The sequence below is a fragment of the Glycine max genome, chromosome 9, assembly GCF_000004515.6.
Source record: "Glycine max cultivar Williams 82 chromosome 9, Glycine_max_v4.0, whole genome shotgun sequence".
Lineage (NCBI taxonomy): Eukaryota > Viridiplantae > Streptophyta > Magnoliopsida > Fabales > Fabaceae > Glycine > Glycine max.
The window spans coordinates 34,766,604-34,837,307 of record NC_038245.2 but is presented as its reverse complement, the minus strand read 5'-3'; the positions used below and the strand labels follow the sequence as shown (position 1 = coordinate 34,837,307).

General features: G+C 36.0%; 5 protein-coding genes across 22 annotated transcripts; 4 read left to right on the top strand and 1 right to left on the bottom strand.

Moving 5' to 3' along the window:
• Nucleotides 1-19,121: 19,121 nt before the first annotated feature.
• LOC100780901 (protein NLP6) lies at nt 19,122-23,834 on the top strand. The gene is made up of 5 exons (XM_003533134.5): nt 19,122-19,622; nt 20,280-20,851; nt 21,095-21,142; nt 21,273-22,209; nt 22,489-23,834. Exons 1-5 carry the CDS (start codon nt 19,379-19,381, stop codon nt 23,658-23,660), a joined length of 2,973 nt encoding a protein of 990 aa, XP_003533182.2. The 5' UTR covers nt 19,122-19,378; the 3' UTR covers nt 23,661-23,834.
• Nucleotides 23,835-24,435: 601 nt separating this feature from the next.
• LOC100777002 (cleavage and polyadenylation specificity factor subunit 2) lies at nt 24,436-44,540 on the bottom strand. 2 transcript variants are annotated; one of them, XM_006587239.4, is made up of 18 exons: nt 44,284-44,540; nt 43,659-43,827; nt 43,369-43,465; nt 41,939-42,065; nt 41,741-41,856; nt 41,419-41,513; nt 41,180-41,331; nt 40,802-40,859; nt 40,621-40,728; nt 39,240-39,489; nt 32,246-32,430; nt 28,305-28,397; nt 27,538-27,636; nt 25,944-26,075; nt 25,815-25,859; nt 25,508-25,675; nt 25,177-25,251; nt 24,436-25,055 (listed from the first exon to the last, which is right to left on the bottom strand). In XM_006587239.4, the coding sequence occupies exons 1-18, from the start codon at nt 44,430-44,432 to the stop codon at nt 24,954-24,956; spliced, it is 2,220 nt and encodes a 739-aa protein (XP_006587302.1). In that variant the 5' UTR covers nt 44,433-44,540; the 3' UTR covers nt 24,436-24,953. The 2 variants fall into 2 exon arrangements, with proteins under 2 accessions (XP_006587302.1, XP_006587304.1); XM_006587241.4 differs by lacking the exons at nt 43,369-43,465; nt 43,659-43,827 and having other exon boundaries at nt 44,284-44,513.
• A 6,632-nt stretch (nt 44,541-51,172) lies between these two features.
• On the top strand, nt 51,173-57,837 carry LOC100780360 (uncharacterized). 14 transcript variants are annotated; one of them, XM_041005447.1, is made up of 13 exons: nt 51,174-51,557; nt 52,708-52,794; nt 52,943-53,074; nt 53,162-53,263; nt 53,429-53,511; nt 53,701-54,006; nt 54,777-54,865; nt 54,955-55,058; nt 55,147-55,246; nt 55,491-55,566; nt 55,671-55,785; nt 55,978-56,509; nt 57,022-57,837. In XM_041005447.1, exons 1-13 carry the CDS (start codon nt 51,305-51,307, stop codon nt 57,524-57,526), a joined length of 2,484 nt encoding a protein of 827 aa, XP_040861381.1. In that variant the 5' UTR covers nt 51,174-51,304; the 3' UTR covers nt 57,527-57,837. The 14 variants fall into 14 exon arrangements, with proteins under 14 accessions (XP_014617622.1, XP_014617621.1, XP_014617619.1 ...); XM_014762136.3 differs by having other exon boundaries at nt 51,173-51,557; nt 52,943-53,062; nt 53,429-54,006; XM_014762135.3 differs by having other exon boundaries at nt 51,173-51,557; nt 53,429-54,006.
• A 1,806-nt stretch (nt 57,838-59,643) lies between these two features.
• LOC100776475 (uncharacterized) lies at nt 59,644-65,137 on the top strand. 3 transcript variants are annotated; one of them, XM_003533946.5, is made up of 5 exons: nt 59,644-60,941; nt 62,967-63,025; nt 63,296-63,424; nt 63,641-63,776; nt 64,644-65,137. In XM_003533946.5, exons 1-5 carry the CDS (start codon nt 60,237-60,239, stop codon nt 64,947-64,949), a joined length of 1,335 nt encoding a protein of 444 aa, XP_003533994.1. In that variant the 5' UTR covers nt 59,644-60,236; the 3' UTR covers nt 64,950-65,137. The 3 variants fall into 3 exon arrangements, with proteins under 3 accessions (XP_003533994.1, XP_040861380.1, XP_006587296.1); XM_041005446.1 differs by having other exon boundaries at nt 62,967-63,208; XM_006587233.4 differs by having other exon boundaries at nt 59,645-60,941; nt 62,943-63,025.
• A 988-nt stretch (nt 65,138-66,125) lies between these two features.
• Nucleotides 66,126-69,999, top strand: LOC100775928 (probable prolyl 4-hydroxylase 12). Of its 2 annotated transcripts, none has more exons than XM_003533945.5 (7): nt 66,126-66,362; nt 67,342-67,458; nt 67,607-67,664; nt 67,765-67,839; nt 69,155-69,212; nt 69,308-69,483; nt 69,587-69,999. In XM_003533945.5, exons 1-7 carry the CDS (start codon nt 66,292-66,294, stop codon nt 69,938-69,940), a joined length of 909 nt encoding a protein of 302 aa, XP_003533993.1. In that variant the 5' UTR covers nt 66,126-66,291; the 3' UTR covers nt 69,941-69,999. The 2 variants fall into 2 exon arrangements, with proteins under 2 accessions (XP_003533993.1, XP_006587295.1); XM_006587232.4 differs by having other exon boundaries at nt 66,127-66,362; nt 67,345-67,458.
• Nucleotides 70,000-70,704: the final 705 nt, after the last annotated feature.

Sequence of the window (70,704 nt, the reverse complement as noted above, 5' to 3'; positions counted from 1 at the left end):
AGAGCTTGAACGTAGAAGAAGATGAATAAAGGGAGAGAAAGAGAAGAGCACGAAATTTAGTGCCTCTAAAGAAGTTTGAACTTTGAACTTTAATTCTCAAATGATCAAAGTTGAAAAAATGCACATACATGACCTCTATTTATAGCCTAAGTGTCACACAAAATTGGAGGGAAATTTGAATTTTAATTCAAATTTCACTTGAATTTGAAGTTGAATTTGTGGAGCCAAAATTTCACTAATTATGATTAGTGAATTTCAATTATGGTTCAGCCCACTAATCCAAGATCAATTACAAGATTCTCCACTAAGTGTGCTTAGGTGTCATGAGGCATGTAAAGCATGAAGGACATGCACAAAGTGTGACTACATGATGTGGTAACGGGGTATAGTAAGCCAATGTTCACCTCCCCCTCAAAAATTTAATTGGATTGGGCTTCTACCAATTAAATTAAATTTATTCCCCAACACACACATCAAATATTCACTTAGTGCATGTGAAATTACAAAACTACCCCTAATACAAAAACTAGTCTAGGTGCCATAAAATGTAAGGGCTGAAAAATCCTATATTTCTAGGGTACCCTACCTACATTATGGAGCCCTAAATACAAAGACAAAAAAATAATGAAATCCTAATCTAATATGTATAAAGATAAGTGGACCCAACCTTAGCCCATGGGCTCAAAAATCTACCCTGAGGTTCATGAGAACCCTTGGGCCTTCTTCAACAGCTCTAGCACAATCATGTTGCTCATGGCCCTGGTAAGTGGTCCCTTCCTAGGGAGGATTGCATCATCCCCTCCCCCTTGAAGAGGATTTGACCTCAAATCTGTCGGTTCCTTCTCCTCAATATCAGCTCCACCTGCAAAAGGAATTAAATCAGAAATATTAAAAGTGGTACTAACTTCATACTCTTCTCGGAGGTCCAACCTATAGGCGTTGTTATTGATCCTCTCCAAGACATCAAAAGGTCCATCCCCTAAAGGGCTAAGTTTGGATTTCCTTTTAGTAGGGAATCTATCCTTCCAAAGATGGAACCATACCCAATCCCCCTCATTAAGAACTAGCTCATTTCTTCCTCTATTTCCTTTAGTTGAATACACCTTTGTTTGGTTCTCTATTTGGTTCTTAACCCTCTCATGCAACTTCTTTACAAACTCTGACCTAGATTCCCCTTCTTTATGTATAAAAGAACTGTCAAGTGGGAGGGGAATGAGGTCTAAGGGTGTTAGGGGATTGAACCCATAGACAACCTCAAAAGGGGATTGCTTGGTGGTTTTATGAACCCCCCTATTGTAGGCAAATTCTACATAAGGAAGATACTCATCCCAAGACTTATGGTTGTCTTTCACAAGAGCCCTTAAAAGGGTGGATAGAGACCTATTCACTACCTCTGTTTGTCCATCAATTTGTGGATGACAAGTGGTAGAGAAAAGAAGTTTGGTTCCTAGCTTAGCCCATAAGGTTTTCCAGAAGTGGCTAAGGAACTTAGCATCTCTATTTGACACAATAGTCCTAGGCAAACCATGGAGTCGCACAACTTCCTTGAAAAAAAGTTTTGAGATGTGGGAAGCATCATCCACCTTGTGGCATGGTATAAAGTGTGCCATCTTGCTAAACCTATCCACCACCACAAAGATAGAGTCTACACCTCTTTGGGTTCTATGAAGCCCAAGGGCAAAGTCCATACTAATGTCTTCCCAAGGTGTAGATGGGTTGGGTAAGGGTGTGTATAGCCCATGAGGCATCACCCTAGACTTGGCTTGTAAATAAGCCACACACCTAGTGCAATGCTTATGGACATCTTTCTTCATATGGGGCCAATAAAACTTTTCTTTGAGTAAGACAAGGGTCTTGTCTATCCCAAAGTGGCCCATGAGCCCACCTTCATGGCTCTCTTTCACAAGTAATTTCCTAATGGATCCTTGGGGTATGCAAAGTTTTCCCTCTTTGAACAAATACCCCTCAGCCAAATAGAATCCATCTTGGGCCTTTTTCCCACAACTCTCGTAAATGGAAGAGAAATATTCATCTAAAGCATACAAGTCCCTAATGTTATCAAATCCTAAAATTTGAGCTCCTAGAGAGAAAAACAATGTGTGTCTCCTAGAGAGAGCATCAGCTACCACATTTGTTTTTACCTTTTTGTATTTGATAACATATGGAAATTGCTCTTGGTACTCTACCCATTTTGCATGCCTTTTGTTTAACTTGCTTTGCCCTCTAATGTACTTAAGTGATTGATGATCACTATGAATGACAAATTCCTTGGAAACTAGGTAATGTTCCCAAGTTTAGAGGGCTTTTATTAAGGTATAAAGCTCTTTATCATAGGTGGGGTAGTTGAGGGTGGCACTATGAAGTTTTTCACTAAAATAAGCAATAAGGTGCCCCCCTTGAAACAATACAGCTCCAACTCCCACTCCAGAAGCATCACATTCTAGCTCAAAAGTTTTAGAAAAGTCAGGAAGAGCTAAAGCGGGTGCCTTAGTAAGCTTTTCTTTGAGAAAAGCAAAGGCTTGCTCTTGTTTTTCACCCCAGGTAAATGCCACATTCTTCTTCACCAGCTCATTGAGAGGTGATGCAATTGTAGAGAAATTATGAACGAACCTTCTATAGAAGCCTGCTAACCCATGGAAGCTCCTAATATCTCCCACACTTTTTGGGGTGGGCCATTCTTGGATGGCCTTGATTTTCTCAGGGTCCACTTGGACATCTTTCTTCATATGGTGCCAATAAAACTTTTCTTTGAGTAAGACAAGGGTCTTGTCTATCCCAAAGTGGTCCATGAGCCCACCTTCATGGCTCTCTTTCACAAGTAATTTCAATTGGGGTAAATCTATTTGGTGTTCTATTCCCCTTAAAGGAGGTAGCTCAAGGGGTATCTCTTTGGGAAATATATCACCAAATTCATGTAAGAGTTCTTGGACCATTCAGGGTAAGGTCTCAAATGTAGGAATTATGGCAGTGCTAAGGGATGCTTCCCTTGATAGGAGAAGGTAGAAAAATTGTTTAAGAAGGAGTGCTATTTTAATATCACCTTTTGTTGCAAAATGATTTTCCTTCTTAACAATATTCTTGGAGGAATCCTTTTCCTCTTTTTCCTTCCCCTTGGCCTTTGAAGACAAGACCTTACTATCCTTCTTTTTCTTTTGTTTTTCTAGTTTTTCTTCCTCATCCCTCTTATCTTTCATAGTTAGTTGACCGTTGGCCACCTGTGAAGGTGTTTGAGGATGCAACACAAATTTAGTGCCAAGATGGGTGAGGGTAATCTCATTAGTTAGGTCATTGTAAATGATCTTCCTATCAAATTTCCACGGCCTTCCTAAAAGAATATGTCCTGCCTCCATGGGAACTATATCACAATTAACTCCATCCTTATATGTCCCAATGGAGAAAGGTACCTTCACTTGTTGGTTAACTATCATTTCCCCTTGCTTATTGAGCCATTTAAGTTTATAAGGTTTTGGGTGGGGAATGATAGTGAGGTTCAATTTGGAAACTAATCTTGTGCTACAACAATTGCAACAAGATCCACTATCCACAATGAGAGAACAAGTTTTATCTAAAATTTTGCATCTTGTATGAAAGATGTTCTCTCTTTGGGATTGAGATAGATCACAAGATTGACCTCCAAGGAGCCTTCTAACCATTAAGAGGTCACCTTCTTCATGGGGCTAGACTTCCTCACTAGACTCTTCACCCATTACTTTATCTTCACTTCCACTAGAGGAAAGGCAAGAAGTAGTCTCCTCTTGACTACTATAAATATCTTGACCCCTCATGATCATAGTTTTCTTTGTGGGGCATTAAGAGGCAATGTGACCTCTCCCAAGACATTTGAAGCATTTAATGTTGCTAGTCCTTTCTTGGGAATTAGTCTTAGGGGTGTATTTCTCTATGGTCTTAGCCTTATCTTCCTTGGGTTTTGAAGGTGCAGCCCCCAAAATTCCATGGGCTTGGTCCTTCCTTGGAAAAGAGTGAGAGCCATAAGATTTTGAAGAAGACTTTCTTTTAAGTTGTTGCTCCACTCTTATACAAAGTTGGACTAGCTCATCTAGCTCCCTATATGGAAGGAGTTCAACCTTGTCCCTCACTTCCATATTAAGCCAACTAAGGAACCTAGCTATGCTTGTTCTTTCCTCCTCCCTAAGTCCAGCTCTTAAAAAGAGTAGTTCCATTTGTTGTCTATATTCTTCAATACTCATACTCCCTTGTCTAAGCCTTTGGAGCTTGTCCATAAGCTCCCTTCCATAGTAGGAGGGAATGTGCCTCTTCCTAAGGGCACTCTTAAGATCAATCCAATACTCTACTGGAGGATTCCCAAGGGAAGTCCACCAATAGAGGGCACACCCTTGAAAGCTAAGGGTAGACAATGGAACTTTTCTCTCTTCGCTGATATGATGGCAAGCAAAGAGTTGCTCAACCTTCATTTTCCAATCTAAGTAGGCCTCAACATTATCTTTTCCATGGAAATATGGGAGGCTAATGTTAACCTTTTGGGGCCTTCTATAGTAGTATGTGAACATACTCAACATTATCATTTTCTCTTCTTTGGGAGTGATGTTTAGTATGTGAACTATGGCGCCCTCTATAATAGTCGTTAAGTTCTTCACTTAAACTCTTGCAAGAGTCATGACTACTATAGGAGGCATGTTTTTCTCTTTTCATTTCTTTCATAATTTTTCTTCTTTCTTCCTCTCTTATTTTCTCTCTTTCATCTTGACTTATTTCTTCCATTCTTTTTTTACCTTATTCTTTTCTCTCTTGTTTTTCTTTCCACAACTTAAGGGATCTCAACTCATCTTTTATCTTATACAAGGAGTCCTTAGGAGTAGAACCCTCACCATTAACACTAGATGAAGAATGAAGACTCATGTTGGTTCCTAAGTTATGGTTCTTTCTTGTTGGGGGTTTGAAAACAAAAGGTAAAAGAAACTATGGTTGAAACTAGCCAAAATAAACACTAAAAGAGGTGTGAAAGATAAGGTAAAAACTAATTGGTAAAAGGCAAACTATTTAGGTGGCTTGACAATGGACGGTAAAGGAAATAAGATATGAAAGTAAGCAAGAAATGTAAACTAGGTGAATCCTAAAAGTGTTTGGATGACCACATTTAAGGTTCCCAACAAAACACTCACAATCCTAAGGGAAAATTGCCTAAAATTATTACACACAAATGGAAGTAGGGTGACCTATTGGAGGCTCCCAACTTACTTCCAATGAAAGGCCTTTTTCTTACAAAATTTGAAAGCAATGAAAGTAAGTAAATTGTCAATTACAAAATTACAACAAGGTTCTCAATTTTGGTGGTTGTTCTCTCTTTGGTGATTCACTTAATTTGGAGTGTTTCGTAGTCAAATAGCTCTTAAGGTGGTTTTCCCCTTGCTTCTTGACTCAAATTCTTTCAAGGGATGACACCAATCCTCCTTTCTAATTCCATATATGGCAACTCACAAACAAGGAAACAAAGAGAAAAGCAATAACCAAAGACCAAAAAAATGAAATGAAAGCTAAACCAATAGAGTTTTAACAAGACAAAATTTCACGGATTATTCAACAATTAAAGCAATGAAAAGCACATAAAAGCAAACTAGGACTCAAAGAGAAACTTAGAATGGCTCTAGAGTAGAGTAAATAAACTAAAAACAAAGACTCAAGAAACCTCTAATTTTGGAACTTGTTTTCACAGTAATTTTCAATTCAAATTTCAGAACTAAGATTGGTATAAAATAGGCACCAATTATAGAACAAATTTGGAGCCAAAATAACAAGCACACTTCCCTTTCACTTTTTTTTCCTGGACACTGATTTTTCTACCACCTTGTGTGATTTTTCTTATTTTTTCCTTTTATCCAAATAGCTTGATTATTTTATTATTATTTTGGTCCAGATGTCTAGAAAATTTAGTAAACTTTCAGCTCAAAACTCGTAGTGACCAATTCCCATAAATTTATACAAGTTCGTATGTTCAAGCTGTCAGCACCAGCGATTTCAACCTAGAAATCAAGAGTAATGTTTATGTTGCTTAAGGCTTGGATAGTTACAATTTGTGTTTGCTTATGCTCAATTATCTTGAATAACACAATTAAAGAGAGCTTAAGACTTATTTTGATTCACAAATCCAGCCACAACTCAGCACCACAACTCAACTTCATCATAGGCATCATGTAGGAAACTCAAAAAATAAAAAAATAAAAAAAAAGGTTCAACAACAAGACTACTTCTAGGAATTAATTTAGAACATGTTATGAACTAAATAACATGCATGAATTAGACTCAAAATTCAAAAGATAGGCTAAGAATGATAAGAATACATGAACAAATGTATCTAGAATTCAATCAACAAAGTAAAAATTCAACACAAACTTAGAACATAATGTGACAATTATTATGACTAAACATGACTCTAAGACAATAAGGATTAAGTGATTTACACTTAGATTTTTGTGTTTTTTTTCTAATCAATATTTTGGAAGAAAATTTAGATCTAAGGGTTCATCACAAGAAGATTATGACTGAAAAATGATAGAACCAAAAATCAACACAAAAACATGATTCAAGAGTAGATCTATAAAATTTAAACCATAGAAATGCAAGAACAAGTGTAGATCTATGATTTAATCGATTTTTTTTTTGAATCTACTCTAAACAGCACCAAACCACAAGACAATGGAGGATATACATGGAGAATAAGATGAATACCAAGGAATTAAAGTGAATTGACCGAACAAAAAGGTAAAGGAAGAAAAAGAACATCACCTAGATGAAGATGCTCTGATACCACATCATGTAGCTCCATATGGAGCTTGTTGGCCTTGGATCTTCTTCATCAATGGATTCCTTTGCTTCTTGAGGTTTGATTGTAGAGGAATGGAGAAGAAGAAAGATGAATGGAGATGCCACTTCAAGTAGAAGATGAGTCTAGAAGATGCTCACCACCATAGGAAGTCATGGATAAGAGCTTGAAGATAGAAGAAGATGAATGAAGGGAGAGAAAGAGAAGAGGATGAAATTTAGTGCCTCTAAAGAAGTCTGAACTTTGAAATTTAATTTTCAAATGATCAAAGTTGAAAAAATGTACACGCATGACCTCTATTTATAGCTTAAGTGTCACGCAAAATTGGAGAGAAATTTGAATTTCAATTCAAATTTCACTTGAATTTGAAATTGAATTTGTGGGGCCAAATTTTGGAGCTAAAATTTCACTAATTATAATTAGTGAATTTCAGTTATGGTTCATCCCACTAATCCAAGATCAATTCCAAGATTCTCCACTAAGTGTGCTTAGGTGTTATGAGACATGTAAAGCATGAAGGACATGTACAAAGTGTGACTATATGATGTGGCAACAGGGTGTAGTAAGCAAATGCTCACCCCCCCCCCTCTAAAATTTAATTGGATGGGGCTTCTACCAATTCAATTAAATTTATTTCCCAACACACACATCAAATATTCACTTAGTACATGTGAAATTACAAAACTACCCCTAATACAAAAACTAGTCTAGGTGCCCTAAAATACAAGGGTTGAAAAATCCTATATTTCTAGGATACCCTACCTACATTATGAAGCCCTAAATACAAAGAAAAAAATAATGAAATCCTGATCTAATATGTACAAAGATAAGTGGACCTAACCTTAGCCCATGGGCTCAAAAATCTACCCTGAGGTTCATGAGAACTCTCGGGCCTTCTTCAACAGCTCTATTCCAATCCTCTTGGAGCCTCTTGCTCATGGCCCTGGTAAGTGGTCCCTTCCTAGGGAGGATTGCATCATCCCCTCCCCCTTGAAGAGGATTTGACCTCAAATCTGTCGGTTCCTTCTCCTCAATATCAGCTCCGCCTACAAAAGGAATTAAATCAGAAATATTAAAAGTGGTACTAACTCCATACTCTTCTGGGAGGTCCAACCTATAGGCATTATTATTGATCCTCTCTAAGACCTGAAAAGGTCCATCCCCTCTAGGGCTAAGCTTGGATTTCCTTTTAGTAGGGAATCTATCCTTCCTAAGATGGAGCCAAACTCAATCACCCTCATTAAGAACTAGCTCATTTCTTCCTCTATTTCCTTTAGTTGAATACACCTTTTTTTGGTTCTCTATTTGGTTCTTAACCCTCTCATGCAACTTCTTTACAAACTCTGACCTAGATTTCCCTTCTTTATGTATAAAAGAACTGTCAAGTGGGAGGGGAATGAGGTCTAAGGGTGTTAGGGGATTGAACCTATAAACAACCTCAAAAGGGGATTGCTTGGTGGTTTTATGAACCCCCCTATTGTAGGCAAATTCTACATGAGGAAGATACTCATCCCAAGACTTATGGTTGTCTTTCAGAAAAGCCCTTAAAAGGGTGGATAAAGACCTATTCACTACCTCTGTTTGCTCATCAGTTTATGGATGACAAGTGGTAGAGAAAAGAAGTTTGGTTCCTAGCTTAGCTCATAAGGTTTTCCATAAGTGGCTAAGGAACTTAGCATCTCTATCTGACACAATGGTCCTAGGCAAACCATGGAGTCGCACAACTTCCCTGAAAAAAAGTTTTGAGATGTGGGAAGCATCATCCACCTTGTGGCATGGTATAAAGTGTGCCCTCTTGCTAAACCTATCCACCACCACAAAGATAGAGTCTACACCTCTTTGGGTTCTAGGAAGCCCAAAGACAAAGTCCATACTAATGTCTACCCAAGGTGCAAATGGGATGGGTAAGGGTGTGTATAGCCCGTGAGGCATCACCCTAGACTTGGCTGGTAAACAAGCCACACACCTAGTGCAATGCTTATGGACATCTTTCTTCATATGGGGCCAATAAAACTTTTCTTTGAGTAAGACAAGGGTTTTGTCTATCCCAAAGTGGCCCATGAGCCCACTACTGCATTAGGAAGCATTTTATTTGCTAAACCGGCCCATGGCCCTCTAAGCCAGAGTTGTAGACCAATCAGAGCTGCAGAACTCGCTAAGCGCGATTTTTCGCGCTAAGCCCAATTTCTTCTCTGGAATGTCATATTTTTGAATTGGGTTGAGCGAGTTTGCCCGCTAAGCACGTGAGTTTGAATTCTGAAAACTCAAAAGTCATTGAGTGCTCGCTTAGCGAGTGACCTGCGCTAAGCGAGGCAGTCGAAACTGCCAAAAATAAGGCTTAACTGCCTTAGGCAGTTTTCTTTTGTACAAATTAAAACACCTCACTCTCAGCATTTTTGGCATTTTTGCATCATTTGCACTGTGCTCATCTTCTATTCTCTGCGCTTCCTCGTGCCCAATCTTCTCTGCAATCCAAGTAAGTGTTCTCAACTCTTCACTTTTATTTTTGCTTTGAACCTTAGGATAAAAGACTACTGTAGCTAGTTTAAAGCTTTGATTTTGTTCTTTGCAATCTTACTGTTAGGTTAGTCTTTAGAAGCATGATGTTAGGGGTTTTGTTTCGTGCACAATGTATGTAATTTTATTGTGTTTTGATTAGGTTCTGAGGCCTAATAGGGCCCTATGTTGAGGGGCTTTAAAGCCCCAAGTTTTTCTGGATTTTTTGATGATCTCGCTAAGCGAGTTCATCAATTTCTATTGGTTTTCTAGGTTTTTGGATGAACTCGCTAAGCCAGCCCTGTCCCATTAAGCGTGTTCATCATTTTTGTACATATATTTGAATGTTTGTATGAACTCGCTAAGCCACTGCACTTAGGCTTAGCAAGTATTTAAATTTCCAGTTTTTTATTTTCAGTTGGTATGAACTTGCTTAGCCGGCATGTCGCGCTTAGCGAGATAGTTTGTTAGGACAGACTCTTAAAGTCTTTTTGTCTTCTGTTGTTGGCTAAGCGAGTCCTCTCGCTAAGCCACTCAGCCACTATTGGCTGAATAAGCCTGGGCTAAGCGAGTCAATCTCGCTAAGCCCAAGGCATTTGTGTTTTTTGGTAATTTTGTTCATGCACTAAGCGAGCCCTGCTTGCCAAGCGTCATTTCTTCTTTGTTTTATTTTATTTTGGAATTGAGCTAATTATGTTCTAGAGGCGTGTTTGGGCTAAGCGCCTGCAAGCGCTAAGCCTGTTTAGTGCGTCGCGCTAAGCGAGCCTATCTCGCTAAGTGCAATTAGCTCTCTGTTAGAGAATAAGGCTTAACGAGCCTTGCTTGCTTAGCCACTATGTAGTTTCAGCTAAGCGAGTGTGTCTCACTTAGCTAGAGTCTTTGTTTTTGTGTTGTCACGCTCAGCGAGTCAATCTCGCTAAGTGCCTAGACTGTTTTTCAATTTTATTTTTTTGTTTTCAGTTGAAATAAAAACCTATCTAACTTGATTCTTATGCTCATTTTTTATGCAGATGGCCTCCAAGAAGAGGAAAGCCACAGCATCCCGGCCCTAGGAACCCTATGATACCACTAGATTCACTTTTGAGGGGGCCTGGGAACGTTATTCACATAATATTCACTCCCGGAACATCCTTCCGGAGAGGAATGTTAATCTCTTTGTCACTAAGTACGACGAATTCTGCCAGGAGCTGATCAGGCGGAACTGGCACAAGGCCTTGACCCAGTTCATGGACAGGCACATTGATATGGCCCTGGTCAAGGAGTTTTACTTGAACTTGTATGACCCTGAAGACAAATCACCAAAACAAGTTTGAGTCAAAGGGCAGCTGATTAAATTTAATGCGGCATCACTGAATGCCTTCCTGGAGACGCCACCAGTGATCCAGCCAGGGGAACAGTACCCCTCATACTCTATTTTTTGCAAGTCGCGCATGGATCCTCAGGAGCTTGCCTCCAAGCTTTGTATTCCAGGGCACGAATTTGTTCTTAATGCTGATGGAGCGCCCTAAAAGCTCCTAAGGAAGGATCTGACAATGCTGGCCTAGACCTGAAGCGTCCTAACCTCACCCCCACTTCTCATACCTCTGATATGAACATGGATCAGGAGAGGTTAGTTTATGGACTTGTGATGAAGATAGACATGGACGTGGGCTTCCTCATTTCACATCAGATTTCTCAAATGGCCCAGTCCAACTCCTTGAGGCTCGGCTTTCTAGCTTTCATCTCCGCACTTTGCGTGGCCCAAGGAGTAGTCTCAGATTCTCTGACCTTCAAGTCCCTCAGCCCTACCATTAATTTGGCATTCATAAAGAAGAACTACTGGAACCTGGAGGATCCCACAATCGAATTTCTAGGGACCCACAAGGCACGAGCTCGAGGATCTGAGGGTCAATCTTCAGCAGCTCCTGCTTCCTCTGCACCTACTCCTTCTCCAGCTCCATCCCCTTCTACTTCAACACCACCACTTCCTCCTGCTCATTCTCATTTACCAGCTCCCTCTACTCCATCATCATCATGCCAATGCCGATGCTCTAAGGTCACCATTCCTATATTGCAGAGCATCCACCATGGCTTATGCCTGGTGATGCAGAATATGCATGACTCAGCTCAGCATCGGCCTTTTATCAGCATGGAGGAGTTCATGGCACAGGTGGCCTGGCCAAGAGTCCAGCCTTCTCCTTTAGGGGGAGGTGAGGTTTCCGTAGCCTAGGAGCCTCAGCCAAAGCCAGAGGTTGCTCATAAGGCCACTCTAGAGGCGACTCCACAGGTTTCACATGCTATTTCAGCTGTTGTGGAGGTCTCTGAGGGTGAAGAAGGCGTCGAGGACACTGACTATGCAGCAGATCTACAGGCGGCGCAGAGTACCTGGGATCCCTGGCCTACAACAGCACAGGAGACACCTCAGCCAGCCCAGGATACTCCTTCTTCACCTCATGGCGAGCCTGCACCAGCTCAGGACAAGCCCACTGTTGTTCAAGATGATTGTTAATAGGATTTTCATTTATTTTTCTGCTTTAGATACATTTTATTTTCAGTTTATGTTTTTAGTACAGTTTTTATGTTTAGTTATTTAGTTAGAAAATTTCGAAAGCTTGTTAAACAGTTTGCATTTTGATTATTATTGCAGTGGTTTGATTTGATTTGAAAATCTTATGTTTGTTGAATGAATTGGATTGATCAATGGCATGAATTGAGTGAATTGTAATGGATAGATCATATGCTTTGAATAAGTATTCAGTAATTAGAAAAGAAAGAACATGGATTAGATACATGGTTGAAAATTTTAGTTGGTTTGACAGATTGATTGTGAAGGTAATTACTAGCCACAACCCGGTGAGTGTGTGATCTTTAAATGTGAGAGAACGACTAACATTGGGTATTGATTTTTGCATGAATCTCTGATTACTGAATGAATGCATGAGTTTCAAGATAATGAAGGCCATGATTGACTGAAACAGCTACTTGGCCAAAAAGCTTACCTTGTGCATGAATGAATAATCCCTTGCACCCATGTTGAGCTAAAAGTTTGATTGATTGACTTGAACCCTGAGCCTATAAATTGTAATCTCTATCTACCTTGTCTTAGGTTGTAGGAGAGCATCTTAGTTCAAGGAAAATTTGTCCTAAATTTGGGGGAGTTTATTGGGTGACAACAATTGTGGTAAGATGACAGCACACACAGCAAAATCAATAAGCAGCAAGTAAAAGCTGCTAAAACAAAACAAGAAAAAAAAAAAGAAGAAGAAAGAAATTCCAAAAATAAAAGCTAAGTGTGTGCTGTTATCAAAGCTAAGTGCTGTAAATATTGAAAGGAAAGTAATAGAACTGGAATAAAAGAGAAAAGGTTGATTTAAGGATGAATGCTCTCCTAGAACTTAAGATTTTTGCATCCTAGAAAAACCATATTTTGTTTATAGCCCAGCCTCATTACAAGCCAAGAAAAGTCTTTTAGATTCAATTTGTGTGTTTCTGACTGTATGGCATGAGATGAATTGCAAAGATTGAGAGTTGTGTTGGTTGTTGATTGAGAAATAGCCTTAAACACTTGTGCTTGAGAGAAACAGTGACCGTGAGGCATTGGCTTGTTGAATCTTCCTTGATATTTGTCTTGCTTGCTAGCTTATTTCAATTGTGTGCCTAATTATCATGTTCATATCTTTGAAAAGCTGCATATCTTGTGAAAAGCTGTTGATTGAAGCATTGTATGCCACTTGTGTCATGTTATTGAATGCTTGGAAACAAACACAATTTTGAATAACCACTATGATTTTGTCACTTGAGGACAAGTGAATTGTTCTTTCTTTGCTTGAGGACAAACAAAACTGTAAATTTGGGGAAGTTTGTTAGTCGTCATTTACGACTAACTTTTGTATAGAAAAGTTTTATAAAATGTTTGTCTTCTCCCCCAATTTATGGTTCTTTTTGTAGGTTTGTACATATTTTTAGGTTTAGTTTAATTTTGTTCAGTAGAAATGCCCAACATTGTGAATTTAATGTGTTTCAACTTCAATTTTAGGTAAAAAGGATGAAATTTGTGAAGGCTAGCAATTGGTGTCTCGCTAAGCGAGGCTTGTGCGCTTAGCGAGAATCATGCGCTAAGCGAGGCACTCAACCCGCTTAGCGAGTTGGGAGAATCTGGAGGAGAATCTGAGAAGCATCTGCGCGCTCAGCGCATCATCACCATCGCTCAGCGAGACATTTGTCTCTTCCTGCGCTAAGCGCGCCTAGCTCGCTCAACGAATATTCACTAACTCGCGCTAAGCACAAAAATGGCGCTAAGCAAGCCTTCGAGGACAGAAAGCCCTTTTTAAGGCTGAAGTTGGAAAAATCAAGGATTGGTTTGATAGAGCGTGGATTGGAACGTAGAGAGCATAACAGAGGCGCAAAACAGAGCAAGGAATCCAAAAACCTTAGCTTTCAAGAGGATCTTAGGTTTATGAGTAATTTCTAGGTTCCTAGAGGTGGAGGAGACATCCCCACTACTGTGTAATTTGTTATTCTCTTCTTAAACCCTCATCTTGTAACTGAAAGGTGTTGCCTTGTGATGGAAGGCTAAGTATCTTTGTTGGGAAATTCTGATGGAACTTGATGTAAATTCTTAACTATCTATTTAAAGTTGTTTTATGTGTTCATTGCTTTTATCTGCACTTAATTATTGCATGCTTTTGGTATGATCACCCATTGGTGTGTAAAGTTAGGATTTTTAGCATTGGAAAATGTATTAATCCTTAGAACTAGATAGAGCAGGGCTAGATAACTGCATTGCTAGACATAGAGTGCAGGGTTTTAGTTTTTGATATGTTGTGATTGTAATGTTGTTCGATTAGGCTAAGTTCAATGAGACATCTGCGAACGAGGTTTAATTAGAATCAATCCATTCACGCGAGGAATCGGTGCTTGGTATTTTAGTCCTCAGCATAGAACACATAAATAAGATTAAATAGAGAAAAATATTTTAATTACATCAAACATTCAGTAGAAGAACCCAACATTTTAATCATCTATTTTCTCTCCCGTTTTGACAACCGTATTTGTAGTTCTTTTAGATTTACAACACATACATCTTTGATTTAATTATGTTTACATGGCTTTATATCAATGTCTGCTCGTTGAATGAAACTTCACCAAATGAAACAAGTTCCCTGAGTTCGATACTCGGTTTCTTACCGTTTTATTATTACTTTAACGACTCAGTACACTTTCCGATAAAGTTCGGGACTGTCCTTGAGTTCGAACATATGCATACCTTGATCCATTCATTCTTCAAACCGTCACCACATCCAATGCATCACATAATATTCACACTCATAGGCTCCGGCTTGTACATGACTTTATATGCAATATGAAAATACCCAATTAAGCTTGGTCATTCTTTGTTACACATGATACTGATTTCAAATTTCCATAAATACAGGGATTACGACATACCTTTGGTTCAATCCATTGAGGTGGAGGTTCATTCTCCTTGCCTTGCAAAGTAGTGGATATTTTCTTCATTGCACTAAGTTTGAAAATAACAAAAATCCTATATAACATGTGATGTTATGACTGCTAAACTACAACTGATGACCAATGCTAAATTTTATAAGCTTGCCAACTACCTATTAACTGTAGCCTTAATGTGAACATCAGGCTTTCTCTATACAGAACAAAACCATATTACAATATTCTCTCGTGGACACAACACCAGAAGTTGCCAATGTGCCCTGAAGTCAACAAAATCAAATTGACCATCAAATAAATGCAAACACATTGATAACAGCCACATCAATTGACTTACTGACTCAAGTAAGGTCCTAAGTAGACTTCTCGATGTGATTCCTTGACCCACGTTTCTATGTACTGTTCACATTCTTGATGCGTGTCCTTTGTGCAACGTATAGACTAGGGCTCAAGGAAACCATAAACTGGAGCAAAACCTAAGCTTGTACTCCAATCATTAATAAACCTTTTTTAAAGACGGTAAACAATATTGTTAGCCAAATATAGAGTGGACAATGACAAAAATGAATTACAATAACATATATAATTTACTTACATCATCCACAGTTGTAGTATAGATATGTTTAAACATTTGTCATCTAAAATGATTTTAGTTACATCTGCATATGTGATGAAAAAACCATTTGTGGAATTAGGTATCCCAAATTTCGCCCTGTCCCATGACAACTCCATTGGCTTTTGGTAAACGACATACAACTTCCTAACCAACTCTCCGAGAGGATCAGCTATGGCCACAACATTGGCCTAGTCAAGCTGTTCAACAGAATTCGGTGGAGGCTTATTGGGTACCAACACCACCTATCATAATACCAATTAGTGTACATGTAATTATGCATGACAAAAAATACAAGGGATTCATAAGGGATAAAAACAACCTCATCAGTTACTTTTCTAACAAGATGTCTGGGCCATGCGATGAATGTGCCAACGAACTGATTGAGCTATCGAACCTCTGATGTAGGATAAGGGACCTCACGTCCGAGTGGTGATATTGGACAACCTTCACCCTAACAACGTCATCTGCATAACGAACATTGTGTATGGTGGATGAATTGTTGTACACTTTTCCCAAGGCCACTAGCAAAGTACTTTCATCTTCAACTAAGAACAACCCCATTAGATCCACATCAACATCATAAGGCTGTTTAGGAAATCCTTGTGCCTCAAGTGCAGCGCAGCTACCCTTTATGTTCACACGTGCAGCTAAAGGTTGCATTTCTGGGGCCTCAATGGGGACTGAGTGATGTGATGCAATATGAGATAACTCTATTTTTTCTTTACGTGGTGGAGGGACGTTGAAACAGGCAATGACATCAGTTTTTTTAATAAACAAATTAGTCAATTAATTAAATTATATTTTCTGACAGATTTGGTGACGAGGGTAATTGCTTATTTCAAATTAAGTAATTAAGCAACTTATTTTCGAATAAACAAATTACTAATGTCACTAATAACCCATTAAACCATAAAAAATGTATTTTGACGTTGATAATCAAACAAACATTTCCATATCTGAATCAATTTTTTTTATTCTTCTTTTCACCTTTTGAATGTGAAAACCATAAAATAATCCTTTGGTTGCATCGTAAGAAGCCATTGTCCGTCATTAAGCAAAAACTTCTGATTATTTGGATGCATTGTGTGATTCAGTATCACATGACCTTCATATATTGCATTTTATTGACTTTCTATTTCATTGAATAAACTGAATTTTTTTTATTCTTAAAAGTAAATTTTGTGATAGGTTTAATTTGCATAAAAAAACACATCTCAAAATTTCACTCACGGTTATGAGGCAAAAATATCAGACTTATATTTTACTAGTAACTATAAAAATTTTAAAATGCCAGTTAAAATATTCAAGAAAAAATATTTTGCTAATAATAAAAAAACAAATTATAATAAAAAAACATGTTTGAAATTGTTAATTTTGAATTATCGTAAAAATTATTTTAACTACTGAAATACTTTTTTGATGATGAATTATAAATATTTCATTATATTCAATATTGATAGAAAAAATGAAGGTATCGATTAAAATAGTTAAATAATTAATTTGTTTCATTGGATGTTTGATTAAAAAATATTTATTTGATTTGAGATATAAGTTCATAAAATAGTGAAAACATATGAATTAATAAAAAGGGATAAAAATTTGTCTTAGTGAATTGGTAAAGTTAACTTTGGGAGTATTTTTGTGTGTGTAGAATAATTAATAGCAATGAAATTTCAACTTAAAAGACTCATGCTAACTATTCAAACTTTGTAATGGGTTCTTTGTGTGCTGTCACCTACGACTACAAGCACCGGCGGAGTTACATGTTTAATGGGGCCATTGTTCCAAAAAATTAAATATTTTTATTTGAATATATTGAATAAATATTTTTTGTCCCAATAAAAAAATAAATCTTATTCTTACAAGATAATTTTTTAATAAAATAAATATAAATAGAGGTAAAAAAAATAAAAGAAAAAATAAATTGATATTAATTTTACTCATCTTATCTTTTTAAATTTTATTATTTTTAATTTTTTATTACCATTTTTAGTAAAACTTATATAATTTTTTGTTTGAGAAAATATTAAACTATTTTTTGTTTTGACCGAAAAAATGTCTGGATCCGCGACTTCCTGCAAGAATTGAACGGTGATATTTGATTAACACTTTTAAAGTAAACTGAAGTGGAGAATAATAAGAGAAAATAGGTTCCAACTTGTGTTTTTCCTTTTCCAAAAAAAAGAAACGCATCTTTTTATGTTTAATTTTGACACAACACAATGAGCACACATTGAGGAACAATGTCAATGAGTAAAGATGATATAACTTTTATACATTAGATGTAAATCAATAGATAATACACTGAAAAAATTTATGTTAGATTTTATAAAATACATTTTTAACGAGGTTGAGAAATTTTAAGTATAATTAAGTATTGAATCAATAATCAATTAATCTCGTGAGCTTGAAAATAATACGTAGGGATCTCACTATATAGCTAGAACCTAATTACGGCGATTAAAAAAACTATAATATAGGCCAACCAATAAATGATTGATCATGAACCAGAATCTAATCTTTGACTTGCAACAATCTTTGAATCTCATACACTCAGCTATGTCCTGTCAAATGATAGAGGAACAGTTAGTTATCCACTCCACCATACAGAAAAGCAATGGAGGATGTATCACTGTTTATATATTGTGGACCAGGATTCCTTTCTTGCTGAAGAAAGATCCCAGTCAATTTTATCTGCATAGTTACATTTGATTCATCAATCACCACCTTAATATCCATATCTTGTCGAACTATTAATTTCCATATCTTTAGTCCAACAGTTAAACAAGGTGAAGTTCACTCCTTGGAGAATGAGATTCCTAAAGAAAGTTTCTTACTCTTTATTTTATTATTTAATTTAGACTTTAATTTCTTTTTGGGTGAATAAAATTTGATTCAAGATACCCTATAGATATTACTATGTAATTTGCATTCACATAATAAATAATGCATGGTTGAAAGAAAAAAAAAGCTGAGAAACAATATAGCTGAAAAAAAAGGTGTCAATTTCGGCTTTGACAAGATCAAAGCCCTTCTTTTATTCAAATGTTTTAAATTTGATTTGATTTTGGCCTGGTAGTTCTTGAAATGTCATTTATAAATACTACAATAAGTCATTGTTAGGACTAGTAGAATTAGAATATGGTGATTTGGGATATGCATAATCTCACTTTCCTTTAATTTTTCATAAAAAAAAAATAAAAAGGGGAAGATTTTGATGGAAAGGTATTTTATTTCATCCACAATAGTACAACTACAAGACAAAAAATTACCAGTTACATACTTACTCAACACAGGATGATAAGGAAATATTAGATTGATTGATCGGTTAAGAAGAAAAAAAAAGAAAAGATCTTAAATTCAATCTCTTCTATTAACAAAAATTAATAATTAATATTTGTCGATATAAAAAGTTAACATTCAATGATTATCTTAACTTTTTTTTATGTCAGTATCTTCTTTGATAATCTTGCATAAATTTTCTTTTGTTATTTTCTCTATTACATAATTATATTGTACCATGACAAAAAATAATAATAAATTTGGCACATGTAACCTTCAACTAACCTCACATGGATAAATATCTAGCTCTGATACAATATACCATCATTTTTATTTTCTTAACCCCAACATGTTTTCCCTCATTCCGTATGCATTAGTAAAAAATGTTGAAAACAATATCAAAGAAAAAGACAAGTACCTAGTGGTCATCTTTTTTTTTTTTTTGCAACTGGCATTTGGTCCCTCCCATCAATGAAAATTTGTTGTCTTTCTTTTATAACATTATTATTATTTATCCAACCATTCAATCACCTTTTGTCTCAACAAACAAGTGGCATAATATGCATAGTAAACATTTTATTTTGTTGCATATTCTGATATTCTCCACCTTCTGCAATTTTGCTCAACCAGATTATTTTCTATTGTGTAGTTCTCATTTCTCAACTCCCATCATCATTACAAAGTTCCAAACTTAATCACTCTGTACACACCAATTTTCAAGGAAAAAGCATCATAGTGAAAAAATGTCAGAGTCCAAGGATGAAAATCCTGACCTTCCTCCCAAGTCAAAGCCACAGGAGGAACATGGTTTTGCCATGGATTTTGACATTAGCCTGGAAAGTCTATGGCCCTCGGATCATATATCTTTGGTCTCTAACCCCATGTCTCCTTTTCTCTTTTCCACTATCTCTGACCAACCTTGTTCTCCTGTCTGGGCTTTTTCTGATGCCGAAGATGAGAGGCTAATCAGGATTGCAGCTTCAGCAGGTATCTCTTTGTTAATTGCCACAGTTTTCTATTTTGTTGTATGTCTTGGTTTGTTTCAGTTTGGATGTTGAATTGGATATTGGAGTTTTCTTCAACTTTTTAGGACTTGCTTGATTTCAAGTTGACTATAACTTGAATAGTAACCACTGTTGATTGTGAAATTTAACAAGGTTTATGAAAATTGAAGGAATTTTAACCTTTTTTTATTATTATTTCCATCACTGTTCTTGAGGCTCTAATTTGTTGAGAATATTGATTATAAGGCAAATGAAAATGCATCAACTTTGCGGCATGTATCTGCCACCTTGGATTAAAGATGAATTTTCTTTTTATCTCCATCTTATAAATTAAATAGTTAAACTATAAGGCTTCATTTTTGTGTAATAATTTCTTTATACCTTTCATTTTCTTTCAAGCTATCTCATATTTAGAGGCCATAATAGCTTTGTCAATAATTCCTACTTTCTTGGGATGTTGACTATTGCCTGCATAAGATGTATTTTGGCATTTGTAGTTGTTTATAAACTTAGAAGTGTTAGATATAATATGATATTGAGCTGAAACATAACTGTACAAATAATTCATAGTTTATTCCAATGACATCTGATGCTAAACATGAGCTTTATATTTTTTGATGACTGAAGTTACTGCTTTCAGGTAATACAAATACAACAACTGAAAATCTAGTTGAAAATTATGACAACAAAAAAACTGTGCCACCCCTTGTAGCCATCCCAACTTCAGAAAATCCAGATGCTTATTGTCTAATCAAGGAAAGAATGACACAAGCGCTTCGCCACTTCAAAGAGTTGACTGAACAAAATGTTCTAGCTCAGGTTTGGGCACCTATGAGGAATGGAAATCGGTATGCACTTACAACTTCAGGCCAACCATTTGTTCTTGATCCACATAGTAATGGACTCCATCAGTATAGAACAGTTTCCCTGATGTATATGTTCTCTGTGGATGGGGAGAATGATGAGATCATGGGACTTCCCGGCCGAGTTTTTCAGCAAAAAATTCCAGAATGGACTCCCAATGTTCAGTTTTATTCTAGTAAAGAGTATCAGCGCCTAAATCACGCGCAACATTACAATGTCCGCGGAACCTTGGCCCTGCCTGTGTTTGAGCTTGCAGGACAGTCATGTGTGGCTGTAGTGGAGTTGATAATGACTTCACAGAAGATTAACTATGCTCCTGAGGTTGATAAAATCTGCAAAGCCCTTGAGGTTGGATTTCTTTTGAACTGTACTATTTAATATAAGCTGCATGCTTTGCTCATATTTGGTGAGTTCGATGTGATGGTTATATCATATGTATTATTATTAATATTAATATACCCTTAAAGATTGATCTTCACAAAGGTAACTGCCATGAGATTATTTGACTCTTGTTACTAACATGTTGGAAAATGTATCTGATTACAAACATTTTTTACATTCCTGAGTTACCTTCTGTCAGTTTCCATGCAGGCGGTTAAGTTGAGGAGTTCAGAAATTTTGGAGCATCAATACATTCAGGTCGTTTTCTACTATCATGCATCCCTATCTTGTTTATTTTCTCAAAAATATTAGATATATATGTAGTTCTGTGACTTCTATCGTACTCCTCTATTGTCACAGATATAACCTGGCAATTCTTTTAAACCAGATATGTAACGAAGACCGCCAGTATGCATTAGCCGAGATTTTGGAGATACTGACAGTTGTGTGTGAAACTCATAGTTTGCCTCTGGCACAAACATGGGTTCCATGTAAGCATCGGAGTGTCTTAGCACATGGCGGTGGTCATAAGAAAAGTTGCTCAAGTTTTGATGGATGTTGCATGGGGCAAGTTTGCATGTCTATAACTGAGGTAGCATTCTATGTAATAGATGCTCATACATGGGGTTTTCATGAGGCCTGTGTTGAGCATCACTTACAACAAGGTCAAGGAGTTGCTGGGAGGGCATTTTTGTCCCACAACATGTGCTTCTGTGGAAACATCGCCCAATTCTGCAAAACTGAATATCCCTTAGTACATTATGCACTCATGTTTGGTTTAACCAGCTGTTTTGCAGTATGCTTACAAAGCTCTCATACCGGAAATGATGATTATGTGCTAGAGTTTTTTCTGCCTCCTGGGATCACAGACTTTAATGAACAAAAAAGATTGTTGGGATCCATATTGGCAACAATGAAGCCACATTTTCAGAGTCTTAAGATTGCTTCTGGCATTGAACTTGAGGAAAATGCTTCAATTGAAATCATAGAAGCAAGAAATGAAAGAGTTAATTTGAGGTTTGAGTCCATTCCAATTACTCAATCTTCTAAGTCACCACCTAGACATGCCTCGCCAAATGTGGGGGAGGGGCTGCCACTGGAGCCATCAGAACAGAAAATAATGGCATACTTTGATGGTATAAATGATGGAGGGAGTCTTGGTGATAATGCAGGTGGACACATTGATCAGAACACTTCCTTAAAGATCAAAACCAAAAAGAAACCCTCAGAGAGAAAACGTGGAAAAGCTGAGAAATCAATTAGTCTTGATGTTTTGCAACATTACTTCACAGGAAGCCTTAAGGATGCTGCAAAGAGCCTTGGTGGTATGTTATGTTTCATTCTCTGATTTAACAGTTAAAAATAAATGTTTTTTGTTATCTCTACCAAGGTGCTAGTTTGATCTACAACAGTAAAGTGTTCATGAAATATAGTAACTACCAACAATTCTGCCATTATCATATCTAAGTTTGCTACTTCTTAGAAACTTATAGTTATCAAAGAATATATCAATCAATAAAAAAACACAAAATTGGCCATTGTCTATTACTAGTAGCTTTCATTTTTATTAGTAGCAGCTCATACATAATATTCTTGCTATACAGTTTGCCCTACTACAATGAAGCGCATCTGTAGGCAGCATGGGATATCACGCTGGCCATCTCGAAAGATAAAAAAGGTTAACCGTTCCCTGTCCAAGCTCAAGTGTGTTATTGAATCAGTCCATGGTGCTGAACGAGCATTTGGTTTGAATTCTCTAAGTACCGTTTCACTTCCCATTGCTGCCGGTTCCTTTTCTGAGCCATCCACTTCAAACAAGTTCAACCGCCAAACATCATTGACCATTAGGCCATCGGAACCTAAGATCAATGAAAAGGATTTTGATGCGTCTGGAGCATCAGAAACAAAAAGGCAGGCTGCAATGGAAGATCAATTCCTTGGACTTGAAGCAAGGGCACAAAGTCCTGAGAAAGTGATTAATGATAGAGGAGTGGCCACTCAGGAGATTGGCACTAAAGGCACAAACAAGTTTAGAACTGGAAGTGGCTCAAGTGAAAGCAGTGGAAATCCTACTCCTCATGGTTCATGCCATGGTAGTCCCCCAAATGAAATCTCACCTCCTAAAGATATATTTGTAACAGGCCACAGTGAGAAATGTCTTGTGTTAAGAGGATCACTGGGGTCAACAACACTGCACTCAACTAGTACACCGAACTGCACAACTGCATACCCTATGCCTCACATTGTAGAAACGACAGAACCTCAAGAACTATTTGGAGGACAGCTACTTGAGCGTGCTGGTAGTTCTAAAGACTTGAGAAATCTATGCCCTTCAGCAGATGCTGTTTTGGAGGATCAGGTTCCAGAAGCTTACAAGATGAATCCTCAATGTTCTGACTTGCCTCAAATGCAACACATGGATAACCTTAATAACACTCTGACACCTTTTGCAGTTAGGAAAGAGGTGAAGAGTGTGACTATTAAGGCAACATATAAAGAAGATATCATAAGGTTTAAGGTCTCTATGGACTGTGGTATTGTGGAACTGAAAGAGGAAATTGCCAAAAGATTGAAACTAGAGGCGGGAACATTTGATATCAAGTATCTGGATGATGATCATGAATGGGTTTTGATAGCCTGTGATGCAGACCTGCAGGAGTGCATGGACATCTCAAGATCATCAGGCAGCAACGTAATCAGGCTTGTGGTGCATGATATACTGCCCATTCTCGGAAGCTCTTGTGAGAGCTCAGGAGATTGGAAAGGTTGTATATAGTTTGGCTTGTATTATTCAATTATTGAGATTCTTGTAGTTATAAGTAATAGCTTTTTTTTTGTGATAAAATAATAGCTTTTTATCAAAAAAAGAGAAGAAAAAAAGTTTCTTACATGCGCAAATTGCAAGACACATATTATTGGATTTAAAGTCCAAGTTTTATAATTACTATCATCCAACATTATACTATATTGTTTATGACGTTTAAAAAAGTAGAGATGGTGTTGAAGGAATATTATTTTGCCGCCAAAATGTATAATTTAGCATCAATTTTTAACAAATTGAGAACAGAATGTTTCTAACCGTGAAATTTTTTCGACAACAATATGAGATTTGCAAGTCAACTCATTTGGACTACTTTAACATTGCGTTACCGTTCTTTTTTAAAAGAGTGTAGTTTGTATTCATGAAATTTTTTTATAGTTTGCCAATAAAAATATCATAAGTTCATAAAAAATATTCACTTTCAAGATAAATATTATAAAATTTAACAAAATTATCATACATAATTCCAGATTCGATAACAAAATTCCAATTAGATAAAATTATCATACATAACAAATTTGCAGTTAGCTGAATGCCATCATGATTGTTATTTAAATTTAGAGTAAGTAAATCATTTCTACAAACTAATTCAAAGGAGCAAAAATGTTTTCAGATAGTGCTACTAGACATTGTACAAGTATATTTTTCTTGTCACACAGCATGGCGTTGAACAAATAAACCAAAGTTCAGGAGAAAAGTAGAGGCATTAAAAATAATAGAACAGTTTTGATTAAACTAGATTGTTCTGTTCAATTATATTTAGCCAGATTAATAAGGATAATCCTTACACAGATTAATTTTATGTCAGTCTGATTTCACTTTAGTGTGGAAACTGCATGTGGCGATAGAGGACAACAGACACATGAATACCCTTTCAAAATCTGGAGCCTACACAGGAATAAATTACATTTCCTTTTCTATAATTCTACAAAGATTAAACACACTTGAAGATCACATCCACCAGAAGCTATGGTGGTTGATGTAAATCAGAGGGACAAAAATGATGATACGTGATTTCTTCATCGAAAACATCAAAGTGAGACCCTGTGAATCTTGTTCAAATGGCTACCAAATTAACCCAGTTTGCAATTGCCCGAGCACTGCTACTCAGACCTATTTAGTCTTGAAAGCCATGTATTTACCAGAGCAATTTTGCATTCTCTACCTTATCAGAAAAACAGGTCCAGAGAAAACAGGGCAGAGAAGGAAAGAAGTTCATGATTTGCCATTGCACGAGTCCAACCAAATCTAAAGCAAATAAAACTGTGAATAGAGATAATCACGAATTTTATAGTAATCTTCACACAGAGGACCCTCAATAACTATTTGCTGAGCACCAGAACCACCACCCTATTAGAAAAAGAGATCATCTTAATAGATCAGAATGCTGATCCAAAAACTGGTCGGTCTTGCTATATTAAAAAATCAATTTCATGTGCAAAATTAACAAATGTTCAGAAGAAGCACTTGCCTTCTGACTTGCATCCCCAACTTTCCGAAGAGTTACATATTCACCACAACGCAAAGCCCCACCAGCAAATTCCACCTATAAAGTTAATTACATTATGAAACATATTCTCATAAAGTAGAAATTCAGCGTTCCACTAATTTTTCCACTCAAGTTTCGAGTAAAGAACACAGGTACAACAGCATTTTCAAAAAATTTCATCAGCTTCAACATTATCAGTTTCCTTAAGGAGTACAACGATCAGCATGTCTACTTAGGAAATGAAATGGAAAAAACTTCAGTACTAACAGACGATCAGAGCAAGGAAGAACGGTGACTATAACTGAACAAGTACCTGAACACCCTTGCTGGAGAGAAACTGTTTGATATCTGCCAATTTCAAATCACCAACAAGAACAGATTTATGCGGAGGAGCTGCTCCAGAAACAGGGAGCAGCGAAAGCGGATCATTTTCTGTCTTCCCTACTACAGCATCAACCCAAGCTATTTCATAATCTCCCAGCTGCAGTTGAATTTATATTCATTATTCAAAATTATGAATTCCCCACCCTAGTGGGATAAGTTAGGTTGTTGTTGCTATTCAACATGATAAATAACATGCAAGTATAAAAAGGAACAGTTCATTCAGACATATTTTTTACCTTTTTGAAGAGTACATTACTCATGAGCTTCTCGGACAGTTGAACCTATACTCAGAAAAGCATACCATGATTAATTTTGACATCTTGCAAAGCTGTTTCAGAAATGTATGAAAATTGAAATCATTGTACCTTATAAGCACATAAATCAGAGGTAACATCAATTGTCTCTTCAATTTGGGGAGCATAAACATGTGGACAGACATGCTTCAGGCAGTGCTGTTTCAGATGCTCTGTAGCTTCAGCTGATCCATGCACCAAAACCTTTCGAAAAATCATTATGTATTCATCATCATGCATGATACAGAAACAAAAAGGCAAATGAAATATAATAATAATATAGCTTATAAGTTTGTTCCTTAAACCAGTATCATTTATCAGAGTCAGCTGGCCCATAAAAGTTATAATGCTAAATAATGTGAAGGCATTAGCAAAATGCAATCATAAAAGTTATGATGCTGCCACAAAAATCACGCAGCTGTCTGTGAGGTTTTCTTCTGTGGCATTCAGATGGTCATGTGGCAAACCTCTGGCATCTTAGAATATGGGTTTGAGCCTAACTCAATTCCAAAAGCTAGCTCATAGGACAAGGGTTGCTCCCCATTACTCTATCTTGACACTATCTTTAGCCAATGTGGGACTTGGGTTTTTCCCAATACACCCTCTCACGTCCAACACTTTTGAGCTTGATGCGTGGATAATATGGTGGGTAACCCATTAATGGATCTAGGCTAGGCTCTGATATCATCTTAGAATGTGGGTTTGAGTCTAACTCAACCTAAAAGCTAGTTCATAGGGTGAAGGTTGTCCCCCACTTATATACTCTATCTTGGCACTATCTCTAGCCGATGTGGAACTTGGGTTTCCCAAATAAGGCAGCTATGTAATTTTCTCACACAGCTGCGAGTTTCCCATGATCAAGGGATGATAATATACAATCATGCCTTAAGGAGATGCCTCTTCTGTTTAATCAGTACACCGCCATATAGTGATTGAAGTTTAACACAGCCAAGTGAACCCCTAATATACTATGTTTTCTCTGTTTTACCCCTGTTTTTATATAAAAGAAAAAGAAACAGGAAAGTCTGAAATGACACCACCAACACGCAAAGCATTTTAAGAAGTGGTTTTAAGTTTTAACATTTATACTAATAATATTAACGGTAAATTTCATCTAAGGGGGGGAAAGCTATGGATTGAAGTTCTGAAGGTTAAGTGTAACAAGGGGAGTTGGATGACTCATCTATGGCCAAAAGGGAGACTCAAATTCAAGGTTTTTAGAAGGCAATCATGGAACCTGGGCTATGTTGGAAATAAACACCAATTTTATTGTTCTTCACACTTGTCTCGAAACTGTTCCGCCTCAAACCATGAAATTGCCTTTGATAGCTACCCTTCCAAACATTACAACAGCCTTGAGTTTATTCAGCTTTCCAACCCACAAAAACCCATCAAGTAAGCCCACAATTTACATATATTTTCCAGCTCCTTTATCTATCCATCATAACACTAACCAGCTAATGTCCTAACTCCTTGCACCACTCAATTGAATTGCAGCCCTGGTCAAAGAATTGCTTTGCTCAAGATACCATGGTATTTAAAGGTGGCAAGATAAACTACCTAATTGAAGCTGTTCCATTTAAAAAATCATGAACATCCAAATATAATTTACAGAAGATTTAATGGTGTGCTTCAGTTAACTGAAAAACACCAAAGAGATCCATACCAGCTTCAAGGGAGCCACATGAGAGAGAATATTTTTAATGGATCTTCCATCTGAACGTCCTTCAAAATCCATGTAAACCAATGAACACCTGACTTGCACCTGGACAAAAATAATGTCAACACCTTACACTATCATTTGTAAATTCGGCAGATTTAAGATTTATAGAAGTAGACTGATAAACACTAGATATTAGAAACGCAAGAAATGCATCTGTACATCAATAATTAAAAGAAGATTCCATGTCCCACAATAACGCTCCCTATCTGATGTGTTTTGCAGCCAAATTAAGAGGGGTGAATCAAAAATGATGAACAGCATGATAAAATTCAAAATGCACATAACAAAGTGGTTCCAACTCTAACCAATTACATCTATATTTTGCTTGATTTATTATACAGAAAAAACATAAGATGCCTGTGAGACAAACTTAGAACAAAGACACATACAAGTATCTAAGGAATAAATAATAGGTTTGAGGAACAATTCAGTAGCAGGATTACTATGACTGCAGGAAAAACAGACATAATATCATCTTTTGTAAAATCTCAAGAACAGATAGATTTAAAATCTTTGAGAAAATCATGAAATTTAATGACATTCAAAGTGCAAAAATGGAAAAGGAAAAATAAAAAAGATTAACCTTGGTTCCTCTAATCAATTTCTGAAATACAACAGTAACATGTCTCAATTCCAAACACAATTATATAAATTTACTATTCATAAGAAGCAGAAACATTAAAATATAATAAATAAATACTGTTACTTACAGTCCTTTCATCAGATACGACTTTTGATGGCTTTGTATCAAGTATCAAACTTGCAGCACCTTCATCTAGTTTTCCATTTATATCACTTCCACCCTGATAGAAAATAGGAAAAACGATAATCAAGGATTGTTATTAAAAACATAGGGTTGAAGTATAGATGCCAGCAAAACTCTCCATTCCTCTAAATCAGAACTCTTAAATGACATGTGAGAAAATATTTCAGTTAGAAGCAGGATCTGTTACATGTCATTCAAATGTCAATGAAAGAACAGTTAAAAACATAGAAGCCAAATGCAAAATAAACCATAACAAGTTACTGAGCTTAATATTATTGTTTTTTTTTGTTTTTTTTTTGAACGGCCAAAGATAATATTATATATATAAGAAGCATAGTACCAGAGGTACTACAGAAAATACAAGGGGTAACATCCCCTAAAACACAGAAAAATAACCAACAGCCACCAAAAATCAACAAAACCCATCCCTATAAATGACACATTAGATGAATGACAAAGACATATAAGAGGACCATTGGTGAAAAGGAGCAGTAAAATCCTTTTCCCAACCCCTCAACCAAGACCAAGTGAGAAAAATAGTTCTGTCCATCAATTTAGATATGTCAAAAGACTGGTTGTTGAAAACCATGTCGTTTCTAAGACTCCAAATGGATCTGGTAGCTGCAATCCACCAAATCTTCCTCCTTCTGTTAGAAGTCCTCGATCCAGCCAGAGAACAATGCTGAAGAAAATTGTCCATGGGCTTGCTGTGCAAAACTCTATCTTCCTTCACCCATGAATTGAATTCCCACCATAATGGCATAACTTTATAACAAGTGAAGAAAAGGTGAGAAGCAGATTCCACTTGGCTTTGGCAGAAAGGGCAAAGGTCATTTTGGAGGACAATCTGCCTACTGATTAAATTATCCTTAGAAGGAAGCCTATCCCAGAGTAATCTCCAGGCAAAGGATAAAGCTGCAGGGGGGATTTTGATTTCCCAAAGCTGTCTAAAGCCACTGATTGGCTGATGGAGAGGCTGCTCAGATCTGAGACAGTTGTAAGCAGAATTTGTAGAGAAGATTCCCATTGGTTGAGCTCCCCACACCCAAGCATCCTTCAAGTCTGCAATAGGACTTATAGCTGAGGTCTGGTCGATAAAAGCTGTGGCTTCCCCCAATTCACTATCAAAAAGATGTCTTCTCCAAGAAAATTTCCACTCCCAGCCATTTTCTCCAAAAATCCCCATGCTTGCCACTGTCTGAAATTTTTGAGAAGATACTTGATATAAATCTGGGTATTTTTCTCTAAGAACAGAGCCATCACCCACTCAAGAGTCTTCCCAAAATAAGATTTGATCTCCACTGCCCAATTTCCAAAGAAAGTGCTTATTGACAGCAGTCATACTGCTGTGCTGGATAGTTGATCTTAAATCAGACCACCAAGAGGAGAAATTCTGTTTATAAGGACCCTCTTCCAAGCCTCTCCAACCCCTGTATTTTGAATATAGAATTCTGCTCCAAAGATGATCCGGTTGCTGGAACATCAACCATTTCCACTTGATGAGGAGAGCTCTATTAAACACCTTGATATCTTTAATTCCCAGCCCTCCCTTTTCTTTAGGAGCACACACTTGCTGCCAAGAGATCCAAGCTATCTTTTTCCCTTCTGAATTGCCACCCCAAAGAAACTGTCTTTGGATAGCAGTGAGTCTCTTGATGACTGCTGAAGGGATCCTGAAAAAAGACATAAAATAAGGGCAAAGTTGTCAAGACAGCATTGATTAAAGTAGTTCTGCCAGCCATAGAGATGCTTCTGTGGTTCCACTTGTTCAATTTGGCTTCAAATTTTCTGATTATAGGCTCCCACACCACCTTCCTCCTAGGATTAACACCTATAGGCATCCCTAGGTACAAGAAAGGAAACTGCAGAGGGCTACAGTGCAAGTAATCAGCAGCACGACTACACCAATCCTGAGATTTGCCTACCACACCGAATTGGCTCTTAGCAAAATTAATTCTAAGGCCAGATACCAACTCAAAGCTTCTAAGAATAGCTTTAATAGCTGTGACATTGTCCATGGATGGTTCCCCAAAGAAGATAGTATCATCAGCAAATTGGAGGATGTTGATTGGAACTCTATTCTTGCCTACCATGAAACTGTTGTAGCAATTTTTGGACACAGCTTCCCTCATCAAACCTGTCAAACCTTCAGCAACCAGGTCAAACAAAAAAGGAGCCAAAGGATCTCCTTGTCTCAAGCCACTTTGGGGTTTAAATTCTTCTGTTGGACTTCCATTTACTAAAACAGATATGGATGCTGATGTAAGGCAGCCCTTTACCCATCCAAGCCACCTCTCATGAAACCCCATTCTTCTCATCATGTAGAAGAGGAATTGCCAAGACACCGAGTCATATGCTTTTTCGAAATCCACTTTAAAAACCAGGCAAGGCTTCTTAGATCTCTTAGCCTCCTCTACAACCTCATTGGCAATCAAAACCCCGTGAAGCAATTGTCTGCCCTTAACAAAGGCTAGTTGCCTTTCATCTATTAAGTGATGCATGACCTTGCTTAGCCTATTTGATAGGACTTTAGCAACAATTTTGTAAACACAACCAATAAGGGATATAGGTCTGAAATCACTAATAAGTTGGGGATCCTTGATCTTAGGGATAAGGGAAATGAAAGATGAATTAAGGCCCTTAGGGAAAACTGCATTTGCATAGAATTCCGAGAAAAACCTTAGGAATTCAGGCTTCAAATCATTCCAAAAATGCTTTAGGAACCTGAAATTGAAGCCATCGGGCCCTGGACTTTTGTCACTCCCGCAAGACCACACAGCACTATAAATCTCCTCCTCTTTAAAAGGTTCCACCATCATTTCTCTCTGATTATTGGACAGAACATTAAAGAAAACCCCATCCAGGTTTGGTCTGCTCAAAGAAGGTTCAGCAAATCTAGATTGGAAGTGCTGAAGAATTGCAGCCTTGACCGCAGCAGGTTGATCTACCCAATTGCCATCAATATGAAGCCCCCTCAAGGTATTCCTTCTTCTGCTAAAATTAATTATTCTGTGGAAGTAAGAGGTGTTGCCATCACCCTCTTTGATCCACTTACTTCTAGATTTCTGTCTCATGATTGATTCATGAAGGAGAGACTGTTCCCAAAGGTCAGACTGAGTTTTTTTAGTTGAATGTCCTGTTCAGAGGGGTGAGCTGTGAGAGAGTCCTCCAGATCATTCAACTTTTTCTGAGTTTGCTTCACCTTGCTGCCTAGATCTCTACAGATATCTCTACTCCAGGATTTTAGTCTATGTTTTAGGTTCTGAAGTTTGCATTTTAGAGCATACCCTCCCCAACCCAAAGGCTGGTTTTCAGACCAACAATCCCTAACCACCTTACTGTAGTCCTTGTTAGACAGCCAAGCATCGAAGACCCTAAAAGGCTTAGGGCCCCAATCAGAGCATTTCGAGGTCAATAAGATGGGGCAGTGATCTGAATAGTTCCTTTCAAGATTGAGTTGGGAACTATCAGGCCACTTAGAAAGCCACGCATCAGAAACTAACACTCTATCTAGCTTACTCTTGCAAGAGCCATTAGGCCTAACCCAAGTGAAAGGCTTCCCCACACAGGGGATATCATCAATCTCCATATCAGCCAGCCACTCATTGAATTCGGCTATAAGATTAGCTTCTGAATTAGAGTGTCTACTGCCCACTCTTTTATTGTATCATATGCTTTTCCTTTATAAAGTTTCCTTCTGCTTTATGATCCATTAATGTAATTGACTTTATGTTTGGCAAGTCTGAACATACTTTCGAATAAGTAAATTAATTATATTCCATCCATTGAAACTTGCAAGTTCTAATTCAGAATACAAACATGATATAAACACTACCGTAGATTTTTTGAAAAAAGAAAGGTAGATGTTTCAAAAAAGAAACTTACATGCATTGCTGTCTGGTCCATGTCTTCATCCTTAATTACATAATCATCTGGATTTATGACCTCACCAAAATCATCCCACTCTGAGGTATTCTCATAACAGGGAAATATTGGAGCAACACTCGTCGAAGGGGGAACAAATCCATCAATAAATATGTCCCGGTAACCTCCGCCTCGTGGACCAGTCACTGCAAGTGCAAATCAAATAGTGAAGGAACTTTATCAAAATTGTAAGAACTAATAAAACATGAAAAAAAATCAAGATATGCATATTCACAGACAAATCCATACTCTTGATCTGTTTAAGGTAAATCATGATTTATTTATTTTTATTTTTTTTTTGGAAGGCAAAATTAGATATATATTAATATATGCAAAAACAGTACAAGTGGTACTGGATATAGGAAATACAAGGCACCATTGGTGCTGCCCTCCAAAAAGCACAAGCTACCCCACCTAAAAAAGTTACCCCATACAGGTTTAACCAAAGGAATCCGAGATGTTGGAAGACCAATGGTTAAAACTGATGTTGTAACCTTTTTGTCTAGCCTTTAACCAAGACCATATTGAGAACATAGCATCTTCCATGACCTTCTGCGGCTCGAAAGGTTTGTTCTGGAAAATGAGGAAGTTCCTATGCTTCCATATAGTACTTGTCAATGCAACCCACTATCCACAGCAAGTACTGTGATTTCTCACAGCTCCAAAACCATCACAAAACTGAAGAAAATGGTCCACCGGAGAGACTGCTAGAGGTCCCTTAGCCTGAATCCAGCTCATGGACTCCCACCAAAGCCCTACTATCTTCTCGCAGTTGAAAAATAAATGCCCCACCTCCTCTTGCACATCACCACATAAAGGACAAGTAGTATCCTGAATATTCACCCCTCTCCTTGAGAGATTAGCTCTCGTGGGAAGTCTTCCTCTTAAAAGCTTCCAAGTGAAAACTGCATGTTTTGGAGGAATTTTCATATTCCAAAGTAGCTGTGATGTTCTCCTATCCAAGGCTGGTGAAGAGGGAGTTATCAGTAGATTATAGGCAGACTTAGTGGTATACACCCCACTAGGATCAGCTTTCCAAACCATAACATCTTTGACAGATCTCTGAATGTGCATGGAATTGACCTCCTCCATAAAATTCACAGCTTGAACACTCTCATAATCAAACAGATTCCTCCTCCACTTGAAATTCCAACTCCACCTGTCTTGGTCAAAAGACCCCATCTTAGAAATGAGATCAGCTTGTTGTTCATTGATGAGAAACATCTGGTTGTATTTCTGTTGGAGGGTATAATCCTCCCCTGTCCACTTGTCTTTCCAGAAGTAAGCTTTATCCCCACATCCCACCTTCCATCTCATGCATTGCTGAAAAATGTTCTGCCCCTCATGATGATACAACTTTCTTAGATCCCTCCACCAACCAGATTGTCTTCCATAGACCCGAGTAGACTGCAAGGCCTCCCAACCTCCATACTTAGAGTTGATAATCCTAACCCAAAGCTGTTGGTGATCAGAAGCTAGGGCCCAAATCCATTTGCCCAACAGAGCCGTATTAAATTTTGCTATGTCTTTTATCCCTAGGCCCCCCTCACACTTGGGAAGACAGACAATGTCCCATTTCACCCAAGGGATTTTTTTATTATCTTGGTCTCCTCCCCACAGAAAATTCCTCTGCAGCTTCACCAATCTGTTTATTACCTTTTGAGGGATCTTGAAGAATGACAGGAGGTATATAGGCAGCGCATTAAGAACTGAATTGATTAGAGTGATTTTCCCTCCCATGGATATGTTTTTCTGGGCCCATTTAGATAGCTTAGCCTCACATTTTTTAATTAAAGGCTCCCAGACTATACTGCTTGATGATTTAACCCCTATCGGAATACCCAAGTAGCTGAAAGGGGTTTCTAAAAGACTGCAGTTCAAGGTTTGAGCTGCTGCATTGATCCAATTAACATCTCCCCCTATAACTCCAACCTGGCTCTTGGTATAATTAATCCTCAAGCCTGATACCATTTCGAAACCTCTCAACAAAGCCTTCAAAACCACAACATTATCCCAATTAGCTTCACCCACAAAAACAGTGTCATCTGCATACTGCAGAATGTTTGTGGGTTCTTTTTGCTTCCCCATCCTGTAGCTTTTGTACAGCTGTTTCCGAACTGCTTCCCGCATAAGGCCAGTCATACCTTCCCCAACTATATTAAAAAGCAAAGGGGCTAGAGGATCCCCTTGTCTCAGCCCTCTAGATGGACAAAATTCCTTTGTAGGGCTGCCATTAATCAAAATAGATATGGTTGCTGAGTGGAGACAAGCTGAGATCCAATTCCTCCATTTGAGACAAAAACCCATTCTATGTAGCATATAATCCAAGAAAGACCATGAAACTGTGTCATAAGCCTTTTCAAAATCCACCTTGAAGATCATGGCTGGCTTTTTGCTCCTAACAGCTTCCTCCATCACCTCATTAAGAACCAAGATGCCATGAAGTATATGCCTATCTTTAATGAAAGCTGTTTGTCTTTCATCAATTAAGGTAGGTAGGACAGTCCTCAACCTGTTTGCTAGTAGCTTAGCAATCACCTTGTACATGCATCCAATCAAAGAGATTGGTCTATAATCATTGAAGGACTGTGGGTGATTTATTTTAGGGATTAAGGCTAGGAAAGAGGCATTGCTGCCTCTAGGGAAGCATCCATGAACATGAAACTCATCCACAAATCTTCTAAACTCGGGTTTCATCACTCCCCAGAAGTGTTTAATAAAGTTAAAATTAAAACCGTCGGGCCCAGGGCATTTGTCTCCACCGCAGCTCCACACAGCTTCCTTTAATTCCTCATCTGTGAAAGGAAGGATTAAATCCTGTCTCTGACTATGAGAAAGAGATGGAAATTGTACTCCATCAAGGGTTGGTCTATAACAGTTTTGTTCAGAAAATCTCATCAGGAAAAATTTCACAGCTTCAGCTTTTACTTCTTCTGGTTGTTGAACCCACCTTCCTTCTATGAGAATTCCTTGAATAGAATTATAATTTCTCCTGGAATTTATAACTTTATGGAAATATGCTGTGTTATTGTCCCCCTCTTGAAGCCATCTTGATCTTGATTTTTGTCGCAATAGAGATTCATAAGCAGTGGAAACTTCCCACAACTGCTGCTGGAGGGAATGTCTATTCTTGATCTCTTCCTCTGACAGAGGCCTGGTAGCTGCTATATCTTCCACAGCGTTTAACTTTTGCTGAATTCTGTGGATCTCCTTAGAGCTGATATTACCAAACTCCTTACTCCACTGTTTGATTGACAATTTTAGCATTCTCAGTTTGTTTTTAAGCAGAAATCCCCCCCATCCAGGTTGTTGATCAGCTCTCCATGCCTCTCTAACCACTCTTTGGTATCCTTTTTGATGGAGCCACCAGTCTGCTACCCGAAACGGCTTAGGGCCCCAGTCCACTTTCTTAGTTTGCAAGATTATAGGGCAATGATCGGAGAAGTCCCTTGGAAGGGTATAATGAGTGCTATCAGGCCAAGAAAGAAGCCACTGATCTGAAACCAAAAAACGGTCAAGTCTGCTCTTGACCCTTGCATTCGATCTTATCCAGGTATAAGTACTGCCAACACACTTAATTTCCTGCAATTCCATTTCAGCTATCCAAGAGTTGAATTCTGAAATACTTAGGGGATCAGCACGACTTTGTGATAAGCTGAATCTCTCATCTTGGTTTCTAATACTATTGAAATCCCCCATGAAGCACCAAATACCAGGAGGTTTGGAAGCCCTCATCTGTTTCAGATCATCCCACATGAGCCTCTTCCCAGCAAGATCACAAGGGGCATAGATGTTTACCACAACCATCCTTTGATTGATATCCACACACCTCCCTTCCAGCAATAGATAATTACTACCTTTTATTCTAGTATCCACCTCAAAAACAGAATTGTTCCACAGGCAGAGCAGTCCCCCCGAGGCCTGAATAGAGGGAACATACTCCCAGGACGAAGATGAATCCCCCCAAATTGCCTGACAAGTCCCTTTATCAAACTTTCTTTTTTGGTTTCTTGAAAGCAAGCTATGTCCACTTTATACTTTATAATGGTCCTTCTAATGGCTGTCCACTTGACTCCTCTCCCCAAGCCTCTTGAATTATAAGAAAGGATGATCATAACTGCTGATTTTTAATGCCCATCTCGGCTGCCTTTCTGTTAACTCTGGTGTCCATGTCCTCCAATAACTGTTGGACCTTCGAAACATCACTCCCATGGGTCACACCCAGGTCTTTTAACAAGGCAAGTTGCTTCTCCACTTCTTCTTCTGGATCTGAAGGTATATCATCAGGTTGTAAGCCCGTTGCTGGGTTCATGGTTGGACTTTTATGAAATTGGGCCTGTCCCCTACTAGCCATCACCACTTTTCTTCTAACATAAACCTTTGTTACAGATTCAGATGGGCCCATAACCTTGGGGCCCAAATCAACTTCGGGCTCGTTGGATTCTAAAGGCTCGTTGTGTGTGTTAACTAAAGGTGTCTCCTTCACGAGATCTTCTCTTCTGCAGGAAGACATATCCTCAGACATAAAATCCTCCAATTTTCCCGTTTCTTTGCAAAAAGCTCTGGTTCCATTGATTAACACAGAAAGGTCTCTGTGTTGGTCTAAACCATGTTGTTTGACTTTGGCTTTCCCTTTTTCCTTTTGCATGCTATTCTTCTTTTTTCTTTCAACAGAGACATTTAAATCTTTGCCTTGTTGGGTAAAGTGAACGTTATTGGGTTCGTTCACTGCACCAATGTCTGCTTCTACTCTTTTCTGGTGACGGTACTCATGTGATTGGTCCACGTCGGCGTTGACAATGACGGACCGACCAGGTTGGTTCTGACCTTTGGGCTTTATCCATTGGACAAAGCTACTGGAAAGCATCTGGTGATTGCCCCATTGACTGGGCGACTCACCATCTCGGTGGTCGGAACCACCGTCTGGAGTAGCTGGGGGGCTGTCGCCTGCCAATATCGGAGTATTTGGTGGTGTCGAGAACGGGGACGGCGGGAAATCTGCTACGCTCCATTGCTGTTTCCTCGGCGCGCAATAACCAGGCATCTCCTCCAAGACGTCCAGGTGGTAGGTTTCACCGTCAATGGTGGCCAGCACCACCTCTTGAAGACGCGGCCTTTTGTCCGTACGAATAAGGATTCGAGCGACGTCCATCCTCCTACGATCCTCCACCGACCCGTCCACCTCTACCATCTCCCCAATATCTTCCACCACCTTCTGCATGATTTCCGGCGCCCACACCGTCGGCGGAAGACCCCATATCAGGACCCATGTCAGCCTGTGTTCTGGTCTAATATCCGGGCTCCATTTCTGAAGCTCGGTGACTGGAGATGACCCCGAGATCTTCTCCTCGTGAATGATTCTCTCCGCCTTGGAATCATCCAGGTAGGGAAGGAAAATCCAGTCGTCGGCCCAGTAGCATGGGTTCACCTCTCCATCTAGAATCCATTGAAGCTCTTCTTCCAGCCTCTCAAACATACCTCTGTTTTTTAGCCTTCCAATCCAAGCTTTCTGGAGCCATTCGTTGGTCTCCTTATGGGAGCTCAAGACCACCGTCCTCTGCTTTGACCGTGCCTTGCCTAGAGAAGATTCTCCTTTACAGTAAGGGCCTCCTACATCCTCCATCTCCTCTCTGACTACCTCCGCATAGGATCTCTTCCTATCCACGGAATATAAAGGCTTCATCTCCTTCCCCACTATCTCCCCCCTCTGTGGGTAATTGACATTCCTGTTATTCCGACTCACCCTCCCCCTGTCATATCTCGGCCTATTGACAAAAAGTTTCATGCTTCCGATGTATATGTTAGCATCAAGCTGTAACTCCAGTTTCCGTTCATCTTGTACGTCTTTAAATCTAACGAATCCGAACCTCTGGCCTTCCTTGTTCTTATACTTGGGAATAAAGACTTCCCAAACTTTACCCCACTTCTGAAAAATCTTCCAGAGGTCTTCCTCCTTGATTCCTGCTGGGAATCTAGAAAAGTAGAAAGTCGTGACGTCGAGTTTGTTTCGCCATGTCCCCGCTCTGTCCTGACGCTTGAAGCTGTTCGTGTGCACTCTATCCCTGTTTTCTGCCGGTCTCCATTTCCGCTTGCTCCTTACTTCGTGCCATACTCCACCGTGATCATCGTCATTTGCCGAGTGAAGCTGTTCTGGAATCCATCTTACATCTACTCTTCCGTACTTGGATTCTAACTCCTTCTCTCTAGATCGATTTCTGTCCTCTCTCAACTTGACACAACTAGCTGTTTGTCTCACTCTCTCTCTCTCCACCGTGTTTCTCTCTCTCTCTGTGTTTTCCTCTCTTGCTCTCCCCCTGTTTCTCTCTCTCCCCCTGTTTCTCTCTCTCTCCTTGTTTCTCTCTCTATTGCCCATCTCTCTCTCTCTTGTGTTATTACTTAGTTGTGGTTTTAAATCATGATTTATATTAAAAAAAATTAAATAGTAATGTCACATTAGAAAGTTCATAAAAAGATGAATAATGTTCCAAAGACAATTCAATGTTGTTTGATGTGGTTGAAATGGTAGTCTTTCATTTTAAAACTCACAGATCAGGAGTATGTATTTGTCTGTGAATATGCATATCTTGAAAGAAAAAAAGTTCATGTTTTAAGGTAAATATGACATGATTTATATTATAGTAATATCACATTAGAAAGTTCATAAAAAGATGAATAATATTCCAAAGACAATTCAATGTTGTTTGATGTGGTTGAAATGGTAGTCTTTTATTTTAAAATTCAGAATGCCCAGTACTTATCAAGACACAAAACCAGTTGAAGACAAAAAGTCCAGTTCTATAATCATAGAAATTTTCAAATATACACGACACAACTCAAAATCAGACAGTTAAGGAGAAAATGTAATTATTACATGAATCTGAAATGGATAATTCTGATTACCTAATTACATTTTACATTTAACAGAACAGTACTAAATTTATACAACAACTCATACCTTCAGGTGGTACATGATTATTGCCAGAATCAATGACCATTGGATCACTAATATCATTATCAGCCCCATGAGATGTTTTCAATTCTTCCTCTTTCATAAGACTGGCTTTTAAAGCCTCTTTTTTAATTCGATTTTGTTCTTCTTCATAGGCGATTAGCTCTTCCCCAACCAAAGGCACACGCTTGGACACAACGACTTTGACAGCTTTTGGAGGTGGATCAGCTTGAAGCATACGAGCTAGTGTGGCAAACTACGTATCCAAACACATGAGGATCAGTTGAAACAAATGATAGCTATTGGAAAAAACCGAAGTCCCACATTGGCTAGAGATAAGACCAAGATAGAGTATATAATTAAGGTGCAACCCTCACTCCATGAGCTAGTTTTTGGGGTTTTGGAGTTAGGCCCAAGCTCTCATTCTAAGAATAGCAAACATCAAATTTAAGCTGTTAAAGAAAATACATCACAGATAAAAAATACTACATGACCAATGATCTTTTCTCCATTCTCATTGCTCAAAAATGAAGAAAAGAAATCAAACATTATTAGCACAAGCATAGAGCATATTTTTATGAAAATAAATTTGAAATAATATTCTGTAAGGCTAATAGAAGAGAAGATACAGCCTGCTAAGATACAATTTAAAAAACACAACAATAACAAAAGACAAAAGATGGAAAATTAGCAGCATTTGTATCTGTTTATGTGTGGTTGAAAATTGTGTAAGATAAAGACAAGACAATTATTGGGTGGGAAGATTGTAAGGGAGGAAACCAGGATTGTATCACCTCAAATGCTACAATGAAAAGATATGTCCAAATGGATACAAAGAAAGGGATGTTTTGGTCACAGGCATTATATTAGCAAAGACAAGAGAGAGAGAGAGAGAGAGAGAGAGCAAGCCAAGGTATATTATAATTTACAAGTAGGTAAGGCTATGAATTAAACTCGATCACTATCCAATAACCAACAGAAGAAGCTCAATTCCAAAAGTTTGAATTATCTAATATTTTCACAACAGAAAAATCAATGCCCATGCCACATTACTTTAGAAACAACATTACGTTATATTCACAAGGACCAGTATCAAAGTAGGTTATCAGTAAATGCAAAGGAGAATATTTTATAGAGCACTGCAGTAACTAGCAACTGCAAACTTAAGCACATCCTTTCCCTCACTTATTTAATCTTTGATGCCTCAGGAAAAGCTAAAACAATGTTCATATTGAAATTCAAAATGCAAATGCAACTGACATCAACACTTAAGGAGAAGCCATTAATAAATTAGCAGATAAACGTAGAGAAACATGCAATAATTTATAGTGATTCACATGAATACTGAAAGACATAAAGGAAAAAGAAATTTTTCTAAAGAATATACCTGGCCTCTTTCGGTAAAAAGGACAAGATTTTTTACATCGTTGGCCCACTCAACAAATATATCATGAGAAAAGCCTGCTTCCAAACTTGCCATGGATGCTAGAACAACCTATGAAAGGTACATGTGAAAGAGTCGGTAAGGAAGTTGGTCTGATGAAAGATAAGCATACAAAATAATCAACCTTTGGGCCATCTGGAGCATTGTCAAGCTCAGTCTTGTTAATCAGAAGGGTGACATACCTACAGGTACAAGCATAGCAGTCTAGTTTTAGACACAAGATAGCATTAGCAATCATAATCATAACAAGATATTATTGATTTGTTTGATAACTTAAACTGTGACAACAAATAGGTTTTGAAAGGCCATTTTTCAATTTTCACTCCTTATTGGACAAAACCTTTACTATAGATATCTCAAGAAACTCAAAGTAATCATAGGTTTAACATGTCAACAGTAAGTAGGTGTTAATAGCATTCCTGAGAACCAAAAAACAACATATAAATAAACAATTGACATGAATATCTTACTCCAACTGTAAGTTAAGGATGAGACCACTTACTTCAAAAGAAATATATTTTCACGAGTTTTTTCAAAAGACTTTGCTATGGTATCACTCATCCACTCAAGGAAACTCTTCACATAATCAATTGTGCTGGATGCAACATATGTAAGAAAATATATAGGGTAGTTCAAGTTTTCATCTGCCCAATACTGCAAAAAACAAAATCTGATATTAAGTCACATATACTGTAGGGGAAAAAGGGAGAAAGAGAGTATAAGCATGTGTCTTATACTGACCAATTCCAACATCAGAATAAGTTCCAACACTCGTCCAACTGTGTCAACAGGTAGTAATACATTGCCACCTGCCCTTAGAGTCTTCTTTAAGATATCTAAATAATAAACAAAATATATGATCAGAATAACCAAAGCACATAAATCCTAAACAGTTTTTTTTCATTTCTTGATTAAGATTAAAGTATATGCTTGCCTCATCAGTGAATGTACTAAACATAAAACATTTTAGTTTTCTCTTAACAGCTTTCGAGAAAGCAAAAACTGAGAAAATCCATCTTAGTCATATCACAGTGCTGCAATACAAGATTAAAAAGATGGTTACCTCCAAATTCTTTGTCATTTTGACGTCTGTAAGGCTGATTGTTCAAAGCATTGTAAGCATCAGTTATTAGAACAGCTGGACGCACAAAAGAACCTAGAACAGTTCCATTCAAATGCCTAATAAAAATTAGATTGATAAGTAGCTTCCTTTTTTCTCTCTAAAGATATATAAGATAAAACTTAACCATGGGTAATTTACCTTTCTTTCCTATGATTAAAATCAACAGCATATATGACATCCTCACCATCCTTTGTAATTTTCCAAATAGTACCTCCCAGAAGATGTCCAGCAACATGAGGTGCAATCACTATCCCTTCTCCCTTGCCTAAAAGTGGTTAAAAATTAAAATGTCAATAAAGATAACAACCAAAATGAGGGGATATTAATTAGTTGTCAGAACATGGGTTATGAGCCTAACTCAGCCCTACAAAACCGATGTATAATGTGAGGATTGCCTCACTTATATAGTTATCTCAGTACTATCTTTAGTCAATGTGGGACTTCAACATGTCCCCTTTTACCCACGGCTATCTGTCATATGGGACTTTCAACACACACCCTATATCTAGGGTTGACCACAATTTAGGTGGCTTTTTCCAACATCCCCCCTCACACTCAAAGCTACCTGGCCTTAGATAGAGAGGGTGCAGCTTATATATCTATTGGGCAACTTTACTTAGATCCAATTGGTTTTAAGCTGAAATCTAACAGTAGTGAAACATGAAGGCATATCAGAATCAAAGAGGTACTCTAAAAGATTAAATAGCATTGATCGAGAAGATTACATGAGAGGTTGGGGTGACAATACCCTATTTTATAGAAGTGTCGAAATCTTTTTGTCTCACATCAAAAGCTTTAATTTTATGAATTGATAATGCATGCTTTAATTTCGTATCATCAATCACTGTATGCATTTATATCATTCTAACTTCTGCAACATGGATGAATACTTCACATAGTGTAAATCAGTAAACTTTTTACCACAAAAATGAGTACTAATTTTCTGAAAATAAAATTTTAAACAGGATACTATGAAGTGGATTCACATGAATACTAGATTTATTTCAATTCAAAGCTCCAAAATATTTGAAATTGAGGTGCATTCACAAATAAACTAAACTTTCGAATCAATTTTCTCTGGTCATTAACAAAAATCTTCTATTCATGCAAATAATTCTAGACACTAGACACTAGACACTGAAAATATGTGAAGTTGTTATTATTCAGGGCACTTTCTATTTTACCAAATAACCATGAAAGGTGACAAAAGAACATATTTTCACTATATAGCATGGTAAACATAAAAAAATTAGGCTAACAACAGCTTCAAAGTTGATCATTTTTGGCTCCCCTATGAGAAATACCCTTAGCTTCAAAGAGAGCGGCTGCTCAGTTAAAGGGTTTCAGTTTGCAGGGAACTTTGGATTTCCTAATGGCCTTTAATTTCATTTCAACAAATAAAGGGTTGAATGAGATTATGGTTCAGAAACTAGCCTATATTATATAAAAACTAAAAAGATAACAGTGGGGCAAAAGAAGAGAGAATACGGAGGTGAAAGGGTGGAGTTAAACAAAATGCATACTACCACTTCAATGCATCACATTACAACAATTGTTCAAATTCCTACCTGAGAAATGATGATTCTGAGAATATGTTAGCCTCGTTACACTCTGGAAAGCAGAATCAATATCATCGAGCGTGAACAGATCGAACTCCGACACTTGCTACAAAAAGAACAAGATACCTCAGCCTAACCATCCAGTTATATAACACACATTTTCCAAATTCTATCTAGTCATTAAAAAGGCAATCACACACACAGAAGAGGATGAGATATTCAACATCCTACAAACCAACAAGCACAAAAAATCTTCCTCCTAACAACAAAAAATCAAACAAACCAGCATGGAATTTCACCTTTCTTGAGAGGTACTGGTCATACATAGTGAGAAGGCCCAATCTGTAGACAGGCTCCGTTGAATAAACCGGGGCAGAAAGTCCAAGCCGCTTCATGGCATATGGAAGGGCACCAAGGTGAAGTGTATCCGCATGTGAAAGCAAAACAGCATCTATGGTTGATGCTACCCTACATGCCAACCACACAACCTCAATATGAAATCAAAGGTTACAAAACAAAACATTCCTAACAGGCTAAAACACAAGCTTCATTCCACAAAAAGAAATTTATAATTTTCTTCTTCTTTCTAGTTCTACTGCCTCAACAACAAACAGGGAATGAAGGAAAAGACCTCATAGAAATCAATATTCGAGCTGAAAATCACATTTTGTTATGAAGCAAAGATACCCACATAAAAAAGTTCACCAGAAACATTCCTAGAACATCAATTCCATTGTCTTTCACAATTATAACTCCACCCCACTAAAAAAAAAAAACATTGTTCTTCTTCTTTCTAGTTTCAATGCCTCAAACGGGGAGGGGTTTCAAACAAAGATACCCACATAAAAAAAATCAATTTTTTTTGCTCCCTTAAGAAGGGTAGGTCATAAAATGCAAGAGAGAGAGAGAGAGAGAGAGAGAGACCTGGCGAGGGGTTGAAGGTGGGAAGGGTCGAAGTGGTCGTTCCAGCCACAGTCGACGAGGAAGTTGAAGCCATCAATGGAGACCAAATACGAGAGAGGGTTCTCATTGTACACTCCACACAGTGGCGTTACTTGCACTGATGTTCCCATTTTGATTTTGCTGCCACAAATCAAATTGTTCTTCGTCAAACCAGTGGGGTTTATGGAGAGAAAGAGGGAGGAGGGGAAAAGGAAAATGTAAATGGATTTCTGACAAATAAGGGTAAATTTTTATTTTTTGTTTGACAGAAAAATAAAAATAAATAAAAATTAAACACAAGTAAAATAACAATTTTATTGCAATTAATAACCTAAATTATAAATTTATAATTTCACTCCTCTGTTTATTTTCAGTCTGTGATTTTGGTTTGTTTATTTTTTATCTGTGATTTTAGTTTTTATATATTAAAAAATTGTTAATTTTAGTATAATCCTTGATTTTACATATGTTTTTATTTATTTTATTTAATTTTAAATATATATATATATTTCAATTTTCAATCTTCAATATTAATAACTAATTTTATTTTCGTTTAAATAATAGGTTTAAAATTATAATTTTTATTAATCAATAATATTAAAAATAAAGATTCTATCAATTATGTTCTAGTTGCTATCCTTACTAACACAATTAATAAACAACTAGGGTTACTCCAGCTCTGCGCCTTGAATCCTATTGTTGTATTTAGTTCAATACATATTATTCAACTAATTTTTTAGATTTATAATGATTATTCTTATAGTTTATTCTTATTATATTTCTCATTCTTTTTTTTCTAACATTATTTTTAATCTCATTTATTAATTTGATGAAACTTTCATTTAGTAGATTTAATAAAAAAACATTCATTTAGGGAAAAAAAACAAAGGCAAAACAAAATTCTATTTAAATAGTGACATAAAAATTTTCATCGTCAGTCATTTTAATATTCAATTATCTGTAAAAAAAAATTCTTACTTAATTAAATTTTAAATCTTAATTCACCTTGTTGAATTTTAATATAAATTATTTTACACATATATTTCTCGACAATCATTTTGATATGGAATAATTACAAAGTTAAAAAAATTATTAAAAATCATTTGTTTGGACTATAATAAATTTTAGAAACCTTTTACTCCCCCCCCCCCATGTTTCAAAAATTCCAATATATACCCTTCCTTTATTATCATATGATCTTAGGAATAGTTATTCCAAAAAAAAATAGAATTATTTTATTCCTATTTTGGGATAGAAAAATCATATTTTACAATAGTTATGATGAAAATGTATAAGTAATCTTGAATAATCTATCTTGGAACATGAATTTCATATTCTGGAATAATTATTCAATATGATTTGGTGGGGGTATGTTTGGTTATTTTCCTTTAATGCTTTGAGGTTGATCTCCATAACCTATGCGTTTGCGATGTGTCTCTCACGAACCTTATTGCCATTATCGTCACCCCTTACTCCCAGAGACCTTTCTCTCTCACCCAACATTGTTCGTCTCTACCTTTCTGTTCTCACTCTCTTGTTGTGCTATTGTTTCTTTTCTCTCTCCAAGTGCAAAACATCATGCTTTCGTAAGTAGGTCTCTCTATTGGGTGGTGCATGGTGGTTCACTGTGTTAGGTGGTGGGTGTTATGATATGGGCTAAGAAATATAGTGGACCTTTAAGCAAGCTAGCCACACGATTGAATTAGTTTTCTTCGTGGTGGTTGTTCCCAGTTACTCCAGCTTTAATTCAATGAGGTAGGGTTTTATGATTGCTTTGATCTTATTTTATAACCAAGCTCATCCATTATGATGGTGGTGTTGGAGGTCAGCTAGGGTCATCTAGGTGAGGTTAGGAGATGCAGATGACTGGATAGTTTTGTCCTTTAATCTTATTGTGGAGTACAAGAAACAATTACCTTTACGAGAGATGCATTTTCTATACCATGATCCAATAGTCACGCTCCAACCAAAAAAAAAGAAAGAGTTAAGCTTGCAAACTTGCTGATGGTTTAATAATGGGTGTTGCTAGGTGCAACAGCTTTATTGCTTGTGCACCCAACATTTTTTGTTAATTCCAAAATTACCCTGCGCTGAAGGTACTCGAGTTTGTGGTTGATTCGTATGTTAAATTAAATTTACGGATTACATGATCCGTATAAAATATATGAATCATGTAATCCATAAGTATAATTTAAACATACGGATCAAGTTGATCCGTATGGTTTGTACGGATGAACTTGATCCGTATGAGTCATATGGATTAACTTGATCCGTATGATTTATATGGATCAAGTTGAATTGAGACCCGTGCATACGTATGGGCCGTGGAATGAAAATGAATTTATTAAGGAAAGAATTCTAAATCTTTCACATCAATCCTTAAGTAATTTGTTTACTATTAAAATATGTTTTACATATATTCATAAAATATTAATTGCTTGGATTTTATATCATTCTTATCGAAGAAGATATCCCATTAATGAAAACCAATAAGTAAACAATGAATTTTTGGTTTAAATAAATGAATAAAACTATATTTTTTAAAAAATAGTTGAAACACATAAAAGCAAAAATAAATAAATGAATAAAACTGGAAAATAATAGAAAAGGAAAGAAAGAGAAAGTTGAGAGAAAGAATTTGAAAATGGTCTACTTTTTTTTCTAAAACTAAATGAATTAACCATGTCATATGATTGTACCTCTAAAGATACAAGAAACAATGTAGGGAATATTGTTGCAACTGAATTAGTTCAGTTGTAACCAAATTATTGAGCTGAATTACCCGTGATAATAATATAATATTATCATAATATTGAATCATCTACTCAATTGCATCAACCTAACCATATTCAACAACAATATAAAGGGACGTTTTCCCATCTTGATTCTGCTCAGCAAATAACTAAAGCAATTCAGTTTCATCCGTTTCCAAAATGGTGTCTTTCAACAGTACCAACTTCCCTTCTCTTGCTACATAATGCAAAGGTGTATCATCCATTTTTTCTTGTCAATTGTTTTGTCATTTTTTTCCTTAGGGTGTTTACTGCCTACATTGTTGGTGTTGCCATATTTGGCTTATTCACTTACCAATCAAATTTTACTTTTTTATGTTGTAATCTATCAAATTCTTCTTTTCTTCCTTCCTCCAAAATCCCATATCAATTCTAGTGTCTTTCATTCCACAACATCTCAATGGACAGGATCATCCCAATCATAGTGAAATATTTTTTTTTATTAATCTCCTATCTCTTCTATCTTTCAAAAAAACTTGAGATTTTTATTCTACCTGTGTTTGTCAACAAAAAGAAAAAGAAAAACTAGGTTAAAAACTTTGTACCTATATGTGTTTTTTTATTGCATTATCATTGTCTATAAAGAGAAAGAGATTCTAAAGAAGCAAAGCAACCTCATACCTCAAGCACTAGAGTTTGAAAAAAGACAAAAAAAAGGCAATTATTGTTGGGTTGGAGTATTCCTTGAATAATTATTATGTGAAAAAAAAAAACAAAGAGAAAAAGGTTGAAAATGAAATTTGGAGCACAATGTTCATAAGCTAAGCATCAATTCCTATTTTATAAAATAAGTTTCTAAAATAAGCTATCTAATACACAAGAATGAACCCATCTATATTAGATTCTAGCAACCAAAAAGATCCATAATTTTCCACTCAAATTTAAGAAGCAAAATCCCTATGAGAAAAAAAAATCAAAATAAGGATTGAAACAATTTTAGACACATGCCTAGTATATTTATCTATTTATCTATATATATATATATATATATATATATATATATATATATATATATATTTGACAGATATTTCTAATATTTGATAATGAAAAGCATAAGTCTATAGTGATCATAGAAGAGTAAGATTTTCCAAAAATTTATTATTTTGTAAAAAAGAAGAGGACTACTGAAAAATAAAGGTATAACATACCAGACAAAGGATGGATAAGAACACTGATAATTTTGTCAACCGAACTAAAAAATAAGCTACATCACCAAACAATCAAAGGCCATGCTAATGAATCATTCTTCTACCAAGACATCAAATTATCAAGGATAACATGCTTACCTCAACAAATGAAAAGCAAACCAGGAAAACCTTTTCATTGCTTGGGTAACAAAGGAGGTAAACCAAGAAGATTGTATTGGCATAATGGCAAAAGTCCTGAAAATGCATGAACAAATCACTTTACCACCTAGTTTTCATTACACAGATTTCTACTACAACAACACATGGAACTAATACCTATATCCTTATGATAATGAGAACATTATTCCAATGACTTTAATTAGTCAAGGAATTGAAGCACTACTTAAATTCATAAAACATAGAACAGTTTCATGAGGAGTGTTAGCAATTCACTCTCTAACACATTCTTTAACAAAGTTAAAATTGATTAGAAAACACAAATCATGAGCAAGAGTAGCGAGAGCCACACAAAATTTACTATTTCTAATAAATTTCAACCAATGATGAGTGTATTTAAAAAAGAATGTTAAAGATTTCATTGCTACTTGCTAGCATTTCTCTAGTTTCATAGTTCCACAAAAAACTTGAAATACAAAATTTGAGATATCATCATTTACTAGGAGATAGTAATGCCATTAATATATCCAACGGAGAGGAACAAATACGACATAGAACAAACAATATACTAAGGGAACGACTTCTGGCCTTGGTAAAAAAGGGTAATAAAAAATTGAAAACCAATAAAGAAGGCATTGAAATATGTTTAAAAAAAAGAAAAGAAAAACCAATGCATTGTGCTAAACAGAATCAACTTACTTGCCCCAAAGATGAAGCAAAACCAACCAAAGCCAAGAACCCCCAAATGATGAGTCATCTGAACATTCATAGAAAGAAAAAAAAACATCAAAATCAAAGTGGAAGTTAACCACATCTCAAAAACTTTATATTTCTATAAATAATTTAGTACACAATGTAAACTTGCCATTAAAATGATATGATTGACATAAATGGTACTCCTTTGGTCTCAATTATAACAAAAAAAAACATATTTTACACTTATTAAAACTTGAATGAAAACTATTCGAGAAAATGTCCAACTAAAAAGTGAAATGAATATTCAATTCATACTTTGCTTCTCAACAAAAAAAAAAAAATCTTCAGTATATATTTTGTCTTCTCCCAACCCAGTTGAATATTCAATTCATACTTTGCTTCTCAACAAAAAAAAAATAATCTTCAGTATATATTATATCCCTTTTCATGTAAAATTAACTCTTCATAATTTATACATTTCTTAACTTGAGTAATAATTAAGTTAATATTAAGAAAGAAGGAGAGACAAACGACAAATCTTTTTGGTCGTTTAATTGCACAAACGACAAACCTCAAGAAAACAACACGTTGTAACATATCTAGAAATAAAAACTAAGCTTTCTCTCAGAGAAAAACAACCATTCAAAACCACAAAAAAAAAAACCACACTTTCTCCCAAACAAACACCACTAGAAACTCTTTCAAAGACAAAACTAATCTTCGTCGTTCCACTTCTACCTCTCAGCCTTACGCCACAACAACCTAATCATAGAACATAAAGCAAAGGGTATTCACGTGAAGAAAGAGAAAAATGAAAAAAAGGAAGAGGAAGATTATTGAGAGCAGAAAGAAGATTTTTTTAAAGGAATAAAAACACACAACACAAAACACAAAGGGAGTAGAGGATGCGGAGGGTGAAGGAGCGGGATACACGTGCCATGGCAGGGGAGTTTAGGATTTAGGAAGAAAGAGAAAGATAAGAGAAAAAAGAAAAAGAAAGGAGAAGATGGAATGCATTGGTGAAAAGTCCAAATTACCCATGTTTAAGTAACGTGTCAACAATATAGGATATCTATTTAAGACTTTTCGATGAACTATTCTTTAATATAGATTTAACTGTATTAAATGCAAAAAATAAATTACAATAATTATACTATTTAACTATATAAGTGGTGGCTTAATCATATTGAAGGTTTAATTTGGTCCTTGAATTGTTTGAAATGAAAAAATTATACTCATTTAGTCATATTCTCATATTCATTAATTATTTGACGAAATTGATATTTTTTTTATCAATTATTAACACAACTAATGCAAAACGTTCTATTTTTTTTTAAATTGAGTGCTTGACAATTGATGTAAAAGGTTCAATTTGAGTAAAACTTTGGAAGCTTGATGACATTTTTTTACATTGGTTTTCAAGTAACCAATTTAAAAATATGTTTTATATTAGTTGTGTTGTAATTCAAGTAAAAAGTAGTGATTTTCGTCAAATAATTTATAAATCTAATAGAAAGAATATAATTGTTTCATTTTAAAGAACTGATAAACTAAATTGAACCTTAAAATATAATTTATGGACCAATCATGTAATTATGCCTAATTTTACCCAATTTAATTTTAAATAGCATTTTGTAGAAGATCTAAATTAAAGTATACAATATTTTTTCCACTGTTATGATTTTATCATAAAACTTTTTTTAAAAAACAAATTTAACCTATTTTATTTTTCCCCCTTGATGTCTCACCACACTTACTTAGGGCCAGATCCACTGGCCACTCGAAACCCCTCATTAAAAAAATTCATTTATTTACTTTTTCAAAGCTGTTATTATTACTTTTCAAACTCAAAATGAATTTCATCAACCATGATAATTATTTGACCTGAAATTGTTTCTAGGCTTATAATTGAATCTGGAAGGAGTATTTTGTTGTCGTGTAATAAGTTATTCGAACAAAATTATCATCAGAATATATATGGATCTAGATTAAAAAAAAAACTCAAAATTAATTAATTAATTAAAGAAATAAAAAATTCCATCACATTCACTACTAGTAAGAGACATAACAACACAACAAGAGGATGAGAATCCAAAAGTGGCACCGGGTTTTATTCTGTTTCACCCCTTACACCCTACACTACACAACAATCACCACACCCTCCTCCATTTATCTCCTTCACTTCTCTCTCTCTTCCCTCGCCGCAACGAAATGGCGTCCCTCACGTGCACCCCCACCTCCCTCCAGCTCCGATTGGCCTTCGCCGCCCCCAAATTCCCGCACCCCCCGCACGTGCGAATGCGCAACTTCAAGCTCAACCGACTTCGCCCTCTGCGCGCCGCGCAAGACGGCGTCAGCTCCGAGTGGGCCGGGCCCGGGCCCAAACTTGATGGCTTCTCGGGCTGGTCCGACACCGACGCCGAGCAGCGGCCCAACAACGCCCCAAAGAAGGACTCGTATGGAGGTGAGTGCGGTTCTCCAAAATTCTAATTACTAGTTAGTTATTATAATTGCTCACAAATCAATTAATTTTTCTGTTTCATTAGATTTTGCAAAATTAAAAAAAGGAAAATTGTGAAATAGCTTAAGTACTGTCAAATGCATTGTTTTGAAGCTCGTGATGCATGGATGTTTCAAATACCGATATGCATGGCTTGACGGCTTTGTGTTAGAATCTCTTAATCTAAGTTTTTTTTTTTCTTTTTGAATAATGAAGGGATGGTTAACAACTTAACATAACTTGAATATAACATTTGTATTCGAATTTGACTACTATTATGCTTAATAATTTTTTCAAGACATTAAAGACGAGTGGAAGTGATAACTCGATGATGATGATGATGGCAAACTAATATAAACAGTTGCTATATTAAGGAAATTAAAGAAATGATGTAAAAATAAATAAAATATGAATAGTTTATAAATATTTATAAATATATAATTTAATTTGAATACACTGATGCCGTAAAAGTTTTGTACAGTGTCATTTCTGTCATGAATTGTCATGTATATGATAAGATTATTGAATTTTGTAATAATTACTATGGCATATCTAGGATGATTTCTATTTGGTTGGCCGTGTAGTTTATCAATATTAAACTTTTGTATGGTATCCAAAGGTTGAAGCTGTTATTACTAGAGTAGATAGTGTATGCACTGACAATATAAAAGGTTTTTATGGATTTTGATATTGTCACCCAATTAAAAATTTAATCACAGAGAGACCACCATGAATGGTAAATTTGTTGACTTTTTTTTATAATAATTATCATATAAGTCATATTAAGAATGATTTCTGATTGATTGACCGTGTACGTTTTTTGTTACATTGATAGTGTATAGAAATTAAACTGTCAATCAAAGTTGTTGGTGCGGAAACTTTGAAACTAGATCTGGTTTTTGCTACATATTAAACTTGATTGGCTTTTTCTTTGATGATTGAACTTGATTTTGATTGGGTTATTGACTTATTGGATTTGGATTGCATGTTAGTACTGATAAACATGGTTGGGAAATTGAGATAATGGGATGTGAATTACTGAAAATGTCGTGCTTTGTGAAGTTTTAGCAATTCCGCATTACTTAATAACACTTTTGAAGTAGCTTGCTTTCAGGAGTTGTGGGAGTAGGAGTGGCTGGAGTACTTCTACTTTCAGGGCTTACTTTTGCTGCCTTATCTCTTGGCAAACAAACTGGTTCCAGTAAGTAATCTTCGTTTTCTTGTCTCATGTGTTGATCATCAAGTTGGATGTAACGGATTTCCTGCATTTGTGTGAATTGATTTGTCTTCTGTATTGTTTAACTTCAAAATTTTCTGTATTGAAAATTGTAATGTGTCACTGAATTCAGGACCTGAGCAACACATGAAGACCTTGACTACACAGCAGGAGGAACTTTTGTCTTCTGATGACCATAATGATGAAATAACTGAACAAGGGAATGTTGACAGCATGGTGGAACAAGGAAATGGTAAAATGGAAGGTCAGATAGATATATCTGGGGATTATTCTTCTGCTGAGTCTAGTAATTTTTACAGTGACAATAGTATTGTTGATGATTCTGATATAGGATCCCAGTTGATATATGATAGTAAAAACCCCTCCGATGGTGTTGATGATGCTACTAAACATATATCTGTTCAAGAAGATTTACAGGATGAGTTAGCTTTTGGTAACAAGTTAGTTTTTGCCAGTGAAAGCCCAGTGCCACTTGAATCTGAAAATACTATCGATTCTTTTAATGCTTATGGATTTAGAGATTTTGATAGCAACCCTAATGTAGATACAGCAGAATCTACTGCGAATCTTAAAGAAAACCTATTCAATGTTGATCCAGGAGACGCGCCTAACTATGATGATGCTAAGCCACTACACCTTAATACTGAGCAGCATGATGAAATAACCAGTTCAAGTGGAAGTGTAAGTTTTGGTTTTTCTGAAACCTATTCTAGTTCGGGTTCTGATAATGAGACTGGTATTGTTAGTGTTTTGGTCAATCCTGAGTCAAATAACATGATTTCAGATCCTAAGTTTTTCAATGAAGCTGGCCAAGAGAATATTCTGTCAGCTTCAAAGAATGAAAACCTTGACCTGAACAAAATTCCACAGGTCTCTGCTGAGGGAAATGAGCCATCCTTTGAAGAGCGGAGCGTTCCTGGAAATGACCTGTTTGAAGAATCATCTATTTCATCATCAGTCAATACTTTGGTAGATGAGCAGGTTACAAATGATAATTATGAGGTTGATGAAGTTAAATCTAAATCTCCAAATTCTGGATCCTTTTTCTCTGTTCCCGGCATTCCCGCCCCATCAGTAGTTTCTGCATCTGTACAAGTGCTTCCTGGAAAGGTTTTGGTTCCTGCAGCTGTTGATCAAGTTCAGGGCCAAGCACTAGCAGCACTGCAAGTTTTAAAGGTAATTATTTGTTCTTATTCTCATGTATCAAGGTGACATAATGCTCTGTATATTTATAGTTTAGTTCTAGTTTTTTTTATATATATTTTTTACACTGGTTGTTTCTTAAATCTATTGAGAATAATTTAATTACACATAATAAAAAAAGGATGACCCAGCATACAAGGCTCCCCACCTAATGGGATCTGGGAAGGGTAGATGCAGATAATCTTAGCCCTACAAAGGAGAGTCTATTTCCAGGATTTGAACCCATGACAGCTAGGTCACAAGATAGCAATGCTATTGTTGCACCAAGACCCCCCCCCCCCCAACCCCCCCAAAAAAAAATACTTACACAACATATAATCAAAATCCCTATTTTTGTTTAATAAAACATAATTAAGAACCAAGATATACCCAAATTTGAAATCCTTGAATTTTCAGTGGGCATACTAGCTTAAACTTCCGCCGTGTTGATTCACTGTGATGTGTTACTAAGCCATACTCCTAACTTATCTCCAGAGATTTGTAAGAAGGAACAATCTATCTTACTGTTGAAGAAACTAGAAAGCAACTGAAATCGATAATTTCTGCTATCTTTATGTTTGTTCCCAGGTCAAGTGTTATTTGCAAAGCAACATGTATGTAATTAAAGAACTACTGACAGATACACATGAAAACATATTCTTCATAAACATTGTCTCTGATTTAGTGTGGATATTTGTTAATTTATTTATTCTGATCATAAGAAAAGGTTGCTATTGTTCACTTGGAAATTGTTACATCCTTAGGTCATTGAGCCTGATGTTCAACCTAGTGATTTATGTACACGCCGTGAATATGCTCGCTGGTTGGTGTCTGCTAGCAGTGCTCTTTCAAGGTAGTAATTTATTTCTACATATGTGAATAACAAAATGTGTTACATATGTAATATTTGGCATTACATGTGACTTTCTGGTAACTTGTTAGGAGCACAGTTTCAAAAGTGTATCCTGCCATGTACATAGACAATGTTACTGAGCTTGCATTTGATGATGTCATCCCCGAGGACCCTGATTTTTCTTCCATTCAAGGTCAGTACAGGACATCATAATTTTTTTTAACAATACAACTTGTTCCTCTACTCATTCTGTCTAAATAATATCAAATATTGATTTTCAGGCTTGGCAGAAGCTGGACTTATCGAAAGCAGGCTTTCAAGGCGTGATATACAGTTGTCTGCTGAAGAAGATGATAGCCCATTTTACTTCTCCCCTGAAAGGTATGTTCTTTCTGAATTTGGATATCTAACTTGTGGTTGCATTTTTTACCCTCTACAGCTGTGCAGTCATCATTTAAAATTATTGCAATTCTCCTTTTTTTTAAAATAAAAGAGTTAATATTTCATCTCATTTTTTCTTACTTAGTGCACAGTTGCACTACCTTCTGTTTGAGATGTGCTTTTAACTTTGTATGGTGTAGGCTACAATTGTGACCTCCCTTCTCTCCTATATTCATTTCTGCAGTCCTTTATCACGTCAAGATCTTGTCAGCTGGAAAATGGCCCTGGAGAAAAGACAGCTTCCGGAAGCTAACAGAAAGGTTGCTCGACTTATTTCTTTGTCTGATATGTTTAAGCTATCTTCTTTATTCCAACCACGTTGAACTGATGAATGTGTTTGTCAAATCCAATGACTGATGAGCAGGTGCTGTACCAAGTTTCTGGTTTTATAGACACTGATAAGATACATCCTAATGCATGCCCCGCCTTAGTAGCCGATCTGTCTTCTGGGGAGCAGGGAATAATAGCTCTTGCATTTGGTAAGTCATATTCTCTTTGTAATTCTAAAAAAATATTTAATCAATCATGTGCTTGCTAGTGAATTTTCATTTGTATTCATAATAATTTCTTTGTTGTTTCTTTTCTCCTAGCTATTTCTAATCTGATTTTGGTTTTCAGTTTTCACTTATGCTTATAATTTTGGGGTTGGGCGTGGGATTGGGATATTCAAGGTTATACAAGATTGTTCCAGCCAGATAAACCAGTAACAAAAGCCCAAGCAGCTATGGCTCTAGCTACTGGAGATGCTTCTGAAATAGTTAGTGAAGAGCTTGCACGCATTGAAGCAGAATCTGTTGCTGAAAATGCTGTTGCTGCGCATAGTGCTTTAGTAGCTCAAGTAGAGAAGGATATCAATGCAAGTTTTGAGCAGGAGCTTTTCATAGAGAGGGAAAAGATCAGTGCTGTTGAAAGAATGGCTGAGGAGGCAAGACTTGAGTTGGAAAGGTTAAGAGCTGAGAGAGAAGAAGATAACCTTGCATTGACTAAGGAGCGAGCTGCTATTGATTCAGAAATGGAGGTTTTTTCAAAGTTAAGGCATGAGGTTGAGGATCAATTACAAAGCCTAATGAATGACAGGGTAGAAATAGCACATGAAAAAGAGAGGATTAGCAAGCTTCGGGAACAAGCAGAAGTTGAAAACAAGGAGATTTGCCGTTTACAATATGAGCTAGAGGTTGAAAGAAAAGCCCTGTCCATGGCCAGGTAAAATCATGAAACTTTTAGAGGCAACAAAATTATGTTTGATCAGTTTTCAATTTTGGTTTCATAGAATTGGCAAAAGTAGATGTGATGTGGGGTCAGAAGCATTGTCAAATATATTTTCCTGTCCTATTTTAGTCCAAATAAAACTAATTACATAACTTCCTATCACTGATATGTTAATTAGACAAATGATCACCATACATTTGTTACTTTCTGCCGTTGCATTCCTTTATTTTGCAACAGTTATTTTCTGTATTAACTGCTTCCAATTGTATTTGTGCTACTACATATTGTGTCTAGATCTACTTGAATTTTTGACACTGATGTGGTCAGCACTACTGAGATAGCTAGTCCTTCTGTGAGACTAATGCCTTATTGACGGTTGTTGCTTATCTTAGTTAAATGAAACAGTTTAGAGAAAGTCATTTTTGACACATATATTGTCCAGTCAAAAAATAATAGCTCTTACCCTATTACATCCTTAATAAATGGTTATGCTGATTCTTGGACAGGGCTTGGGCAGAGGATGAGGCCAAACGAGTGAGAGAGCAAGCAATAGCCTTAGAGGAGGCTAGAGATCGTTGGGAGAGGCATGGAATCAAAGTGGTAGTTGATGATGACCTCCGCAAGGAGGCCTCGGCTGGAGTGACATGGCTTAATGCCTCAGAGCAGGTCTCGGTTCAAGGAACAGTTGACAGGGCCGAGAGCTTATTGGACAAGCTCAAACAAATGGCTGCAGATATCAGAGGAAAGTCTAGAGATACCCTTGATAAAATCATTCACATGGTTTCCCAATTAATATCAAAATTGAGGGAATGGGCATGCAAAACAGGAAAACAGGCTGAAGAATTTGGAGAAGCTGCCATCTCAAAGGTAGGCAAGTCAGCCAGTGAGTTGCAGCTAAGTGCCCTTGAAGTTGGATCTGGAATCAAAGAAGGTGCTAAGCGAGTTGCTGGTGATTGTAGAGAAGGGGTTGAGAAAATCACCCAAAAATTCACACAGAAGTTCAAGACCTGATGTTTTCTACCCTCAAACATTTTTTTTCAAGCTTATTGGCTGTTGAGTGGCCAGAGATGTAGTTTGCTTTGATTTTCTTTTTGCGGTGCTTCAATAGAGACGTGCACCAGACACCGCCAGGGACATTGGCAGTTACTAACTTCTAATAACTGCCTTTCGAAGATCAAAACATATTCATGTGAAGCCATGTTTCAAATGTTTGTATAATTGATACCAGTAAGAATTGTAGTTGAGGAATAACCAGTCGTAATTCAACATGTTGCCATGTCTGCAGCACATCTAGAGTAAAGATAAGCAGCATGGATTTTTTACATTTGAAGCATGCTGACTATAAGTTGTCATGATCATTACTCTCTCAGACCCTCCTTAATAAGGAGCATTTTCAGTAAGGGTGTTAGTATAATAAGTGATTTTTTAATTTCTTTTCTTTCTAAAACCTGGATAAAGATATTGGTTTGTGGTTCATTATTATCATTGTTAAATTGTGGTTGAATTATCCAAATGTTGAGTGGAATTGGACTCTATTACTTAAGCAAGGTCAAACTCTCAAAATTGAGCTTTGTAAATAAAAATAATAATTTAGAGAGAACACATCAAAGGTGGAAAGGTGGTTAGCTAAGTTCTTTTACATAAATTAATGGATGATAAGACGTTGGATATTTCATATCAATATTATGACAACTTAAAAAATTAACTATTATTAAATTGAAAATAATTAAATATTTTTCATATTATATAATGTATCAGTAATATTTTAAGGTAGGTGAAATTTTAAAACAATATAAAAATTAATTATGTATTGCAAAATGAAGTAAAAAAATATGGAGTTTAACTAACAAATAAACAAGTATATAAATATTAATATTGGATTGTGATTTGGAAATAAACTTGAAATTTTATTTAGTCTTATTAATTACTTAATTTTTAGAAATATTTTCAAGAAATTCAAAGAAAAGGTGTTATTTCTATAAAATAAGAAAAAATAAAATAATGCTTGTAATAAACTTTGACTTTTTTTTCAAGAGAGAAAATGGAATTATTATTGCAATAGTCAAATTCCCTTTTATTAATATGGAAAGTTTAACTATTTTATCCTATAGGCTTTATTAGCATTTGGGCTTATGCATTATACAAGATAAATATTTATTTATGTAATTAAATTTATAATGAATAAATACTTTTGAATACATCAATTATATTATAATTAAAATTTATAATAAATAATTTATATTATGGTATCATATTTTTTAACTATTAATATTTTAAAAATATTAAAATTCAATTTAAAAATACCAAAAATTTTTATACTAAAAAATAATTTAAAAATAAAGATGGAAATGATAAATAAAAAAAATAAAATATTAAGAATACTTTCCAAAAATACTATTGTCAAAATAAAGATATTTAAAAATATTTTCCTTAAACAACAACTTTTAAAAATGCTCTTAGTTAAAATAGCTTTTCTAATTTATGTATAAAAACTGCCAAATTTTATTACAACTTTTTTTTTATAAAATAATATTTTTTTTACAACTTTGATATGTAAAAAAAAAATCATTTTATCCCTTGATGATATGATATACTTAATAAATTTAAAGTAAGATTTTCAGATAAAAAACGTACAAGTTGTTAAACTCTAAAAAAAGAAAATGGCAGTCCATCACCCATCTCCAAATGACTTGCAGCTTTGGCAACCCCTTTTTTCCCTTTGCTTCGAAACAGCGACAACCAAAATTCTGCAATAACAATAAGCTTAAATATGTTTTTGTCACATTAATTTATTATTTTTATTTTTTTTAATTTTAATTCATAAAGCTTTACATTTTGCAATTTTAATGTACCTAAGTTTGTATTTCTCCGATGTTGATTTTTGTAAGATTTTATATTTTTATTTATAATTCCCATAAATGGAGACTTACATGAATCAAAATTAAAAAACATAAACTTAAAAAACTAAAAATAAATAAAATATTTTTACAAAAATCAAAATTAAAAAAATACAAATTTCAAACACAAAGTTAAAATAAACTTAAACAACCAAAAGTGAAAAAATGCTATAACTTAGCGGAAAGAAAAACATATTTAAGCCATCAGAATATTACAGCTGGCGACCCAATAATAAACCTCAGAAGGTCTCATTTTCACACTATGACCCTGTTCCATTAATCAAAATGTCTTCTTCTGAGTTTAGGCTTCATTAATCCTTAATCAGTTAATCCCCATCAAATTTTCGCTACTGGCTGTCTTTCCATTCCCCCTTTTCCTTCATTGTTCCATCTGGGTCCTTTGACCAATGCGAAATTTGTGATCTTGATCAATGATCACCTTTCAGTCACAATTTTGATGTTTATTTATTTATGAGTCCCAGTGCATGTAATTTTTCGTGAGTTCACTGGATTCTCCATTTTGTGTAACAATTTCCACTATCCCCTTTTGATATGCCTCCGTTTTTCTAGAAGATTCAACTGTTCTAGCTTGGAAGTTACAGTTTTTTTTGTTTATTGCCACTAGGTTCTTTGTTGGTCACCGTGTATATTGATATTCTGCTTATTGTACAAGGAAAAGATTGAACCCCTTTTTTAAGTTTAAGCGCCAATTTTCCACTTTTTGTGTTCATAATTGCCCTTGAGAGGAAATTTGTGCAAAACCCATATATTGGTTTGCACTTTGCAGTCTATACAGCTTATAGCATGCATAGTCTGTAGGCACAATGTCAATCCTTTGTGGCCTTCCTCTTGTGGAATGCGTGTACTGTCTGGCTTGTGCGCGTTGGGCTTGGAAAAGATGTCTTCATACTGCAGGCCATGACAGTGAGAATTGGGGCTTTGCCACGGCAGAAGAATTTGAGCCTATACCTCGCCTTTGTCGCTACATTTTAGCTGTGTACGAGGATGATCTTCGCCACCCCCTTTGGGCACCTCCTGGTGGCTATGGAATTAGCCCTGATTTGTTACTTCTCAAAAAGACGTACGAAGATACCCGTGGTAGGGCGCCACCCTATGTACTGTATCTTGATCATGAGCATGAAGACATAGTTCTTGCCATCAGGGGTCTTAATTTGGCAAAGGAGAGTGATTATGCGGTTTTGTTGGACAATAAATTGGGGAAGAAAAAGTATGATGGGGGGTATGTTCACAATGGGTTGTTGAAAGCTGCGGGATGGGTTTTGGATGCGGAATGTGAAGTTTTGAGGGAGTTGGTGGCGAAGCATCCAAATTACACTCTGACTTTTGTTGGACATTCCCTTGGAGCGGGTGTAGCAGCTATGCTGACAATGGTGGTGGTGCAGAATCGAGATAGATTGGGAAATATTGATAGGAAGAGGGTCAGGTGTTACGCCATTGCACCTGCTAGGTGCATGTCGCTGAATTTGGCTGTCAGATATGCAGATGTCATCAACTCCGTTGTGCTGCAGGCAAGTTATCGTTTTTTTTTTCCTATTTATTTGGTTGTTGATGAGTTTAGAATCCTGTGCAAATCCTTGATTTAATTCCTTAACAAATCTTGAACACCTAAAGCATGTATAAAATAACTGGGAACGAGTTACTAATAACAAATTATCAAGCTTTTAGATTACAATGCAAGTATCCTATCCAGTCTATAAACCAAACTCCATTCAGTGGCAGCCCCACAGGCAAACACAAATATGTGAATACATCTATTCTTCTCTATTGCTTTATTTTCTGAGGCATTTTTTGCCATGAACAAAGCATCACCGCTTTTATATTTGTAATGAGAGCCCCTAGCTCCCTTGTGAACTGTATTGCTGCACCTGATTGCAGATCATGGGTTGTGATATGACAACTATTCCCTTGATACCCATTGTCTTCCTTGCAAAAAAAACTTGGTCTAGCGGGTGAATAGTGGGGGCCACGACAGCCCACAACAGCCAGAGCTCTATCTTTGATGATGACCCATCATCCCATCGCACTCTATGGAAGAATATGAATTTGGTGGTTTTGGTGGCGGTCTCTTGATTGGACAACTTGAGATACCAAGTTGTGTGGCCATGCAGACCAGTGCTTCTATGTTGAGTTGATGGTATTACCCAAACCCCAAGCCTTCTTTGTTGCCATCAGTTCAGTCCTTGGCTCTCCCTTTGTGTCAAACGTAGGGCTTGCCTTCTCTTTACAACCCAAAAATAGATCCATCTGTATCATTTCTGCCACTATGATTCTTGATCTCAAGAACTTCATTTTTGCTTCTGTTATCTGATTCTCTGTCCATAATGTTGTTGAGTTGCTTTTGTTTGGTTTCTTCCAATTTTTGTATCTTTGTATTCATTTCTTGCCCTTGAGCTGCTAGTTCTGTTCTCTCTAAAGCTTCAAATCCTGTTATGTTTTCTAGCTGCCTTTCATAATCATTCATCAGCTTCTACTCCATGCTCCATTGTTTCTTGGCTCTCCTCTTGAACTTATTCTCTGCATTCGTTTTCTTGCTCTCCGGGTTTGGAATCTTGAAGATTATTTGGAAAAACCCAAGTCTCACATTGGGTAGAGATAATGCCAACATAGAGTATTTAAGTGGAGGGTAACCCTCATCCTATGAGCGTAACTATTTGCAGTCCCATTAACATAACCCCTTGTATTTCTTGGACTTATTATCCCAACTAACTAATTACTAATATACTAACTAACTGACTAACAAGTTTGCTTTAACTTACCTTCTTTTGATGTATGTTTATATGAAGTTTTTGCCTTGTTTATAGAAAGAAAAGATTCAGTAAAGAGTAGTGAAATTGTATAGAAAAAAGATTCAGCAAATAGTTGTAAGAAATTCAAGAATTGTTTTTTTTGCTCAGCAAAAATAATATAGTGTATTAATTGAGTACCAGGGGTACTAGGAATACATAGTGTCTCAATCCAATCCAATAACCTCTAATTACAGTCCATAACTTGCACTAATTTTTCTCTTTTGGAAATTTTTTTTGCCAGTTTATCTCAAGAGTCAGAGCTACAGATTTCTGTACATAAAATAATCTGGTTTTCTGAATGATAACTCACCTTCAGGTTTAATAGTTTAACAACCATTCAGCTAACTTCACATGTGACGATGTGAGAAGGTTATGTGCTTGTTGGTGTCTCTATATATTGAAAACCATTATATCCATAGTAACAACTTTCAGTCAGAGAGATGAATGAACACATTTAAATGTTAAGAAAGAAATAATTTGAGATCTTGCATGAGTATTAGTCTGCTCAATAGAGGTCAAATATTTGGATAAAGACTGTTTCATATGGAACATAATGAATTAGTAGATGATTTATTCTTATAAGTAGTATATTGCTTAAACTTACTCTATGCGTTTGACAATATAGAATTTTAGCCTAGTTGCTTTGAGCATAAGCTGCATTAGAAAACTTGTCTTTCTTCATGCTTCATTATACCTGATGCCACTGAATCTTTTATTTTGAAGTTGACCGCTCTTTACCTTGATCAGGATGACTTCTTACCAAGGACAGCCACTCCATTGGAAGATATATTCAAGTCTCTTTTCTGGTATGTCTTAAGGACTTGTGTAATTATGGTATTCTTACTATCAATAAAAGGATGGAAGATGTTTTGGCATGCTAAAGTCTATTTACATCATTTACACCCACCCCCGCCTCTCCCCCCTTCCTGCTTTAGAAAAAACTCTATGCTTGGAAAAGACTTCATCATTAACTGGCATGCTATAAAAAGGTGATACCAACGATTAGTGAAACCATTATTTGTGTTATTTTAATGTGTTCATAATTTGTACTTATACTTTTTTTCTGTGGCTGGCAGTTTGCCATGCCTATTGTGCTTGAGGTGCATGAGGGATACATGTATTCCAGAGGAGAAGATGCTGAAAGATCCAAGGAGACTCTATGCACCTGGTCGCCTTTATCACATTGTTGAGAGGAAGCCTTTTAGGTATGGTTAAGAAAACAAAACAGTCTTGCCTTATGCTGAATTCTAACGGTGGTTTTGGAAGTTTCATTATTTCTTTGCTTTCTTCTTAATTGTCTGACTGTGTTTATTCTCTTGTTTCTTGCACAATAAAATATGTTAACATGGTTGAGGTTAAAAGGATGTTTATACAGCCTTTTCTTTAGGCCATGCCTGAACTTCTAAACGTCTTATATGCAGAATGGGAAGGTTCCCCCCAGTAGTGAGGACAGCAGTGCCAGTAGATGGAAGGTTTGAGCATATAGTCCTTTCTTGTAATGCCACATCTGATCATGCCATCATTTGGATAGAGAAAGAAGCCCAAAGGGCTCTGGATGTAAGTGTAATTGTTTATTGGGATAAGTTTTAGTCTGTTTCTCTTTTTTGTGATTTCCATAATTATCTGTGGTTGTGAATGCAATATCGTGCTCTTTTACAGTTCCTGTTTATCCAATGCCCTTCAAATTTGAAATGTGTTGAGATTCCACATTGACAAGAGATATGACCAATGTAGGGCGATCCTTACCTTATAAGTTGGTTGAGGTTGAGTTAGGCCCTAAGCTCAAATTCTAAGAGAGCATCAAAGCCTATCTTAGATCTGTTATTGGGTCACCCATATTTGTTTATGCTCTAGATGTCTATTCCTAGGTGAAAGGGGATGTTGTTATTGGGCCACCCACATTGGTTTACACTCCAGATGTCTAGTCCCAAGCATGAGGGGGGATGTTGAGATCTAACATTTACTAGAGATATGACTTATGTAGTCCATTATAGGCTTCAGCAGTCCTCATCTTACAAGTCAATTTTATGGGATTGAAGCCTAAGCCCAAATTTTAAGAAAATGATTGGAAGACATGCTTATGAATTGTGATGGATCTGTAATTTGATACTAATAACAATTTCTACACCTCTAGTATATCTCCCTCTCATGGAATAGAAAGAATTAAGCAAACATCTTTTTATTGTTTTTCCTCCTTGAGAAATGCTAACAACACACTCCCTAATAAGAAATGCTAACAACACACTCTCTAGTACTCTCTTCTCGACATATTCTTGTGGATTTCAACTCATAGGAGAGAGAGTATGTTGAAAAGAGTGTGTTAGTGACACTCTTTGATGTGAGAGAAGCATAGATTCCACTAATTTGGCATGGTTTTTAATGAACTAAATTTAACCTTTCTCTTATGTTTTACATCAACTGCAGTTGATGCTGGAGAAAGATGAAACCATTGAAGCCCCTGCCAAGCAAAAGATGGAGCGTCAGGAAACCCTAACCAGACACAATGACGAATATAAAGCAGCATTACAAAGGGCCAAAACATTAGATGTTCCACATGCTTATACACCGCCATCAGAGTATGGCACTTTCAATGATGAGGGAGAGGAGAACTCAACAAGATCTCAAGGCGAGTCTTCTAATAAAAGTTCAGTGGACGAAAGCTGGGATGCGTTGATTGAGCGTCATTTCGATAAGGATGAACATGGCCACACTGTGCTGAAGAAAGAATGATAGAATAAGTCGTTTTTGCAGAATTCGTTCATTCTTGTTGTGTCTCTAATTGTAAACCCAGATGGAACTTGAATTGGGGAATGATAAATTTGTTAGATGTTAATGGGGATCTGGATTCATGTGTATAATGAAATAAATACTCAAACATGTAAAAAATTAAGATAGTGAAAGTTGAGAGTTTACATAAATTCATGGAGGGTTTATAGACTTTACTTAATAGTATTAAACAGACAATCATAGTTGCATATAATAGCATGGTTATATTGAGTTGATGGGGGAATTTCCACTTAACAATTCTCACCTAACAATGAGACTCCGAATACATAAGTTATAAGTTATTAGTAACTACATCAGAAAAAACAGTTTAAATAAATATTTTTTTAAGAATTAGATTATTTATTTTAAGCAAAAACAGTTTAAATCAGAAATTCATAAAATTGTTAATTTTATTTTTTAAAAAATCACTTATTTTAAAAAATAAATTTAAACAAACTAATCGTTAGTTGAGCGGGACTCCTCATGAAACTCAATATGACCTTCCATATGCACAATCCAAATTGGCAAAACAATCTGCACATGGGTTGGTTTGCTTTAAATGTAACAAGTTTTTCTTCTTTCACTTTTAAAAGTTATTACTATGCCATGAACAACAAAAATATTTATTAAACGTAAAAAAAGGAGATTAATAAAAGAACAGGACAAGAAATGTGACCGCCTTGTTTCTTTGCTTTTAATTTTTCTAACTCTGATGTATTATTTCTTCCTACTTTAAACAACAATTGTTTTAAAGAAGGAAAAAAACCTTAAACTACTAACTAATCATGCAATAATTATTATTACTAATAAATACTGCTACCATCCTTATATAAGACCATTTTTATTTTATTGTTTGTGTCTTGTTTATAAGACTACTTTTTAATTATTTGGTGTATTAATTTTATTATAATATTCTTAATTAAGTACACATTTTTTGTAATTAGGATTGAAGAATAGAAGAAGTCACATTAATTAATTAAGTAAAAAATAATTAAGTAAAAAGAGAAATGAAAAATAATTTTAAAAAATAATATAAATTATTAACAAATTTAATATGACTAATTATTTTTGTTAGGAATTTGAATCAGTTGAAATAGTCGGAACAGTTAAAAAGACTAATGGAACGGAAATGATATAAATTAAATTAGGTGACGAATAACAGAAAAGGGAAGAGAAGCAAAATGATGAACCGCGTCACATCACATTCACGTCACTGCCAATTCGAAAATTCCGATTACACACAACTTTTGTTGCATTGATCTCCGATTCCGTTTTCCAACGATTCTTCGTATTCTCAACAATCTCAATGACTTCTATCTCCCTTCTTCACGCCCTGTTCGTGTTCTTCTTCCTAATTGCCACTTCTCTTACGGAAAGGTAAATTGCTGAAATGCCCTCGCTCTCTCTTCATCATTTTTGTCACAATTTGCACGCTTTGAGGTTTAATGTGAATAAGAATTCAGAGATTTGGGTTGACGAAAAGAAAAAGGCTTTTCGATGTTAAATTGATATGTTATAAAATAAAGAAAAAAGTTTGAAAAAGCTGATAAAAGGAGGGACACCAAGTGAAATTTGATTAAATCTTATGTGAGTGTAATTTGTCCTGATATTAATAACAGTTAGTGACAGAATGGTAGGGGCTAATTAACTGTACAAATTATGCCCACGGTTGCTGAAACTTGTGCAAGAGGGACTACTGGTTTGAGCAACATTTTTTGTTTTGTTTTTGTGAATAATTAAGAAAATGTGGTCTTGTTTTTGTTTGTTTCCTATTTTTAATCTTAATAGTTTATAGTTTAATTTCTATGGACTGTCAATGTTATGTGTCAAACAACCAGAATTCATCCTTAGTATGACTGTTCAGGTTTAAGGTTCACTATACAAATAGTTTAAATCAACCAAAATGATGATGATGATGATGGATGGTTGAAAAATAACCATGCCCTTTAGCATGTGGTCAGAGATTTGATTCCAAAAGTTTGTGTATATGGAAGAACATCTTTTGAGAGAAATTAGTTCCTTGAATTGATCTCGCTATCTTGAGTGATTAGTCTCTGCCCAACTTCACCCAAAAGGTAGTTTAAATAAGAAACACAGTAAAAATTAAGTCACATTGTAAAAATTGAAAATGAAAGAAAAATTTTCTCATAAGATCTGACCTTTATGTTTTTGTTCACATTAGTTCTCAGTTCTCACGTATTAGATCTCGAGGACTAAGTTTTTGAAAACTAAAGAACCAAGGGGGTGGATTTAATTCCCATCATTCATGAATCATGACTGATGTTGTGTATTTGATTTTTTACTAGTTACTAATCAGATTGTTTATATTGTTGTTCTCATTGTTAATTTGCATTAGCAGTAGGAAGGAATTAAGGAGCAAGCAGGAAACTGCATTACAAATGTTAGAGCACTCAATTCATTATTCCAACAGAATTAATCCATCACGTGTTGTCCAAATCTCCTGGCAACCAAGGTCAGGTACTTTCTAGAATTTTCCCATATATCATTAGTTATTGTGGTACTGATGAAGATATGCAAGTCTTCTATTATAATCTTTTAATTTGTTTGCTTATTTACCAGCCGGTTCTAACTCTGATTTATTGTTACCCCTCTTGCTGTAGGGTTTTTCTGTACAAAGGGTTTTTGTCGGACAAGGAGTGTGACTACCTTGTTTCTTTGGTAAGATGTGTTTCTGTTTGCAATGGTTTTTAAGTTGGTTTCTACTTTCTAGTATTTGGGCTAGTTTTTTTTCTAATTTAACCCCCATCTTTTGGCCTAGGCATATGCTGTGAAAGAAAAATCCTCAGGGAATGGTGGCTTTTCAGAGGGGGTTGAAACTTTCTTGGATATCGAAGTGAGTTTGAACTTTTTCTGTACCTGCTTGGACACACTAGAATTTAGCAAATTAGGTTCTGTCCATAGTTGCTTTATAGTTTGGACTATGCTTTGAGAGATGTTTGCGTATAAAGGATTTTGTTTCGGTTGATTCTCATGTTGTTTGTTGTTTCCAAAGTTATACTAATGGTGAAATGTTATGTGCGGCTTTTTGGAATTGTGAAAATCCTGCTTACTGGATATTCCTTATGCAGGATAGTAGGATAGTTAATACTAGACCAATGTGAAGGGTTTGTGAATGATAAATGTTTCTTTTCACTTCGCTAGAGATATAAAATGTTCTTGGTTTTTTCACCTAACAGCTTTAGCTTCTCCTTTGTAATTTATGTATATATTCCTAAGCCTGCAGCAATTAATAGCATAACTCTTTAGTTGATTTAGTTCTAGGTTGATTTGTTTGTCAGTCAACCTAATAATCCCCGAAATACATGATGTGGGGAATTTGACCCAAAAAATGCAGGGAACTAAGCCTAATTTCCATCATTGGAGGACTAATATAACCATCTCTGTATCTTTTAGGACGAATTCAATTATTAATTCTATTAGTGACAGAAAATTAAAATGACAGCATTTTTTTTTGTTTTAGCGCCTCATTTTATGTTTCTAACTATTGTTACTACTACTATCCCTCAGACAATAAAGTCATTCACTTTTTAAATTTTTTTCTAAATTAGTTTTGTTTAGTTGAATACCAAAAGATTGTTGATCAAGTGTTCGCAAGTCTGATATTTATCATGCTACTTGTTCTTGAACATTTTGTCATTTTTTCTTTAATAATTTTTAACCTTCAAAACTCAATCAATCATAACTTATAACCTATATCAATTTTACTTTTTTATCAAAAAAAATAATAATATCAGTTTACTTTCTTTGTAGTAAACTGCCAGGCTTCAGCATGGGCTTTGGGTAAAATCCTGTACCCTCTTTTATAAGAGTTTATTCTGAAATTGCAGAAAAATAAAACATGTCCCATATATACTTCAAGGTTCTAACTGCTCACAGTTCTGCTGTTTCACTGTTTGTAACTATAAGGTTAATAGTGTATAGAAATATCCTTATTGGTATAAAAGAATTATGATCTTTTACATATCAATGTTTCTATTATACTGAAACCGAAAGCTTGAAGTCATTTTTAATCTTGTTTTTTTCCATTAATGAATGAATGCACTGCAATTGCTTGTTGTTTTAAGCTTGCTACTTGACCTGAACAGTCTATTACTATTATTGACACGGTATTGTGGACATTGTTATGATGATGTTCTACATTGTGTTAGGATGATATTCTTGCAAGAATTGAAGAAAGACTTTCACTTTGGGCTTTCCTTCCTAAAGGTATCTATTTGGTCAGCTCAGGCCAATATGGTCAGCTTATGTCACACAGTCCTAACATATAATTGTCTTGTTTGTTGATAATTTTTTTCCACTAGAGTACAGCAAGCCTTTGCAGGTCATGCATTATGGGCCTGAGCCGAATGGTCGGAACTTAGATTATTTTACAAACAAAACCCAATTAGAATTAAGTGGACCTTTAATGGCAACAATTGTTCTATATCTCTCAAATGCTGCTACTCAAGGGGGTCAAATTCTCTTTCCTGAATCAGTTGTAAGGCCATTTGAGTTTTTCTTCTGTATGCTGTTGTTTACTTTTCAACTCATTCTGGATCTGTCTTCACTATTTATTAATCTTGTCAAATATATATTCTCAGCCCAGGAGTAGCAGCTGGTCAAGTTGTAGTAATAGCAGCAACATTCTCCAACCAGTAAAAGGGAATGCAATTCTGTTTTTCTCTCTTCACCCGAGTGCTTCTCCTGACAAGAATAGCTTCCATGCTAGATGCCCTGTCCTTGAGGGTAATATGTGGTCTGCAATTAAATACTTCTATGCAAAACCAATTAGTAGTGGCGAAGTCTCAGCCATTTCAGATGGTGGTGAATGCACTGATGAGGATGACAATTGTCCCGCTTGGGCAGCCATGGGAGAATGTCAAAGAAACCCTGTGTTCATGATTGGATCTCCTGATTATTATGGTACATGTAGGAAAAGTTGTAATGCATGCTGATCACAAATTGATTTTACTTTTAACACTTTCTGTTTATATAAATATTCTCCCTAGAGAAATACATGTGGAATTATCAATTGCTTTTCTTAAAAATTTCCTCAAGTTCTTTTGAGCTGCACATCAAAAGGTGCTGAAAATAGTGTATAGGAAATTAGGACTTGACACGATATAGATTTCAATATTTGATGTAATTTTTTTGAATATCCTTTAGAGATGTATTGAGTGTTGACACATGATGATTTAAATTATGTTTGGTAAAACTATTTGAAAGCTTATAAGTTATAATCTAAGAGTTGAAAAAATTATAAGTTTATAAGTTACTTGATTTAAGTGAAAATGCTTGATAAGATTAACTAATAAGCTAAGCTAGCTGATAAATATTATTGACACATAGTTAATATTTTTAATAACTTATTATCTAAAAAATATAGGACAATAACTTTATCTTTTATAAATATTAAATAATAAATACTTAAAAAATTGAATGTATTACATTAAATTTTGAATAATAATTTATTTAGATGAAAATAAATTAAATAGATATTAATAATATATGTATAAAATATCAAAATAAATATTGAATTAATTTATTTTTAACAAAAATGGGTTGGGGGGTTGGTTTGTCCCATTTTTCTCTCAATCTATTTCTTGGCGGGTTAAAGTAAGTTGAAGAGTTAAAAATCTTAACCTAGTCCACAAAAAATAAGCGGGTTGACGGGTTGACCCGTCAAGTTAAACATATTTTGTCACCCTTGCAACAATCT

What these genes read in the sequence shown, in the direction of transcription:
- LOC100780901 (XM_003533134.5), top strand. Translation starts at nt 19,379, where the DNA reads ATGTCAGAGTCCAAGGATGAAAATCCTGACCTTCCTCCCAAGTCAAAG. An exon ending in CAGGATTGCAGCTTCAGCAG is followed by an intron (nt 19,623 to 20,279) that starts GTATCTCTTTGT and finishes TACTGCTTTCAG; the next exon opens with GTAATACAAATACAACAACT. An exon ending in TGGAGCATCAATACATTCAG is followed by an intron (nt 21,143 to 21,272) that starts GTCGTTTTCTAC and finishes CTTTTAAACCAG; the next exon opens with ATATGTAACGAAGACCGCCA.
- LOC100780360 (XM_006587234.4), top strand. Translation starts at nt 51,305, where the DNA reads ATGGCGTCCCTCACGTGCACCCCCACCTCCCTCCAGCTCCGATTGGCC. An exon ending in TGATTTTTCTTCCATTCAAG is followed by an intron (nt 55,059 to 55,146) that starts GTCAGTACAGGA and finishes ATTGATTTTCAG; the next exon opens with GCTTGGCAGAAGCTGGACTT. An exon ending in TTCCGGAAGCTAACAGAAAG is followed by an intron (nt 55,567 to 55,670) that starts GTTGCTCGACTT and finishes ACTGATGAGCAG; the next exon opens with GTGCTGTACCAAGTTTCTGG.
- LOC100777002 (XM_006587239.4), bottom strand. Translation starts at nt 44,432, where the DNA reads ATGGGAACATCAGTGCAAGTAACGCCACTGTGTGGAGTGTACAATGAG. An exon ending in TCAGAATCATCATTTCTCAG is followed by an intron (nt 42,066 to 43,368) that starts GTAGGAATTTGA and finishes AACCACTTTTAG; the next exon opens with GCAAGGGAGAAGGGATAGTG. An exon ending in TCGTATCTGATGAAAGGACT is followed by an intron (nt 27,637 to 28,304) that starts GTAAGTAACAGT and finishes ATTTTTGTCCAG; the next exon opens with GTGCAAGTCAGGTGTTCATT.
- LOC100776475 (XM_041005446.1), top strand. Translation starts at nt 60,237, where the DNA reads ATGTCAATCCTTTGTGGCCTTCCTCTTGTGGAATGCGTGTACTGTCTG. An exon ending in AACTGGCATGCTATAAAAAG is followed by an intron (nt 63,209 to 63,295) that starts GTGATACCAACG and finishes TGTGGCTGGCAG; the next exon opens with TTTGCCATGCCTATTGTGCT. An exon ending in AAGCCCAAAGGGCTCTGGAT is followed by an intron (nt 63,777 to 64,643) that starts GTAAGTGTAATT and finishes CATCAACTGCAG; the next exon opens with TTGATGCTGGAGAAAGATGA.
- LOC100775928 (XM_003533945.5), top strand. Translation starts at nt 66,292, where the DNA reads ATGACTTCTATCTCCCTTCTTCACGCCCTGTTCGTGTTCTTCTTCCTA. An exon ending in CAAATCTCCTGGCAACCAAG is followed by an intron (nt 67,459 to 67,606) that starts GTCAGGTACTTT and finishes CTCTTGCTGTAG; the next exon opens with GGTTTTTCTGTACAAAGGGT. An exon ending in AAACTTTCTTGGATATCGAA is followed by an intron (nt 67,840 to 69,154) that starts GTGAGTTTGAAC and finishes ACATTGTGTTAG; the next exon opens with GATGATATTCTTGCAAGAAT.